General features: G+C 46.1%; 2 protein-coding genes across 2 annotated transcripts; both read left to right on the top strand.

Moving 5' to 3' along the window:
- Positions 1-19,361: 19,361 nt before the first annotated feature.
- Positions 19,362-63,186, top strand: LOC144179355 (luciferin 4-monooxygenase-like). The gene is made up of 11 exons (XM_077707676.1): positions 19,362-19,516; positions 22,147-22,299; positions 31,984-32,191; positions 35,387-35,493; positions 36,980-37,179; positions 41,302-41,470; positions 45,728-45,899; positions 50,097-50,197; positions 54,393-54,537; positions 59,433-59,705; positions 63,017-63,186. Exons 1-11 carry the CDS (start codon positions 19,508-19,510, stop codon positions 63,157-63,159), a joined length of 1,680 nt encoding a protein of 559 aa, XP_077563802.1. The 5' UTR covers positions 19,362-19,507; the 3' UTR covers positions 63,160-63,186.
- On the top strand, positions 56,718-58,397 carry LOC144180546 (uncharacterized). The gene has a single exon (XM_077708873.1). It carries the CDS (start codon positions 56,718-56,720, stop codon positions 58,347-58,349), a length of 1,632 nt encoding a protein of 543 aa, XP_077564999.1. The 3' UTR covers positions 58,350-58,397.
- Positions 63,187-72,089: the final 8,903 nt, after the last annotated feature.

Below are 72,089 nucleotides of genomic sequence, written 5' to 3'. Positions count from 1 at the left end.
GAAAGGGATCGCCTCTTTCGCTTTAATGCTCTGGCGGTTCAGAACCCTACCACCATTGCGGATGTACGCACGATCTGTCAACGTTTGGACCACCTACAGTCCATTCGCCTCGAAGATGTTTGTTCCGACTGCCACCTGCTCGTGGTCCCCCCGGCCAGCTGGCTGGGCAAAGGCGGTTTCGGCTGCCTAGCTTTGGTCGGTTGCTAACGGCAGCGGTGGGTGAAAGCCAGGACTCACCCGCGGATGCAAAACCCCAAGGGAGTGGCAGCGACTCCCTGGAACTGTATGGGCCAGTTCCTCGCACCAGAGAGCCGATGCTGGACGCGGAGGCAGGCTCGGACAGCCTGGGTGGCTACCGAGGTTGGCTCTGTGATTCTGGCATAAAAGCGGTGAAAAAGGATCCCTTATTAAGGGTCCGCCTAGTCACCCCACGCGGGCACGACTGCTCGCTGCCGACACGAAGGTTCCTGGACAACAGGATCCAGGGCCTTCGATAGGTGCTCATGATGGGCAATGTCTCTGGCCTTTAGTAGCGACCAGTCTAGGAGGCGCGCACTTGCTAGGACCGAGGAAAGAGGGATTGGCTCACTTCTTAGGGAAGCTTCTCGTCCTCAGTATCGGGAGTAGGGCTGGTCGTACTCTATAAGGATTACTCCTTCCACCTGATGACTGCTGCCCGTATGGGGAGGGTTGCCTGGTGGGTGAGTGGTTGGCATAGGAGCACATTAGAGGTCCACCGAAACCCTATAAGTCACATAGGCTTTCCTATGGAGATAGGTGATTCAGGTGCACATAGGGATCGACGGATGCATACAGGGTACAGTTACCCCGTCTGTCGGACAGTTAGCTTTACCAGTATCCGAAACCGTCGAGACGAGGGGGATTAGTACCTATGTAGGCTGGGCAGGTGTCTCTTGAGTACTCGGGGGACCTGGTGGGTGTTAGCCGGGGGCTGGCTGTGAAAGGGGTCCAGAGATTAGGTGTCGTCACTCCGTCGCAGGTTCTCCCTGTTCTTCGATGTCGGGGCTCAGATGGTTGGAGCCTATAGTGGGGTCCGCTGAATTCCAATTGGAACCGTCTGACGCCCATCCTGAGTTTTCAGGCCTATTTTAGGAGTCAGACATCTAAGGATTAGAACAAAAACCTCGCTGTCCCCATTCCCACCCACTTTCCCATAACCCATTCCTTATTACCACCATCCGCATCCCTCATCCCAACCTTTCCTGCTACCGTACCAGGGGAGATCAGGGGAGTCTCCCCGGGCCCGCTCTCCTGGCTGTGGTGTCGCTGTGTAGCATTTTTCCTTTTTATTTTCCACTTCGGTGGATATTTCCTTCTCTTCAAAACTCTAGTTGACCTCGGTCCAGTTTGTTTATTTTTAATTGGCGTCACCCGTGATACGTATGTGGTACGGGTTGGGCTTTTATTTTATATTATAGCCCTTTAGCTTTATGTTCGTGTTCTTGCTCCCTTAAGGATTGAGAGCTCCGTACTCTGGTCCGAACAGTCATACGAGAGGGACTACAGCCGCGTGACACTACCTGCTCCCAGAACAACCATGTACACGGCCATGGGCTGCGTCTCTTAATCAAAGAAAACTAGCGTGCATGACTGACGTTCCACAGCCTTGTGGGCCTGCTCCTACGCACGTCCAATCGTACTCAGAAGCTGTTACGAGACCATCTCTGCCCATGGAGCTAATTGCTCCTCCGACTATTCATGGCCACTTGACGGCTATTTCTGCGCCTTCACCTTCACCGGCTCCATTCCCAGCGTGGCGACCACGGCGTCCAGCAAGCGACCGGCCAGTGTGTTATTACTGTGGCATCAGACGGCTCATTTCGTAGTTTTGTCGGCAACGCCAGCTGGACGAACGCTGAGGCTACGCACCGTAAGAGCGCGACGCCTACTTTGGATACCACCCTCGTAAGCGCCTCTACTCACCATCTCCGCGCCGATCTTCACCTGTTCATAACGCCAGAAACTTCCCTAGCGATTCCCGCCCGACACGACGTCGTTCCCCTTCACCCTTCCGCCGTGCTTTGTCGCCTCTCCGTCCTGTCGCCAGCTCCAATGCCCCACCAGCATCATGGAAACTAGACGATGCAGTTTTTGGAGAGAAAAACTGCATTTTGCGGACCGATTACAACTCCTCCCAAACTTCCGTGTAACTGGTTATCCGTTCTCGTCGAAGGTAATGAAGTGGAAGCGTTATGAGCAATCGAGCTAGTATTTCTGTGATTCATGCTGATCTGTGTTCCCGTCTGCCAAAGGTCAAGAACCCGTATGGCGATCCCTATTTACATGGCGCAAATAATAAAGATATCAGGCCCTCCGCTTATTGTACCGTGCGCGTAATAATTGGGGAACTACGACATTCTATTCAATGTGCTCTTCCTTCACCCTGTGTTCACCAGCTTATTCTTCGATGGAACTTTCCTCTGCCCCTGCCGTTATTTCCTGCCGTGAACCCGCCATCCCTATTGACTATACTGAAAATTCCAGATTTCTAGGTTGGCCACAGCACACACTCAAGCTGAAATCTGATCGTGTTTTGGAAGCAAGTTGTGAGGAAATTCTGTCTGTCTCCTGGGACGAAATTAACGCTGGCGATGTTGTGGTGGTGCCCTCTAAGCGGTTCATACATCCCAACCTTCCTTTTTCGGGTTGTGCGCGGGTGTGCGGTGCTTGCTGCGCTGAACAATACGAATGAGGCGATCTTACTGGCCGAACGAACCACCATAGCTTCCGTTGCCGACCCTGCCCCTGCGTCCATAGTTTACGGTGACGTGGCCCCTTCCAACCAGAACTTATTCGGATCGCTTGATGATATGTCAGCTCTTGCGTCCACTATCAGTCATGACCTGACGCCTAATCAGAGAAAGTTATTATTGGACGCCCTAACAAAGCATCAAGCGTCTTTCGAAGCACACTCCTGTAGTCTCCCACGAACATCTGCAGCGGAGAACAGAAATAAAACGGATGGGTCAGCCGTGATCCGCCGCAGGCCATATCGCGTCTCGTCGTCTGAACGAAAAATCATTGAAGACAACGTGGCTGACATGCTCAAGCGCAATATTATTCGGCCGTCGATTGTCAGCAAGAGAATAAAGTGCTCGGACACGTCGTCTCCAAAGATGGAATACGCCCGGATCCTGACAAAACAGCTTGCGTTATTAATTTTCCTCGACCCCTTCACCAAAAAGACCTGCGAAGCTTGCTTGGCCTGGCATCATATTTTCGGCGTTTTATACGCAACTTCTTCACCCTTGCGTCTCCCCTGCATCAGCTCTTGCGTGCCAATGTGCCTTTTAAATGGAAGGGCGATTGCCAAGCCGCATTTCAAGCTCTCAAAGATGCACTTACCTCTCACCCTGTCCTGTGTCATTTTGACGACTCCGCACCTAATATATTGCACACTGATTCCAGTGGGTGTGGCATTCGTTCCGTTCTTCTCCAGCGTGATGCTCAGCTTCGGGAAAGAGTCATAGCGTGTGCTAGTCGCTCACTGACGCCCGCGGAGACGAACTACACCATCACAAAACAGGAACGCCTAGCTGTCGTCTGGTCTATACGAAAGATTCGCCCATACCTCTACGGTCGTCATTTTATCATCGTTACGGATCCCCACGCCCTCTATTGGCTATCCACGATGAAAAACTTACCTGGGCGCCTTGGCCGATGGATACTGCGTTTGCAGCAGTTTGACTTCACCGTCACGTTCAAGTCCCGGAAAAAACATTCGGACTCGGACGCCCTTTCGCGATGCCAGTTAACCTCCCGGTCACAAGCTGCGTCCTCCGAGCCACGGCCGCCACATTTCCCCATGGCACCCCTCAAACATGCTCCATAGAGACGGCCACAGAGCTGCCTGCGCTTCAGCGGGCCGATACATATTGCCGAACTTTTATTCCCCGCCTGAGTGGATCGGCGCGACCACCCAATAGCCGGTTGCGACGCCAACTGAACAACTTTCGGATTATGGATGGCGTGCTCTACTATGGCAGTCATCATCCTTCGGGCAATAAATGGATGCCTGTCGTTCCTCGTCAGCTCCGCCTTCGCATAGTAGAAGCTTTTCACAATGACGCTACAGCTGGGCACCTTGGCTTGCAGAAGACTTATGACCGTCTTCGGAATCGATTTTTCTGGCCCGGCCTCTCACAAGCGTCGCCGAGTACGTCGCCTCTTGCGCTTTGTGTCAACACCGCAAGTGACGAACGTCACCACCTGCCGGTTTGCTGCAGCCGGTCATTGCCCTTCCGTCCCATTTGACACAGTAGGCATTGACCTGTACGGGCCGTTACCTTTAACATCGACTGGATACCGCTGGATAGTGACTGCTGTCGATCACTTGACCAGGTACGCATGGACAGCTCCTCTGCAGTCTGGGTGTGCTCACGATGTTGCCAACTTCTGCATGCGCAACATTATCCTGTGGCATGGAGCCCCCGGAGTTCTGCTCAGTGACTGCGGCAAGGCGTTTCTATCACAAATAGTTGCAGAAGTTCTTCGCGCTGCAAACGCCATCCACAAAACTTGTTCTAGCTACCATCCGCAGACGAATAGACTTAATTAATGGTTCCACCGCACGCTCACTGATATTTTCGCCATGTACGTCAGCCTCGACCACCAAAATTGGGACGCAATTCTGCCCTTCGTTACATTTGCTTATATTACCGCTGTCCAGCGCACAAGCGGTTATTCGCCCTTCTTTCTCGTTTTCGGCCGCCTACCGTGTTTTGCCCTTGACACCGTTCTTTCTTACCCCAGTGTCCGCTACTTCAGAGAGAGAGAGAAAGAAAGAGAGATAGAGAGAGACACAAGTACGGAATGAGGGATTCCGGAAGGATGTATGTCAAGGTTTCAGTTCCTCTTGCCAGTGCTATTTGGCTCTTCGACAGTGTTTTTATAGGGCCGAATTCGATATGATTGCCTTTTTTGACAAAGGTATAAATAATTGAAACTTCAAGGCTAGAAAAACTTCGCCAGTTTAACGGAAGCGGTAATCGAAACCACAACCTCCGCATAACTCCTGTGCTGGACTACCAAATGTGCTATTCCGTGACGGCTTCCCTCGCGACTTTAGAGCGGTGGTTTATATTTAGGACAGCTCACAGGCCGGTCAACTAGCGCCGCCGCTCGACCACCGCCGGAGGCGTAGGATGTACTTTTCCCAGCGGCCGCCACGAAGGCGTTGTCGAAAGTCGGGGATAGTCAATGGCATTTTAGACTGCTGCAGCCAGAACCCTCGTAATGCATTTTGCAGAACAGAGACGTACGCGACGAGCGATTCCGTAAGGGCATATATCAAGGTTGCAGTCCTTCTTTCCAGCGCTATTGGGTGCTTCGACAGTGTTTTTAAAGTTCCGAATCGGGTAGGTTGGCCCTTTTTTGACACAGGTAAAATAATTGAAAATGAAGTCGAGACAAAATCCGCCAGTTTTCCGGAAGCGGGAATCAATATGCGGAGGTGCTGGGTTCAATTCCCGCTCCCGGAAAACTGGCAAATTTGTTCCCGACTTGTATTTTCAATTATTTATACCTGTGTTCAAAAGGGCAATCATACCCAATTCGCCACTATAAAAACACTGTCGAAGCGCCAAAACCCACTGGCAAGGACTGCAACCTTGATATATATATATATATATATATATATATATATATATATATATATATATATTGTGATCAGTTAGTCGTGCGCCAGCCCTTTGGGACATTGACCGCTACCCCAGTCCCAGTTACATATTGGCCACTATCCCATACCTCATCTTCCTCTGATAGTCATCCTCATCATCATCTTCCATCTCGGAGCTAGTGTCCGTCTCTTCGCCGCCAGCTGAGTGTGTGTTCCGCGAGTGCTGCTACGCCTAATAAACGTCCTGTACCGGCTGTCCTTCAAGGCCCTTACAAGTGGTGGAGGTCTACCTCGATCCCAGTACCTCTACGTCTGCCCACTGCACCCCTGGAGCTCCATTCCGGACTCCGTTTACCACCAAAGGCTATGCAGCGTGAAGCCACGAGCCAAACCGCTGGCGCCGCCGCTGCTGCGGCTCCGATATTTACGATCACCAGTCACCAGCGCGACCAACCGTTTTTCGCCGGGCTCCGCGGTGAGGACGTGGATGACTGGTTGGAGCAGTTCACGAGGGTGAGTGCATTTAACCGATGGGACGACTCCTTCAAGCTTTGGAGGGTATCCTTCGTGCCACGCCGCCACCGCATATACTCACTGGTGATTTTAATGCGCATCACCCGTCATGGGGCAGCCGTAAAACAACAATCAAAGCACAGCGCTTATTAGATGTTGCTTACCAGCACGGTATGGCTGTACTTAATACCGGGGAACCAACTTTTTTCCGCAAAGGAGTTTCAAGTGCTCTCGACATCACTGTAGTTTCCTCTGCACTGCTTTCTAGAACAAGCTGGTCTGTGGACATTGAATCCCATGGCAGCGACCACCTGCCTACTTACATAACACTCCATGGTGTTACAGGAGGTCATCCAAAACATCAGGTCCGATTCTCCAACTGGGATGTTTTCGTCGCAGCAATCCAAGATGGCCTTGGTTCAGTGTTGTGCTACGATGACTTCGTAAGGACGATGGCTAGGGCGCGCAAAACGAGCACGAAGACTTTCATATTACCCAAGTCATACAATGTCGCCGACGCAGAGTTTGAGAGGCTTCGTGCCATACGCCGGCGAGCAGAAAGAAGAGCGCGCAAAACTTTGGCACCTGAGGACATTCGAGCATCCAGACGCCTGCAGAAGCGCATTCAGCGCCACATGTGCAAATTAGCTAAGCGTGAGTGGACATCCTTCTGCTCAACGTTGGACCCCAGGAAGCCGCTTACCAGAACATGGAGTCTGGTCAAAAGTCTTCGCTTACCACCGACGTGTCTCCACCCATTTAATTCGATTTCACTGCGCAATAACCTCACAATCTTAGACGTGGCAGAGATGTTCTGTAGAAAAGTTGCGGCTGCATCAACGTCACCTACGATACTTACGCTCCCTGATATTGGACGCCCATCCGATAAAAAGCCTCTTATTGATGACCCATTCACCCTGTCGGAACTCGTCATGGCTTTATCATCGGTTAACAAGTCTTCTTCCCCTGGCTCAGATGGCATAACCTACACTGCACTCGCTCATCTAGGGGATGCCGGGAAGAGATTTCTCCTGGACATTTTCAACCAATCCTGGATGACTGGTCGCCTTCAGCCCACCTGGAAGACTGCTCGCATTGTGCCAATATTAAAACCAGGCAAAGATCCAACAGACCTTCAGTCGTACCGACCTATTGCACTTTTGAGCTGTGTAGGCAAGCTCATGGAAAAAATGGTGCTGCTTCGATTGGATTGGGACCTCACCAACAGAAATGTTTACCCGCCACAGATGTCTGGCTTCCGAAAGGGCAGGAGCAGTATTGATAATGTTATCGCCCTTGCAAATTGTGTCAAGCGGGAAAAAGCACAGCGTAACACTGTGATAGCGGTGTTTTTGGACGTCAAGGCTGCGTATGACTCGGTCACGCATGACGCTATCCGCTTTCAAATGAATTTGTTAGGTATTGGAGGCCGTATGTATGACTGGCTGTCGAATTATCTCAGCGACAGAACCCTCTTTATGACCACCCCTGACGGCGACACACAGAAGCACAGCGTAACTCGTGGCGTTCCGCAAGGTGGAGTATTGAGTCCAGCACTTTTTAATATCTCCCTCATCGGAATCGAAAAGTGTTTGCCACGACCTGTCGCGATTTCCCTATACGCAGATGACATTTGCATATGGTGCTCCGGGCGCAATCGGCGTGTGCTCCGTGCGAGGCTTCAGCGGGGAATAGATTCCATCTCAGCGTTCCTTGCGGCGCGAGGTCTCGAAATCTCCGCTACAAAATCAGCGGCAATCGCTTTCACGAAGCGAGACGTTACTCGGTATCAGCTCACTGTAACAGGAATCCCAATACCGTACGTCGCAAATCACAAATTTCTGGGCGTTACATTTGACAGATTATTGACATGGACACCACACATTCGAAGTTTGAAGGAAAAGTTCACATCATTTTTCAACATATTCCGAATGCTTTCTAGCAACTCTGGCGGCTGCACAGTACACTCGCTTCTTCGTCTATACGACGCACTCTGCGAAGGTCTACTACGCTACAGCCTGCCTGCCTTGTTTCCCCTTTCAGCAGGAAATCTAAAGGCTTTAGAAAGCATGCAGGCGCGCATACTGCGTGTGTGTATTGGCGTCCCAAAAACGACATCCACTGTGGGGACTATCATTGAATGTCGACGTTTGATGCCGATGGCACTGCGTAAACAGGAACTCCTTCGTGCGGGTTTACGGTTTGTGACAAGACAACCAAACCACCCACTGGCTGAGACCTATGCTCCAGATCTGGAAGACCTCTTGCCGCAACAATACCAGGCCCCATCTCTGCCTTCCTACCCACTATGGTTACTCCCACCCATGAGTATTCACACAACCGTGCCAGGAATCAGGCGAAGAGCAGATTTTCCCGCTCCAGCTCTTAAGTTTTTTACTCTGCAACTGCTACACAGCAAATACTCCTGCCATACCCACATATATACTGATGGCTCAGTCTCCGAAGGCTCCTCAACAATTGCTGTTTATATTCCGGCGTCGCAAACCACGATCTCCAAAAAACTCAGCCACAGGACATCATCTACAGCGACTGAGCTCGCCGCGATACGTGCGGCTCTTCAATACATCACCACCCAGCCAGCCCATCAATGGGCAATTTTTACAGATTCCCGCGCGGCCCTTCAATGCCTTCAGTCGTTTCCTAATCAACAGCTACACTGGGACATTCGCGTTTTACACTACCAAGCCGTCAGTGCTCACCACCTCATGGAACTCCAGTGGATTCCGGCTCATTGCGGTGTATCAGGCAACTCAACAGCAGACGCTACAGCTTCCCAGGCTCACAATCACGAGGTTCCTATTGCGGCCGTACCGTTCTCCAGGAAAGATGCGGCCGCACTGGCGTCTTATGTTGGGCGGCAGGTACAGCTTTCCATATGGGCTGCTCCATTACGCCGCTACGCACCACTCTACTCCCTTGACCCAGAATGTACTTTCCAGTTACCGCCTGGTCTCAACAAGCACGACGCAGCTGTAATACACCGCATACGTTTGAATGTCGCCTACACACGCCTTTTCCGTTTTAAGCTTCAGCAGACCAGCTCACCCTTGTGCGAAGACTGCCACTGCCCAGAAGACGTCCACCATGTCATCTGTGTGTGTAGACGATACGATACACCCAGACTCTCCTTGACAGTGACTCTGGGCAAACTACCCACATCACGTCTTACGTTGCATGATGTGCTTGGCCCCTGGTCATCTGCTAAAGTGGCCACACGTGTGACGAAAGCCTTTCTCAGCTTCCTCCGTAGTTCAGGTCTCGTCAACACTCTTTAACAGTAGTGAACATCGGCGATACGTGTGATATAGAACCACGTTCCTCATCTTAAAACTCTTAACCTCTGTGGTATGTCAAAGTGAACACTTCGCGTGTGTATCTCTTCATCATGGCTGCGATGGTAACGCTGAATGTGCCGCGTTCCCGTGAGACCACTCCGTGAACTCAGAACTCTGTCATCTTGAAGCGAACATTTCCTCGAGTATACTTCAACATTTTTCTTTTATTACCAAACTCCTGAACTTGCTTGCGACTCCAATTGTCACCATACTTTTTCTTTATCTGATTTTTCCTTCTTTTTTTTATTTTATTTTTTTTTTTCTCAATCGTTTCATTTTTCACCTGACGTAGCATGTCAGGCCCTTTGCTGGACAAACCTCGTCAGTATCATTAAACCATTCTCTCTCTCTCTCCTTCAAGCTCTACATCGTTGGTTTCTACCTGACAAAGGTGGCCAAAACGTGGTTCCTAAACGAGGGCAGCCGTATCACTGATTGGACCTACTTTAAGGAAGAGATTCGGAAGATTTTCGGGACTATAAGCACCCGTTCATCATCATCATCATGAGCCTATCTACGCCCACTGCAGGGCAAAGGCCACTCCCATTATTCTCCAATTACCTCGGTCCTGTGCCAACTGTGGCCAATTTATCCCCGCAAACTTCTTGATCTCATCTGCCCATCTAACTTTCTGCCGCCCCGTGCAACGCTTGCCTTCTCTAGGGATCCACTCTGTTACCCTTAATGACCAGCGGTTATCTTGCCTTCGCATTACATGCCCTGCCCACGTCCATTTCTTCTTCTTAATTTCTACTAATATGTCTTTAACACCATTTTGCTCCCTGACCCACTCCGCTCTCTTCTTGTCCCTTAATGTTACACCTATCATTTTCCACTCCATTGCCCGCTGAGTCGTTCTCAATTTAAGTGGAACCCTCTTAGTGAGCCTCCAAGTTTCTGCTCCGTAGGTGAGTACCGGTAAGATGCAGCTGTCATACACTTTCTTCTTCAGCGACAATGGTAGGCTGCAATTCATTATCTGAGAATGTCTGCCATATGCACCCCACCCCATTCTGATCCTTCTAATTATCTCTGCCTCATGGTTCGAATCTGGGGTCACAACTTGGCCTAAGTAGATATATTCGCTTACCACTTCTACTGCCTCACCACCTATCTCAAACTGCTGTGCTGTCCCGAGGTTATTGATCATTACTTTAGTTTTCTGCATATTATTTTCAGGCCCACGGTTCTACTCTGTTCGCCCAGTGCGGAGAGCATGCTTTGCAATTCGTCCCCCGAGTTACTTAGCAAGGCAACGTCATCAGCAAATCTGAGGTTACTGAGGCATTCTCTATTAACCCTTACTCCCACCTGTTCCCAATCCAACGTTCTGAATGCTTCTTGTAAGCATGCTGTGAATAACATTGGAGAGATTGTGTCTCCTTGTCTGACATCCTTCCTTATAGGTATTTTACTGCTCTCCCTATGGAGGATGATGGTAGCTGTAGATCCATTGTAGATATCCTCTAGTATTCTTACATAATGCTCATCTACCCCCTGGTTCCGTAATGCCTGAATGACTGCTAGGGATTCGACTGAGTCAAATGCTTTCTCATAATCTATGAAGGCTATATATAGGGGTTCAGTATACTCAGCGCACTTCTCTATCACCTCATTGATCGTGTGAATATGGTCCATTGTTGAATAACCTTTACGGAACCCTGCTTGTTCTTTAGGTTGACTGAAATCTAAGGTTGCAGAGATTCGGTTAGCGATTACCTTGGTAAATACCTTGTAGACGACTGACAGTAAGCTGATCGGCCTGTAATTTTTCAAGTCCTTCATGTCGCCTTTCTTATGGATTAGGATGATGTTCGCGTTCTTCCAAGATTCCGGTACCATTGCGGTCATTAGGCATTGCGTATACAGGTTTGCCAGTTTTTCAAGTACAATTTCGCCGCCATCCTTCAAGAGGTCTGCTGTTATCTGATCCTCACCAGGTGCTTTGCCCCCTTTCATTTCTTTCAAAGCCTTCCTTACTTCTTCGGTCGTTACTGGTGGGATGTCTATCTCCTCTGAACTACTGTCTCGTTCGCCATTATCCTGTATGTTCCGGCTACTGTACAGATCCCTATAGAACTCCTCGGCCACTGTGACTACTTTATCCCTATTTGTGATGACATTGCCTTGCTTATCCTTAAGTGCATACATCTGATTTTTCCCCACGCCAAGACGTCTCTTCACTGCTTTCAGGCTACCTCCGTTCTTTACAGCGTATTCGATCCTCTCCATATTATACTTCCGTATGTCAGCTGTCTTACGCTTATTGATTAACTTGGAGAGCTCGGCTAGTTCTATTCTCTCAGCTGCGGTACAGATTCTCATGGATTGCCATTTCCTGATTAGATCTTTCGTCTCCTGTGAAAGTTTACCAGTATCCTGTCTAGCCATAGTGCCCCCGACTTCTACTGCACACTCCGTGATAATGCCTGTAAGGTTGTCGCTGGCTTCCTGTGTCGTAAGCTCGGCTTCCTCGTTAAGGGCGGAATATCGGTTCTGCAGCGCGATCCTGAATTCTTCTACTTTACGTCTTACTGCTAGCTCATTTAACGGCTTCTGTCGTACTAGCTTGTTGCGGTCCCTCCTCAAATCTAGCCTAATTCGAGATCTTACCATACGGTGGTCACTACACCTTACCCTTCCGAGCACTTCCACATCCTGCACGACGCCAGGGTTATCGCATAATATGAAGTCTATTTCATTTTTGTGCTCCCCATTCGGGCTCCTCCAGGTCCACTTCCTACTCTGCCGTTTACAGAAGAAGGTATTCATTATGCGTAGGCTATTCCGTTCGTCAAACTCAACTAGTATGTCCCCCCTGATATTTCTACAGCCCAGACCATAGTTCCCAACTCCCTTGTCTCCAGCCTGATTCTTGCCTACTTTAGCATTGAAGTCCCTCATAACTACGGTATACTGTGTTTTTACTTTAGTCATTGCCGATTCCACATCTTCATAAAAGCGTTCCACTACTTGGTCGTCGTGGCTGGATGTGGGCGCGTAGCCCTGCACCACCTTGAGCTTGTACCTCTTATTGAGCCTAATTACAAGACCTGTTGCCCTTTCGTTAATGCTATAGTATTCGTCTATGTTGCCAGCTATGTTTTTATTGACTAGAAATCCCACTCCCAGTTCTCTTCTATCCTCTAGACCACGGTAACATAGGACGTGTCCATTTTTCAGCACCGTAAAGGCTTCGCCTGCCCTCCTAACCTCGCTAAGCCCTATTAAATCCCATTTAATGCCCTCTAATTCCTCGAACAACACCTCGAGACTTGCTTCGCTAAATAAGGTTCGCGCGTTAAACGTTGCCAGGTTCAGATTCCATTGGCGGCCTGTCCGGATCCAGTGATTCTTAGCACCCTCTGCTGCGTCACAGGTCTGACCGCCGCCGTGGTCAGTTGCTTCTTAGCCGCTGGGGACTGAGGGCCGAGGGTTAATTGGCGTATTCATGGGAGGTTGTGGCCGTTACTACACCAGGGTGGCCTATCCTGCTCTGGTGAGGGAGTGCATTACCGGCAATGGTCACCGGGGTCAGGCCGCACCCCAAGCCCCTTTGTGCAATTCCATCAATACGCGGATTTTTTTTTAAATCCGTTCGGACATTGCCACCCGTTCGGACATTGCCAAAAGGAAGCTAGCTTCCCGTGTCCAGCACCCTGAAGAGACGTACGCCTCATACATTGAGGATGTCCTTGCTCTCTGTTGCCGAGTGGATGCTGCGATGCCAGAAGCCGACAAAGTTCGCCACCTCCTGAAGGGCATCGCTCCTTTCGCATTCAACGCTCTTGCAGCCCAAAATCCTGCGAGCGTCAGCGATGTGCGAACAACGTGCCAACGCTTGGATGAGCTACACTCTATTCGTCTGCACCAGAACTCTGGCGCCAATGAGCTGCCGGGAGACGTGGATTTGCGCGCCCTCATACGCAGTATCATCCGTGAAGAGCTGCAGCTGCGTGACCCACCTGCTTCCTCACGGGATAGCATTCGCTCGGACGCCCCTCATTTGCGCGACCTTGTAAAACAGGAGGTGGCCTCCATGGCGGGTATCGTCCCAACGATGCCTCCGGTTCCAGCCCCAACCATGCCGTCATATTCGGCGATCGCGGCGAAACCACCCTTACCAATGGAAGTGCCGCCGGCTCATGGACACTTGAGTGCCATCTCATCGGCAGCCCCCTTCCAGACTTACTACAACGGCGTCCGACCTGTCTGCCGGGCTTTTTCGAATGATTGACCTGTCTGCTATTATTGTGGAATCCGCGGACACATCTCCCGTTTCTGTCGACGACGTCAGCAGGATGAGAGGCGAGGATATGCACCTTTTGAACGTGATATCCGCTTTGCCTGCGGCGCTCCGCGAAACCAGTACGTCTCTCCAACACGACGGTACTCGCCGCCTCCGGCCCCTGTTGATACGCCTTACAACGAGCGTTCGTCACGCCGCCGCCGATCACCCTCGCCATATCGTCGCTCTGTCTCGCCCCTACGACCCGCGTCCGACCCCACGAACTACCAATCGGAAAACTAGCGCCTGCAGTTTTTGGAGGGGAAACTGCGTTAGTCGAAAAGCCAAGAACTCCTCCAACAAACCATCGAATACATTACATGTGAACGTTGAAGGTTGTGATGTTGATGCCCTCGTTGACACCGGAGCCAGCATATCCGTCATTAGCGAAAATTTGTGTTCACGGCTCCGAAAAGTACGAACCCCGTACACTGGCCCCTCATTGTGTGGTGCCAATCAAGTTGTGCTCGAGCCGTCTGGATTCTGTACAGTGCGCGTTTTCATTGAGGGAATTCGACACCACATCCAGTGCGCGGTCTTGTCTTGCTGCTCCCACGAATTCATTCTAGGGCGGGATTTCCTCTCGTCGGCGTCTGCTGTCATCTCCTGCCGAAACCCGGACATTGCGATCACACCTACCGGGCATACGGACAGCAACCCCGATGTTCCGCAGTGTCACGTGGTCGCGAGTGCAAATTTTGTTCTTAGGCCTGGCTGTGAGTCAAGAATTTCTATTTGTGGTTGCCATTTCCGCGAGGGAGACGTGCTCCTAATTCCCAGCGCTCGTTTTCTACCAAGGGGAATCGTTGTCGCAACTTGTCTTGTACGTTTCTCGCATGGGTCTGCGTTTCTAGTCGCCACGAACACTACACCGGAAACGATCCTCCTACGTCAAGGCACCACGATCGCTACCGCTGCGGACCCCGAAGCCGTCTCTGTTCTTCCGCTTTGTTCTGTTTCCTCTACTTCCCAATCTCGCCCTATGCCTCCCAACCCTGACCTTGCCGCGAGAATCAGCTCTGACCTCTCCCCACCACAAACCGACTGCTTGCTGACTCTCCTGCACCGGCACAAAGCTTTATTTGACACTCAATGCCCTACACTTGGTCAGACATCCGTGGCAACGCATCGCATTGAAACAGACGGATCCCGTATTATTCGCCGCCGCCCATACCGGGTATCCTCATCTGAGCGAAAAATCATCAGCGACAATGTTGCCGACATGCTGCAGCGCAAAATTATACGTCCATCTAAGAGTCCTTGGTCATCCCCTGTGGTATTGGTACGAAAAATAACGGGTCTGTTCGATTTTGCATCGATTACCGCGCACTGAATAAAATCACGCGGAAGGATGTATACCCAATGCCTCGCATTGATGATGCCTTGGACTGTCTGCAAGGAGCGGAATATTTCTCCAGCCTCGATCTCCGCTCTGGTTATTGGGAGATTCCAATGCACGAGGCCGATAAAGAAAAGACAGCCTTCGCCACCCCTGATGGACTCTACGGGTTCAATGTGATGCCTTTTGGACTTTGTAACGCTCCTGCAACGTTTGAGCGTATGATAGACACTGTACTCAGGGGCCTTAAATGGAAGACTTGTCTCTGTTACCTGGACGATATTGTTATTTTTTTCTTGAAGCTTTGCTGAGCACTTGAGACGGCTGGATGAGGTCCTCTCGTGCCTCGCCAGTGCGGGCCTTCAGCTAAATACTAAGAAATGCCATTTCGCCACCCGCAGCATCCAAGTCTTAGGCCACGTCGTGAGCAAGGAGGGTATCCGACCTGACCCAGAGAAGGTGGCTGCTGTCGTCGAGTTCCCGCGTCCTCAGCAACAAAAGGCGCTGCGTAGCTTTCTTGGCCTGGCGTCTTACTTCCGCCGTTTTGTACGCAACTTCGCAACAGTTGCTTCACCGCTCAACAAGCTCCTCCACTCCGGAACTTCGTTTCAGTGGTCGGACGACTGCGAAGAGGCTTTTCAGCAGCTGAAGGCCGCGCTCACTTCAGAGCCTATACTGTGCCATTTTGATGAATCGAAGCCTGTCATCCTTCCTACTGACGCTAGTGGCCATGGGATCGGTGCAGTTCTCTTGCAGTCGGATCAGCAGCGTCGGGAGCAGGTTATTTCGTACGCCAGTCGCTCCCTCAGTTCCGCGGAGAAGAACTATACTATCACCGAGCAGGAGTGTCTTGCCGTGGTTTCGGCAGTTCAGAAGTTTCGACCCTACCTCTACGGCAGGCACTTCACGGTCGTTACGGACCACCATGCGCTATGCTGGCTGCAGACGCTCAAGAATTTATCAGGACGCCTCGGACGCTGGATACTTCGACTTCAGGAATATGACTTCACTGTCACATACCGATCCGGGAAGAAGCACCTCGATGCCGATGCTCTTTCGCGTTACCCACTGCAGCCGCCTGACACCATTTCAACAACGGCGCCACCAGACAAGGTGCTCCCTGTCGCACCTATCAACTGCACATCGGTTGACCTGTCACGCCTCCCAGAACTTCAAAAACAAGACCTCTACTGCCGTACTATAATCGACCATCTTATCGGCTCAACGCAGCCTCCCAACAGTCGGTCCCGTCGTCAACTTCAGAGCTTCCGACTTTTCAATGGTGTGCTGCATCGTATCAACCATCACGTATCTGGCCACGAATGGGTTCCCGTTGCACCGCGCGCCATCCAGCCGCAGATTTTGGAAGCCCTTCACGACGATGCCACAGCGGGTCACCTAGGCTTTGACAAAACATATGATCGCGTCCGCAGTCGCTTCTTTTGGCCTGGACTTTCTGACTACGTAGCCCGCTACGTCGCTTCGTGCATTTCGTGTCAGCAGCGCAAACGATCCACATCACCACCTGCCGGACTGTTTCAGCCACTTCCTTGCCCTTCTACGCCATTCGAAACCATTGGCATAGACCTTTACGGACCGTTGCCCTGCACAGATTCTGGCTACCGCGGGATTGTAACCACCGTGGACCATTTAACACGTTATGCGGAGACAGCACCCATTCGCTCTGGATGTGCTTCAGAGGTCGCAGATTTCTTCTTGCGTTCCATCCTAATGCGTCATGGTCCCCCTCGCGTCCTTTTAGGCGATCGGTGCAGGACGTTTTTATCGACTATTGTTGAAGAAGTTCTGCGTACGTCGAACACTGTTCATAAGACTACATCCGCCTATCATCCACAGACCAATGGGTTGACTGAACGATTTCATCGGACTCTCTCTGATATGATTTCAATGTATATACAGCCTAACCATACCAACTGGGACGTGATTCTCCCGTTCGTTACGTTCGCCTATAACACTGCAGTTCAAAAAACGACCGGCTATTCTCCATTTTTTCTCGTCTACGGCCGCGACCCACCATTCATGCTCGACGCTTCATTTTTATCGGCTCCTGTATCCGCATCAAGCCCTCTCTCTGAGCAGTTCGTCTCCCGCCTTAACCACTGCCGCCGAGCTGCCCGTCTGGATACAGAAACCCGCCAACAGGATCGAAAGAATCGCTACGACGCCTTTCACCGTGCTGTTCGGTTCCGGCCGGGCGACGAGGTTCTACTTTGGACTCCCACGCGCAGGCCAGGATTATGTGAGAAATTTTTGCGCCGCTTCACGGGTCCCTACACAGTGCTTGAAGAAACCTCCCCAGTAAACTATCGTGTCGCCCCTAATTCCGCCCCACTGGACCGCCGCTACCGTGGCACGGAGGTCGTGCACGTCTCACGCCTCAAGCCGTTCGTGCGCCGCCCTTCCCCAACCCTTGCGGCCGGGCGGCCGCCTCGTCCACAGGGGGAATTGATGTGAGCAGTTAGTCGTGCGCCAGCCCTTTGGGACATTGACCGCTACCACAGTTACCTAGTGGCCCCTATCCCATACCTCATTTTCCTCTGATAGTCATCCTCATCATCATCTTCCATCTCGGGGCTCGTGTCCGCCTCTTCGCCGCCAGCTGAGTGTGTGTTCCGCGAGCGCTGCTACGCCTAATAAACGTCCTGTACCGGCTGTCCTTCAAGGCCCTTACAATATATATATATATATATATATATATAACACAGAAATAAGGGTTGGCAGTCAAGAAACCCTCGGAAAGCAAAGGGGAGGTTGTGGTAGGTCATTGAAACCGATAAAGAATTTGCGAAGAAAGAAAGAAAGCGGAGAAAACATGCTCGCCAGGTGGGATCCGAACCCACGACCTCCAGAATACCGGTCTGGTGCGATAACCACTACGCTACCGGCGGGGCGATTCCCCCCCCCCCCCCCCCCCCGCTTTCTGGTGTATTTATGTCAATGTAATTTTTTTCCTCTGCTTGGGGGTGGTAGCCAGCGCCACTCTGACTTCTCGGGGTGAAGGGTACCTTCTTTTTTAAAACCCCCGGGCGGTGACTCGAGTGTCTACGACATGTTGAGAGTGGTAGACCAGCGTTGAACCCTCTTATGCTACCTTTGGCATCAAGACTGCCAGAACAGAGGCCCTCGCTAAGCATGTAGCGAATCAGAATAGGAAATGAGGGGCTCGTAGAAAATTACACAGAAATAAGGGTTGGCAGTCAAGAAAACCCCGGAAAACAAAGGGGAGGTTGTGGTAGGTCATTGAAACAGATAAAGAATTTGCGAAGAAAGAAAAAAAGCGGAGAAAAAATGCCCGCCAGGTGGGATCGGAACCCACGACCTCCAGAATACCGGTCTGGTGCGATAACCACTACGCTACCGGTGGGGCGATTCCCCCCCCCCCCCGCTTTATGGTGTGTTTATGTCAATGTAATTTTTTCCTGTGCTTGGGGGTGGTAGCCAGCGCCACTCTGACTTCTCGGAGTGAAGGGGATCTGCTTTTTATTCCCCGCGCCGTGACTCGAGTGTCTACGACATGGCGAGAGTGGTCAACCAGCGTTGAACCCTCTTAAGCTCCCTATGGCACCAAGACTGCCAGAACAGACGCCCTCGCTATGCATGTAGCGAATCAGAATAGGAAATGAGGGGCTCGTAGAAAATAACGCAGAAATAATGGTTGGCAGTCAAGAAAACCTCGGAAAGCAAAGGGGAGGTTGTGGTAGGTCATTGAAACAGATAAAGAATTTGCGAAGAAAGAAAGAAAGCGGAGAAAAAATGCCCACCAGGTGGGATCCGAACCCACGACCTCCAGAATACCGGAATAGGAAATGACGGGAAATGAGGGGCTCGTTGAAAATAATATATATATATATATATATATATATATATATATATATATATATATATATATATATATATACATATATATTTGAGAGAATATTTCTGTTGTATAAGTATATTGAAGATACCCCTTCATATAGCAAATTAGTATCTACTGACATAGCGTACCAAACAGTATATCTAAGTTTCAGGGACTCCGCGAACAGTGAACCTAGAACGCAATATCATCCTTTACAGCCAATTTGTGGAAGCGAGCACATGAGAACCGAGCGAGAGGGGGAGGTTCCCGGCTCGTAAATCTCGCCAGGGTACGGGTAAATATGAAATGCCAGCTGTCACGGGTCATGGCTCTTACGTTAGGCGTAATGAAAGCGGACAAAAAGCCAGCTTCAGCATTACAAAAATCCAGATAAGCGAGGCACTTGCCCGTGATCCTCTTGTGAGCCTTGATTAGCTTTTGAAACAGTAACTTCGGTGAACCTAAGCTTTTTGAGGTGCATTTCGGTTTACAGAGAGTGAGATCGTCACGCACAATGGTGCAGGTAAAGTGCAGGTTTTTTTCTCTTTCTTGTGTGCGAACATTTGTGTGCATGTTTCTGAGAGTTTCCCTCCCAGCAATAACATTTATAGCAGTGGTAGATTTAATCCCCTCGGGAAAACATTCCGCCAGATAATAAAATAAGAAACAAAAAATATTACGGCCCATTTCGTGCATCCTGCCATTCAGAATGGCCAATTCTTTGTATTCGACGCATCCTAGTGATTCCTAAGGAACTAATTCCTGTGTCACTTGCCACGACCCCTTTCTAGAGCCCGGAACATGAATAATATCTGGTCATGTACCACCGACGAATGTGTAATTCAAGATTTGAGCGAATATTAGGTGGTGCACATGCAAAGGCAGAACCCTTGTAAGGAAGCGAAGGGCCTTGTGCCTGGGAAAGACTCTACCATAAATCGAGGACAGCATACGCTGGGTTGCTGTAGCGGCATTGCTGCTGTTCTTTGAGAAATTCAGCCGACGGCAAACGTAACTTACAGAAGTAAGAAATACCCTAGAACTCACAAACGAAACGAATTGTGGCGAGTGTGAAGTTTTGACCACGCAATGCAACAGCAAGAATCTTCTTGGCATGCGGAATTTGAAATCTCGTGTTGAAAGCTGTATTGTGCCGGCCACATAAAGCGCCAGACCATTATAGGGCTACCGCCCAACGAACAGCCTCATACTTGCGAAAATGTTACTGTTGAGTATTGAATTTTTAATTTCATGGTGTAGTGCAGGGACGGCGCTCTACGCAGCATCTGAAAAACGTGTAATGGGATGGTCGTTAGGAACGCTCTTGAATGAACAGGATGATTTGCGAAATAACAAGAAGTTTTAACGCCATTAGAGGAATTACTCTTTTAAGTCCGCCCGGCGGACAGCTCGTTCGCTCTACAGTCAACGACGACCCTACTACAACACTAAACCTCCTCTAAGGGGTCCCAGCTTGGATTCAGTATTGATGCGTCCAGCTGAATAATCTGCAATTCTCATTTCATGATTGGCGAAGCAAAGGCTTCGCACAAGGGAAAGAAAAAAAACGCGTACAACTAAGCTTTGATTGTGATAGAGTGAATGCGAACGCATTACTGTTTACTTGTAGAACATGACATCTGAGTATAAACATCGCATATTCAGCTTGTGTATGCTCACATCGGCTGTGCCGTCACGTATCTAGTGGCGAGATTGTTCCTTGACCCTATTATCCTCAGTGTTTTCGCTCTTACTTCGTGATTATACAGTCTGTTAGAATGACTGCAAAGCCTTGGTCACAGGTTTGTGGTACTGTATAAACGCTATTAACGCAAACGCACCTGATTACTCGCCTAATTGCCGCTATTAGCACCACCAAGCTCAAAATACGCCAGTAGTGTTGAGTATGTGTGCCGAAGACGCGTTTGAAGTCTAAAGCACCAACGCCTCAATTAGGGCCACCTTAGGGGCCATGCAGACAAAATAGAAGTTTGTTTCATTCCAAAAATTAGGTAAGCTATTTTACGCACAGTGCTTTTGGCAGCAAGCGATGCAATTTTCAGTGACATCTTAAACAACTTAAGCCAAAATTTCAATTTTCTCGATAATTCGTGTGTTTCTTGACATCTACGATGACGTATTTAGGGCAGGTATTTCAAACCAATTTTATTATGGTGACTGAGAACGGTGAAACATCTTGTGCTTGCTTTGTTTACTGTCCATGATGGCTGGATGGCGCCACGATACCGTCCATCACCGCTATCCGCACTCGCTTTGTTTTTAACTGGAATTTGTACGCTACTAATTTTTTAACGGTTTGTCCAATCATGTTGAGAAACATTGGGCTTCCTCTAAAAACATGGTCACGTAATGCAATGGCCCACATCTCAATTGGTCAGTGCCTTGTGAGAAAACCCCTAACGCGCCAGACTGTTTCGCAGCTAGGAACAGCATACTGCGCGCAGTACACAATTATGGCCCTATATTGCCGTGTTCATTTGTAACTTTCGTTGTTTTTAGCGGACCGTTCTTACTGATAAAAAGAGATTACGCATTCAATGTAAGCGCATATAGCTCGTTGGGAAAGCCTATCAGCCCTGCCTAAATAGCACTTGCTTTCGCCGGACACAGACAATCGCTGTACTGCCCATAATACCTCACAGGTTCTACTGTGGCAAATGACCTAGTGCGTCGCATGGCCATTCCTTTCTTTCCTATTATACAGTCTATTTCAGTAAATGTTGCGCTTATATTGGTGGCACCGGTATTTTAACGACGTAATAATTCGAAGGAACAAAACTTGCATTTGGTGTTCATTTCATAAAACGCCATGCATCAACTCTGGTTATCGGATATCTGTTCGCCTGGCATTCCTGAAGTTGCAGAATAAATTACCGCCCAAACTATTTTTACCCAATTATTCTATCAAAATAAATTACTTTTGTTTGTTTACAAGAACTGCCTCACAAATTGGGGGCTATTTTGCAAAATTTGTAACATTTTTCTTTATTTATCAGCCAACTCTCATTTTGTGTTCCACGCATTGGCCATTTTGTGCGTCATCATCGCGCCTTCTTTGGGCTACCTCTTAGCCACGACGACGGGAAATTGTTAACAACCGGTTTATCTGATGCTTTCCCGGAAAATATGTAGGGTAAAGACACAGTCGTTGCTGGCCGTCCGGAGGGTGTTACTATTGAAGATCGAGTAGTCCAGTCTACGGAACAAGAGCTAGTGCTTCCTGATATCGACTTCGGTACTTTCATCAGGAAGGTGTGCAGAGAAGCCCCTGAGGATACCGCTCTGGTAAGTCCAGTACACTTCCCTCCGTGACGCTTTTCTTCAGGACCTTAGGGCCCTGCTACTAATAGTAGGTCATTATTCTAAAACCATTTTGAAGAATAACGGAATTTATTCATTTTATTTATGTATTTAATGATACTGCAGGCGAGTATTTTGGCCCTGGCAGGCGAGGCTACACAGTATACATAAAATATAATGAAGATTAGTAGCTACAATCAAGACAACACGAAGACCATAGCAACGTTCAACCATCAAAATTTACAATGTTGGACTCAAGCTCTTTCATAAAATCAGCAGATTCAAAAACCTCTTGTGGCAAAGAATTCCCTTCAGACACAGTTCGGGGGAAAATGTGTACTTGTGAGCGTCAGTTCTGGCGAAAATTGGCGATAATGAGTATTCATGGCTATGTCTAGTTGTCCGTAAAGTTAAAGGTTTTATACAATTAGGAAGTAATAATTTAGTTTTCCCTACAAGACAGTTGTGAAGAAACCCAAGGCGACTAACTTTCCGGCGAGCCTTGAGAGTCAGTATATTGTACTTCTGCATAAATAAGAATGGCGAATCATGCCTTGTATATTTACTAAAAATAAATGCCATTGCTTTTCGTTGAACTCTTTCAAGCTGCATAACATCCTTCTTAAAATGGGGGTCCCAAACGTCAGCAGCTTAATCCAGTTTTGACCGAAGGCATGTATTGTAGGCAAACATCTTAATACTAACTGGAGCATTTTTAAGTTTTCTTTTAAGGAACCATAGCTTGCGCAGGGCTGATGAAGAAATATCCAATATATGCTCTGACCAAGTAAGCTTCCTCGTAGGAGTAACACCTAGGTACTTATATTGGGAAACTTCTAATAGAGGCTTTTGATGTAGCATATAACAAAAAGAACTAGGACATTTGTTCCTTGTGACACGTAAAAGTAAAGTTTTCTCTGAATTCAGCGCCATACCCCGACGCAAACACCAATCATCAATTGCCAAGAGAGTTTTTTGCAACAAGAAATGATCATTTGTTTATGATATTTCTTTAAAAACAGAACAATCATCCGCAAACATACTTATGGATACATCATGAGGCACTACATCCACAAAATAATTTACATAAAGCAGAAACAGCAGCGGACCTAAAACACTCCCCTGTGCAACGCCCGACGTAACAGAAAGTGCACTAGAGGAACAATGATCAATTTCTACAAACTGTTTTCCATCGGCTAAATACGAGGCAATCCACCGAATTATGTACAAAGCTAACCCTATACACTCAATGTTTGACAATGGTTTTTCATGAGCCACTCTATCGAAGGCTTTCGATAAGTCTAAAAACAGAGCGTCAATTTGACCGGACTAATCAAGTACACTCGATATCTCGTGTACCGTCGAAATAAGCTGCGTGGTTCTAGATAGGCCCCTTCGAAAGCCGTGCTGATGGGGGGACAAAATATTGTTTTTAGTAACGAAATCCTGAATAAAATACACGACTCCGTGTTCCAAAAGCCTGCAACAGGAACTAGTTACAGAGACAGGACGGTAATTTTTAGGAAATAGCCGGTCACCAAATTTATAGACGGGCGCCACGCGGGCTATTCGTCAGTCAGCTGGAACGTCACCAGAAGTTATTGAGAAGTTAAACAATGTGGTCAAAAAATTTGAGATTTGTTGTGCGTAACGTCTTAAAAAGGAATTTTACAGTCCGTCAGGGCCTGTGGACTTCTTATTATCTAGCTTCAACAACATGGCCAGAACCCCCTCACTAGAAGAAGCACTGAATCAGGCTACCTCGGAGCAGTAGCTCTACAGAATACCCCTTCGTTTGGAGTTCGTGAACCATGGAGCATGACCCTATTTGCACCTTTCGCTCTTAGCAGGGATTGCTTCTCGACTGAGAATTCAGTTTTGGAAGTGAAAAATTACACACGCTGACCAGTGTTTCACTGAAAACAAAACCCCTTTCTAAAAGCAAAAGCAGCCTACTTTGTGTATATATGTAGAAAAAAAATGTTCTTACACTGCAATACGCAAAATACCGAATAAAAAATTTATATGATAACCTTTAAATAAAACAAAAATTTCAAATGTCTTATTCTGCAACGCATTTTTTAACTATTCGAAGTATCCACAAACCGGTGTGCTGTCTCATATAGAAGGCTTGTGTCGGCGACTATAACACATCGAGGAGCCATTATGTATAACAGTGACTAATTTTTCGTTTCGGATTAGTACTCCCGCCCGGGTTCATGTTATGTTATTTGGACAGGTATGAAACTCCAGATATGACAACGTTAGATTTCTTGAGCGTTAAGGTTTTGTGCAAGATTTCCGTTTCATTTTTCTAATAATGGCATCGCCAACTACATCCTTGGCGCACGCTATGTTCTGCAATCTCTGTTACCGTCACTTGCCGAACGTAATTAGGCATTAACACTTCAATCTAGTCCCAATGCCAAAACACACAATGTATCATATTTCTATCGCCTCTACACGCTAGTAAATTGCGGTGGTGCTTTCAGGAGAGACACAGGAGACCATCGCTTTTCTAAAGTTGGGGCGCCTAAATTAATATGTTCCTTACAACACTCGAATCCTTCTATCCACAGCTCGCTCTAATTTTTTGTTCCATGTGCTACAGTTGACTTTCCATTAAGGAGGAAACGTTTATAGTAAGCTTTGCAGGTTGAAACATGCTTCAAGGTGCGTAGAACGGGTGTTTTCGTTTTTGTAAATGCGTGACTGAATGATTTCAGATCATGATAGAAACGTTTTATTTTTTTATAAGATTACTTCTTCAGTAGCAATAATTAGGCATTTAAGTTCTATAATTATAGTACGGTTACACGAATAGTCTTCATTACGACCGCTCTGTTAGCATAAATGTTGGTGAGCCAGAAACAAAGGTATATTAGGGATGCCTACATGGTACTCTGAGACAGAATCTGCCCCATTGTGACTGGGAGAGCGTCAATACTCCTTTTTCAAGCTAGAATACTGGTTGCATTCAGCCAACAAAAAAATGTATGAGAGATATGCACTCGAAACCCTCATTAGGGCGCACTGAAGGCGTTTCACAGTAGCGGAAATATCACAGCTGTAATCAGGACACACTTTCGGGTTTCGTATCTGTATACAATAGAAGGAAATTTCGCGCAAGCAAGAATTCCGCAAGCCACGCTATAAAGGCCATGCCATCACGTGCTGCGGCGACGCGCTCACTTTTTCCTTGACATGGTTTGTGAGCCAGCTAGGATATCGCCTGTGGCTGCAAAAAACACAACATTGGGGTTAAAAAAACACGCTTCATTTCGCATGCCAAAAATCAAACTGCGCACAAATTAACGGGGACAGGAAAACATGAAAAAAGCACACGCGCAGACTCGCAACTGGTTTATTACTACACACATCCAACCCTTAAATGCTCAAGCGCCCACTCGACACGCCCTACATGCGTCACAGTTCTCGGTGCCCTCGGCAGCACGTACAGAAAACAGTAACAAAAAAAACCCAAAACAAACAAATTCATGTGCGATGCGGTTGTGTGATGCCTAAAAGTTTGTTTCGTAGTTTTTGTTATTATGGTTTTGTGTATGTGCCGTTGAGTGCGCCGAGAACCGTGACGAATGTAGGGCTTGTCGATTGGGCGCTTGGCAATATAAGGTTTTGATGTGTGTAATAATAATCCAGTTGCGAATCTGCTCTTGCGCTGTCTTCATATGTTCCTGTTCTTGTTATTTGCGCGCAGTTTGTTTTTTGAGATGCATCATTACCAACTCGCCCAACTTTCAACCCTTTTACAGTTGCTTCATTTTAGTTTGTCAATCGAAAAGCGCTCTCCTAGACCATTTTTTGTTAGGAATTGGAAACAGTTTTGTGCAAAATGCACACAATAAAAAGTTCTTGTGGATGCTCGGTTTGCAGCACGAACAAAATAAACTCCTGTTGCAAAACAAGCCTACTTATAATCGTACGTATGGCGACCGTCAAGGCGTACTGCACTTGAGTGGCACCTTTTTTTTATAGTGTATAGTAGCATGTTAACTCGAGGACACAGGACACGAAAAGTAATCCTAAACAAAATACACTCGTCTTGGACGTATCCAGGGGCGAGGGGAAGGGGGGTGGTAAAACGTGTTTCGGTGTCAGAACACACCCCAAAATTGTCTGAGCGCCGCATCTCTCTCGCGCTCTTCCTTTCGCCTTTGTTTCGCCTGTGCTTTCTGTACACCGCATCAATATTTATGAAGTAAAAACAAAACTTAGGAGGAGTTTGGTGTATAAATATGAGATATGGCACAATTTTGTCGAAGCGTAGGATTCGTATTTTTTTACCAGTATAACACCCGCAGAAAAATATTTCTGGTTGCGCCCCTCCCACTCGTTATGCGTGTGTTACTATTGGACTGGATATACTTGTTAATAACAGGCTTTTCTTTTCAAAAGGAGGCTGGGCAACGGCGGGCGTCTTTATAAAAGATGCACTTTTTCAAAGCAAGCAATGGTCCTCTGGTGCACTTCTTGTAGGGGTGTATCGTAAAAATATCTTCTAACTAATTAAGAATGAATGTCTAATGAGCGCGGAAAAATCTGCAGCGAAGGAGCGCCACAAGGTTGTGAACTTAGATTTAACGGGCCTATATTTCTCAATCACGCAATCGTTTTTTTCGTAATTAGCTTGTCTGCGTATCAGCTAGGTATTATTTAACATGTAGAGAGCGGAATCGTCGTTCCTTCCTACGTACTGCTGGCGCTCTTAACCATTGTGTCGCATGCACGCACTACCACTTTCTTCACAACCCAGTCTCACGCCTTCATCATAATCGCTTTTGGCAACAGTCTGTCGACGAGGTTGCGGTCTCATGAAACGCGTCCTCCATGTCTCCCTTGTGCGAGTCTCGCAACATAGACACCTTATCTAATAAGGGCACTAACACAAAACTGTCCTCTCTTTTACCTTGTCGGTGTAACGTGCTCTCATCCCTGTTGCTAGGATTGTATGGGCACCAGCTCATAGCGGAATCCCCGGCAACGAGATCGCCGACCTCGTGGCTCGAGATTTGACCAGCGGAGCCAGCGCTGGTGAATCCGACCCGAGCCCGAGCGCATGCAACCTCTTGTCACCTACCAAAAAATCACGCAACACTATAGGCTGTCCCGTAAAACCTACTCTTCGCCACACAAATTTCTAGCGAGAGATAAGGAAAGATTATTGCGTGCCCTGCAGGTCAACACCTTCCCGCATCCCACCAGACTACACCACTTTGACCGGACACACGGTTCTCCCCTTTGCCGCTTCTGTGGGACTCTCAGACACATAGAGGGCGGCTGCGACAAGTCCACCCTAGAACCCCTAACATCCACCTTTCCATAGAGCTTGGGGAAAGAGCCTTGGCCAGCTCCGGCCTCAAAGATCAGCTCCGCCTGATCGAAAGGGCTGTCGACGCGGCCCGAGCTCAAGGCATCCTGGAATGAGGACGCCTCTCTCAAGCATTTTCCGGATTAATTAAAGTTTATTTCCCCTCTCTCTCTCTCTCTCTCTCTCTCTCTCTCTCTCTCTCTCTCTCTCTCTCTCTCTCTCTCTCTCTCTCTCTCTCTCTCTCTCTCTCTCTCTCTCTCTCTCTCTCTCTCTCTCTCTCTCTCTCTCTCTCTCTCTCTCTCTCTCTTCTCTATCTCTCTCTCTCGGTGTAAGCATACAACATTGGCGACCTTCGGTCTACTTTCCTTTTTAGGACACAGTATATACGCTGAATGACCAAGCTGGAGGTTTCTATCCCGTCATACGAGGCGGCTTGTAATCCGGCCTGCGTCTCTTACACACCCCTGTCGTGTTACGTTCGTCCGTACTTTGTGCTAAGGCCGCATAGTCAGAAATTTAGGTGCATTCACGTTTATGATTTTGAAGGTGGTAGCGTGGCTTGACCTTCTGTTTAATGGAAGACTCCGCACCTACTACTCATTTTAACCACTCTAAATAGCATTCTGTGTACTACATCAAAACGTTATATATTAGTTTATAGCATACACTAATACAATTACAAGAACGATGAAAAAAATGGCGTAGTGGGGAAGCCATTAATGAAGACACCTTGGAGCTCTGCACCTATGTCTAGCTACACGTTTGTTTTACATGTCGCACCCATTGAAATGCGGCTGTCGTGGCCGGGAATCGTACTCGCGTTCTAGAGAAGCAGCATCGCTGAACAACTACTGCATTGAAAACATTTATTGTGTACATGTTTCTGAATTGAAACGTGACACCAAACATTTCAGCGTACCAACTTGTGGCTGAGCCATTCACGTAAAGTTGCCAAGACTCTGGTCAGGAAATGTGAGGGTGTCTCTGATGTAAGGGTACGAGCTCTTATTACGCCGATGTGACGTAAACCTAAGGCACTGGAAGCTAAAGTTAATACACTACTTAAGTGTTAACTTCTGCATTTCAATCCATAACGTGCTGTACAGACTAGATGCTACGTCTGAGTTCCCGCTATGAAGACACTCAACAAAATATAATAAACAACTTTCTGTCCGCGTATAAGCCCGGGCTTGATCACACACACGCGAGCCCTCCTTAAGCTTAAAAATGAATGACCGGGTGGGCCCTGCCACGCACGGGCTAGGCTTACTAATAGACGCCCTGGATTGGGTCGGCCTCCGGTTAGGTGTTACGGGCCCGTATAGGGCTCGTGCTTTATAAAGCGCCCTCGTGTCAAGCCCGGGAATACAAATTAGGCCCGTGCCGTGCTCTACTGTACGGGTCATCATACGAAAATTCTTTCAGAAAAGTGATATCATTTTACTGGCCGTTTGCTGGCCGTGGTGTACGCTCGCATTTCCCCCACTCAGAAGGTTCTAAAGCTAGTGAGCAAACAACGGTGCGTTGTGGCTCAGCTTCCGAGAATATGTTTGTACGAATAAAACGGAGCACCCGTACATTTGCGATGAAATAACGAAGGTCCCCGGCTATAGAGCAGTGTACAATTTCGAAGGGAGGGAGTGGGTGGTGGCGGTGTAAAAACAATTTAATTGGAGCCGGCAAAAGTAAAGAGAACAAAGTTAGTCGCCTCTTCTCAGTTCAGAAAAACGCGAACAACCGCTGCTGCTCTAGCCCAGAAGATCAGGTGTTCCTGAGTCTCGTGCTGAGAGCGGGTCAGCCCTAACTCCCACTGCTATAAGGTGGGGGAAGGGAAAGGGTTTGTGTAGTCGGCGCATGCCCATACGAGATGCCATACTCCTAATACGACTTCCCATCTCGTATGGGAGGGAGAGCGAAGCCCCAATTATCCGAATTTTCTAATTAATGGCGGCCAAATTAGCGATATTCCCGCACTAATAGGTAACGGCTGTTTGGAAAGTACTAATGCAATCATGACTAAAATATACGAAATAAATCACAAGGCAAATGTACATTTTTCACTTGACAGGTTGACCTGAAGATAATGAAACACGTGTGCATCAAAGCTGGGTGACACCGCCGCCCTTTTAACGATGGACATGAGCCCCTCTAGGAATTTGGGTCGAGATACCTTCATTGCATGTCACAGAGACTAACCTACACCTGTCACCAAAGCAGGCCCCCTTATCTTGCCTGCGCGCTGGAAGCCCTGCTGGGTCGAGTGGGATAACGAAAGCACGTACCCTGGTTGACAAAAATCGCGTATTGGGCAACAAAAATTGCAAAGCAGGGTTAAATATTGCTGCAGGAAAACAATAACTTTCACAATACTTCTTGAAGGCTAGCCAGTTTATTACACGAGAACCTATGCTCACATTTTTGTTTGTAGCCTTCTTGCCTTTTTTCTCCACCCACGAACGCTACCCTGGTTTGTGTGCTGAGGGTAAAATACCTATTGAAAATGTATAACGTTAAGGGACCTTTGTGTAAGCGACTGTGATGCTGCCAATGCGGTGAGAAACCAGGCTTTAGACATTTTATTAGCAATGGAAAGCACACAGAAATTTACGCAAGTTTTACTCACGCAGCGTCTCTACTACACGAAATTCGTGCCGAAGAATTCTGCAGGGCATTGTGTATAACCGTCCTTTAAAATAAGGATCAAAAAGAGATACTTTACATTTTTGTTAACTTCTATGATCTCCTTCCGCCAAGCGCTCATTATCACTTTGTAGCAAGTAAAGGTAGTTATCTTTGCATCCACCTCCCCTGTTGATAGGAAATTAACTTAACAAATAGGTTCACTGCAAAAGCTTCATTATGTAATTATGTAATCATCTGTAAAGAATTAAAAATTGGGATGTTTGTATTGCTGCCGCAGGTATGAAATATTTATGAATATTTCAACAGTAGTATAGCTTCAGCTAGTTCGTGACTACTACTTGCTGGAGATGTGCACTAAACCTGAATGGAGTAGCAACACAGACACAAACGAATTGGCCAATTTGGGGAGCAGTAACTTCAACCAGTGGAACTGTACGTGTAGTCAGTGGGAAGATGGACGGCCAGACGTCAAACATAATTGCGAATAATCCAACAACGTATAAAAAACACAGGCTGACACTACGTATACTTTTGTTTTTGCAGTGTTGATAAAACGTTAGGTGTAGGCAACTACTTGAGGATACAAGCACCCTTTTGGCATTAGTAATTACCTACTGGTAATATCGTAGTATAATGAGAACAGAAGAATAAAGTTGTGTCTATGGCATACCATGCAGGATACTGCAGCTCTCAGCACTTACTAGGTTGTTTCTATGTATATCAAACAATACCATGTAATATTCTGAAAACGTGGGCATGACCTAAGCATGAGTAATGACATTTTCATTAGGAGAAATCCTGTTCGAGATGGCCACAAGCCCGTTACTTCTGGTCGGATGCAAAACGTGAATTCACCATGTTGATGTGCCGCGCCCCTCCCCTAAATCTACCTTAAAGACCTTAAAACTCCCTTATTTACGAAGAGAACGTTCGGAATTACGATAGGAGAGCCGTTTACAGCAAAACACCACACGTGTTTGCAATAAATTTGCTGTGGTACGGCTTGAACACCGACCTTTTATTCTAAAACTCACAGTACTACCCGCACGCTAGTGAGGTTAAACAGCCTGGATTTTGTGGCCATTGCTTAAAAGAACGGAAAAAATGTTTCAAAGAACTACAAGTTAACGCTGGGTGCGTAGAAGTGCTCAGCTTTTACATTCCTAGAAACGGAATGTCGCTTTTATTACAAAAAATTTATTGTAAATCCCGATGCATTTCTTGCGCTTAAAGGCTGATTTTGACATTGCGATTTTCTCGGATCAGCTGTGGCCTTTAGCGACTTCTCCAAAGCATTCGTATAATAGCTTCTCTTATTTTGCAAGACAAAACAGTGTACGTGAATCGGCAAAAGCTAGTTATTTTTATTGTTCAGTGAAACTGTTGCTGTAATAACCTAACCTCCTTGTTACGATTACAAATAACCGCTGGCGTTACATGCATCGAGGTATTCAACAAAACGTGGAAAGTAGCCCCCCTCAGTGCGTGGTGCAAAAAGGCAGTAACTATGAAGAACACGCCCCATTTGAACCAACTGACTTCATTTTATTGACGATTTGGTTGCTGCTATTAGGTTTTGTATACTAATCAGGCACGGTACAACGACAGGTCGACGCAGCAGCACAACTTTTTATGAACATCCGTGAAATAGTCAGAGTAGGTTAACAATGCTTCTCGGCACGCCTTGTTGATTACAGACAGATGCGGCCACAGGAACGTCCTACACATATGCGGACCTAGAAGAAATGAGCGAGCGCATCGCAGCGGGTTTTCAAAGTCTGGGGCTTCAACCGGGAGACATGGTGGCGTTTCTATCTGCCAACAGCGTCGACACCGTGATGGCGTTCGTGGCGACCGCGTTCGCTGGTGCCCGGATTGTCTGCGTGAAGACGAATTTCAATGAGCGTGAGCATCAGTTCTGTATTGTTTAAATCAGGGTAAATTAGGGCGAGAACACAATAAGTCTGTGTTCATTGCAGTAGGTAAGTAAAGTGCCTATATATATTCCACTCCTTAATATATTCGCAAATAGCATTGGGTAGCATTTTTTGTACATAAATACTATTTTGAATCTCCTACTTCATGCGCTGGGCCTTGTTTGAACCCCATTACTCCCACATACCTTGCCATACGAACAGGTCTAGAATTTGCGTCGACCGCACATATGGTTTCGCACCCTGATAGTTATTGTAGTTATTAATTTCTTGATACATACCATGGTATAGGTGAGTAAAAAGGATAAAATCTGCAATAATGGCTACCAATGTGACCAGTAGAATGTAATTGCGTTTTGCCAGCCCGAAACAAGTCTTACAGGTAATCACCTCGCATCTAAATCGGTACGGGAATGATTATCGGTACACTTAACCGCTCGTGAATCCCGTCGAGCCTGTATGAGAACGCGCTGTACTGTACAGAAAAGTACGAACTACAAAGATTTCCTTGCAAGCATGCATTCCGTGAATAGCGAAGTCGGCCCCGGATGATATCTCTACACTTGTCTAATTTCTCAAAACAGCGTCCAGCATCATTGTCACGGCAACATCGCAGCTTAATAGACGCATTCAAACGAATATTCGGCGAGTCGTCTCAAACGGGGTGCCTTTTAATTCATGGCCGATACAAAAATGTTAAAATGAGTAGCACAGGTGTCGTGATTGTAATATCAATTAAGCGCTTTTAAAGCCAGTATTCACGAAATTTTTAATAATCAGCTTTAATTCCACGAATGATAATATTTTAAACAAGCACCGGTGGAAAATCCACCAGCAATATTGCGAGCAGGAATCATTAGAGTCAGAAGTTGCAGACGGCACAGCGTGTTGTGTGATTCGTAGGACTGCTATTCCAAGGCTGTCCTGTCGCAACTGATGCTGTCAGGATGCTCCTGTCACGCATTTGTCCTCATCTCTGACGCATGCGAAAAAGCAATTAACTTTTAACTACAATGTCACCTTGGCCTCTCTACTTTCCTCGTGTCCTGTGATGTGGTTTGAGAGACAGAGAGAGAGAGAGAGAGGGAGAGAGATAGAGAGAGAGAGAGAAAGATAGAGAAGCACTTTAATAAAGAAGACCTCTAAGCGAGAGAGGTGGCCTGCAGCCGGAGCTGTGCGGCGACCTTCATAGCACGGGCTACGATGATCTTCTGTCTATCCGGGTCAGAGCAGCTCAGCGCTGCCTCCCGGAGCTCCGAGGAATTTATTTTAGGGAGCGGATGAAGAATTGGGACTTTCAGACTGCATAGAGTGCAGACTACAAAGGACATCCGGAGATGCGCACACACCTGCTGACGCGACAAAAGGGCAACAGTGACTGGAGGTCGGTTTATTTGCATAGTACTAATAAAAAGTACGTAAAATCGGTCCAGCAACCGCGGAACATTAGTTTGGAGTGAGAGCTTTGTGCTTCCGGTACGTTCAAAATTTCTAAGGTATATGCGGTGCTATCAACTCTAAAATAAAACGTAGGGATGAACTAAGCATGGTGTGCGCTGTTAACAATGCCAAGAAAATACCGAGTAATCGTGCACGCGTGCCTCGAACGCACGTTCGTCAAGCTAAGCATACCCGCTTAAGGAGATTGGCCAATACTGGCAAAAAAACTCCAGCGTTCGACGTGTGCCCCCAGCGCAGCGTTCGACGTGTGCCCCCCGGCCCCTAAAAACCTGCAGCATTCGCCATTTCGGAGCGATACGTGCTCGTCAAGCGCTACCGCACGTGTAAAAAAACTGCAGCGCTAATGCTAATTATCAAAAGACACCTTTGCTTGGGAAAGGCCAACGTGGAAATTTGTGCGGCGAATAGAATCCGCACATGCAGACACTCCTGTTGTCGTGCTGCTCTTCGCACGTTTCTTCTATGAGCACTCTGCGCTTACGCTGATTTTTGTTGCAGCCCACAACGGCATAATGACGCCCGAACGAGTAGATTCTTTACATCTTCAAGTAAAGGCAATGACGGCAATCTGCCTAGAATTAACAATAAATACCAATTGGTGATACAAAGTCGGGCGTCCTGCTGGCACGGCAAAACTTAGCCTCACAGGCAAGCCCCGTCACGACAAAGCGTGCATAGGGTGTCACGGCACATTAGTGGGTTGAGAATAGAATTAATGGGCCTACTTGACCGCTATCAGACACTTTGAACGTTCCTCTTAAAGCACTGCTAAACTTCGCGCTGCTGACAAACCGAATAAAGGACACTTACCGATTTTATATTAAGCTGGGTCGTCTCATATCTCCGCACGGCACAGAAGAACAGCGTGTGACTGCCGTGTAGTCTGCTCGCCCCGTATTTCCTAAGAAATGCCCGCCAGGTGGCGTACCGGTCACCGGAAAATGGCCGACACGGCAAAACTCTGGTCTATAGAGTCACAAGTCGTGCGTGCTTCTGCGACCGCGAAGGGCTGGCAAGGAGCTCACGCCACAATGGTGTACAGATTATTGGTGGTACAAGGAAATCATACTGGGAGGCAAGGAACGCGTACCCGGAAAGGGAAACAGCAGGGCCAGAACAGCGCCGTCAGCAAAAAAAACACAATGAGCCGTTGTACGTTCTGGGCCGCCACGTTGCTTTAGGGGTTCGTTTTACGTCGCTACAGAATTCAGCGCAACAGGCTGCAGAAAGACGAAAAAATAGGAAGAAGCTAGTGAAGCACAAACTGCTTCTTGTCACAAGCACTTTGAGTGGAAGAAGCTACGCATAAAGCTGTGGCTGTGGGCAGACGACTGAAACATGAGCGTTCAATAGAAAGTTCAACCGCAGATCCACAGATCGCTGATACAGGCTTTCGAAATCACCATTTTTAAGGAGTGGTGATCATCCTCTATAATTTTGGGGCCAGCGGGTCCTCGAAATGCCGGGTATTTCGCCTGATGGGGCGGATTTCACCTTACCAATTCTCCTCATTCCCGAGCCCGAACCTTTATTTTGGTGTTACTATATATTTTCGTCCTTTATTATTAATGGTGTAATCTCTATTATATATACAGTGTATTGCGGCGTGGGGTCGTGTTCTACCAGAAACGATTTCCACACATACGTAGTTGATTTTACATCAAAGTTGCCAAATAATTGCCTGTTCTGTTTTCTCTTTTTCTAGGGGAAATGGAAAGGGTTCTTAAAGGGGCCAAGCCAACGCTGATTGTGTTGGACAAGGCCAGCACAGAAAAGGCGCGAACTCTTCGGAAAACTGTGCCCTCGCTTAAGGTTGGTGTATAATGGCCGCATTGTAAAATACAGTGACAGTGCTATGCGCCCGTCACAACTCTGCAATCGCAGCTGGCATGTCTCTTTATATATTGTTAAAACTTCTGTCGAGGCTCGTGGAGGGATACTGAAGACGTGTGAACACAAACGACAAATTAAAACGAATTAAAAGCTCACTGACAAGGATACTGCTTAACCAGAAAACAGTTAATGATGATCAATGAATGTTATTGTTATGTTGATTTTTGTAATAATGATGATGATGATCATGACGATCATCAACGTAATATCGGTTGGCAAATTCTACACCCAAAGCGCCGAAAACAGAATGACAATTGGTGCATCTTGGTCCCACCGACCTGAAGCCGCGCATTTGAAGTGCGATCTTTTCTAGGGGAGTCCTATGAGGCTGGGTGGATGTACGTAAAGTATATAAGAGATGCATCATTGACAAAATTAAAAATATAAAAGTAGCCCGCCGCAATACCCGTCGTAGCCCGGGTGGGTCGAATACGCAAGAGTAAATACGTAGGTACGCATTACATATATTGCGTAGGTGGTTCCGCAATAACACACACCATTTGTTATCGGCTAGTTCCACTTAGTTTCTTCCTCATGGGGTCGCGCAAGAGAAGAAATTTCCCACTCGCGGCGATGCGAGGGTTTATACCGGAAACGCGCGGTTGTAGAAAACGGACTGAGTTCGCGTTTTGTGATTGCCAACCGTAAAGAAATCGTTCGATGTTAGGGTACTCAAACGATTACATACACGTGAAAAGTTATTTCTCAGGGCGTGCCACGAAAAAAAAATGTTTTAGTTTTATAACGAATAGCACGGTCTCCTGCTGGAGCATTCCGTTAAGCACCCTAAAGGATATTGCGTAAGCTACTCGAATGCCGGAAAATATAGTTGAATTGGGCAAATTATCCACTGCATTTATTATGGGACTTGCTAACGTGGAATGGAAGTGCCTGAGAGGTGTGAGGGGTTGAAAAGAGTGCTAAGAATTCGGAATATATTTTATACCTGTGGTTCTATAAAGTTATTTACCCGGGGTATTGTAGTTTAGAGAGGCGCCAGCTGCAAAGTTTTAGAATAAATTTTAATGAGCTGCTTCCTTGTCAGGCAATGCGTTAAAGGTGCGTAGACGGTCAGGAACCAATAAAATATTATCGCATAATCGTTTTATGTATTTCATTACCAAAATAATTATTGCTTGGAAGATATGCGCTCATCAAAGCGCATACAATGTTGGTGTGTTTATGCGCGTTTGTTGTTTTTGAGTGAATTTGTGTCTTTGTTTATTAAAAATAGAAAAGTATGCGCCACTAAACAATCTATTTTAGCTCTTCATTTTCAACAAACACATAAAACTGGCACAAAAACTGGTGTATATGCGAATGCAAAAAAAAAATTATAAGAGTATGCGGTAATTTTCTCACCGCTCTTCCTTCCAATATCTTACCGCACCTTCGCACTGGTCAGAAATTTGTAGTCATCGGGGAATGCGATGACATGGTGAACTTTCAAGAGCTCAAGGAGACACCTCAAAAAATGTTCGTCAAACCGCCTAATCCAAGCCCAGACGATCTTCTCACGATCTTCCAGTCAAGCGGCTCCACCGGGCTGCCGAAGCAAGGTCTTATAACCCACCACAACTTTGTATCTGAGCTTGTGTGCTTTGGGTAAGTACAAATTTGAAATTGCCGAGGCTAAAAAGCTACCGTCTTTCTGAGAAGACTACCAATACTTTTTATGGAAGCTAGAATTTCAAGGGATGATTTGGGCATAGAATGACGCCGACGAGAAATGCTATGCAAAAACAACTCCACTAAAGGGAACAAAAACATAACAGAAACATAACAAAAACGTAAATTCTTCGAGGAACTTAAGATTCTTCCACTGCAGCATCTAGTGCGGCAAGGTTCAACCGCAGTAACTGATTATTTCATTAGAAGCTCTAGTCATCTTTTTCATAAACGAGGAGACTCAGAGCGAACAGAAGAGAGCGAAGAGAGAAGGCTGTTGCAACATTATTCCATTCTTTAGTTTTTAGTTCCTCCGGTAAAAACTTAAACAAATTACCACACATATTCAAGTAACCGGTACTAATAGCTAAAGCCAAGATTAAATTTATGCTTGTTTTTTTTTAACTGTAATGATGGAGGTTGTCTCTTCAGTCTTTAAGGAGGCTTGGAAAGCTAGAGAGGAACGGAGTTCGTCCCCTATCATTTTAAGAAACCTACGGCTGACTTAAATTTAGCATCTTCAATGGCTCAAAATTATTATGATAATCAATAATGCATGCTGCGCAAAGGCGAATCGCCGTTAGCATTCCCCGGAGGAGCGAAGGATCGGGAAGAAAACATGCGGCAAGCACGTTGTATTGAAATAAAAAGGTGAACATTAAAAAAACCCGCCTTTATCATGAGACGTTCGATAGAACGTCCCTTCCCAAACGTTTAGTACTGCCTTTTAGAGCAAAACTGAAACGTTATCCACAGTGGTACAGAGGAAAAGATTGTTTTGACGGCCAAGACCGCTTTGTAGATATATCTTAACACTTGCTGTATGGGCTAGAACGGGATAGATAGTTTGACATTTACTAGGATATTCTTTATGAGAAAGGAGCGAAAATTGGGCGCTACAGCTTAAAGTTTGCTAAAAAACTAACACCAGTATTACAATTGTGAAATCTACTGGAACATCGGAGCTGACTTCAGCCTGCCGGCGGCCGCCTCCCGCACAGGTGGGGGTTGCTCACTACACCAGTCGCCGCGCTATGTACGTACTCTAAGCTGACCGACAGAGGTCTGTTAGTTGGTAAGTGCATAATAATGAGTGACGGACGTGCGCCGGTTTCCTAAATGTTGCACTTAACGGCCATGGAGGCGGTGGCGCCATCTTTAAGCCCAGCGGGGAACCTTCGCCTAGACAGCCGTAGAAGCGGCGGCGCCATGTGTCAAACCACTGGGGTATCTTCGTTTGCGGTGACGGGCATCATTGTTAGATTTCGGGTCCTCTAAACAGCTCCGTTGTTAAAATGACTCAGGTGTAACAACCGCGCGCGTAGCTATCACAAGAAAAAGCTCAAAGCCCGCACAGACGTCGCGGCCGGAAGAAGTTTTATGGTCAGATTGAGCCACCAAACGCAGGTGGAGCTTAGTGACGTGAAGCTACAGCGGCAATGCTCCGAGCGAGCGCAATGGCCACGCCTCTCCGAAGCGTATCACTTAGCGTGACGTCGCACTTCCCGCACTTGCGCTCTGGCGGCTCGACGTCATTGTGATGGGATGAATGACCTCCGCAAACACGACATAGCAGAGCTGCCTATCTGAAAACTAATACCCCAGTGCAACAGCCAAAGGACCACCTAAATGTAACAATGACATCAACGGAAAACAATACACGAAAGCCGAACCGAAACATTAACGCGGCTGGGGTTTATAAGGCCAACTGCGCCCGTTGAAACTGCGCTTCATCCGACCTGAGGTACGTAATAGTAGGCTTCACAATAAAAATAAACAAACTGTATCGAATGTTGACATGGACACTTGCCGCGGTAATGGCCCAACTTCGCGGGAATGCGTAATATGGCATTGAGAGGGTGCAAGCATGTGCGCTGTTCTGGCTGGAGCATTGACACGTCTCTGTGGTTTCGCTGGGGTCTCCCAATAACGAGTCTGCATTTCAGGCGTGGGGCTACTAAAGCATAACAAATGGCAGTGGTTCGGCGCTATGGTTCAATTTCTGTTTATTTCCCATGCGGTGAAATACTTCCTCACAATATTGCAGGCTAAACCCGTGAACCTAAAATTTTACTAGATATTTTGATGAATAAAATAAAATTGAAAGCACTCTTCAGGATGCAGTGATTGTGGAAGCATGACTGTTCAACTGAAAAGCGTCCACGTGAAAAATGTTGATCGTCATCGTTTGCATTTGGGGTAATATTCTTTTTTCCCGGTTAGTCAGCACACACACGCATTCGCCACGCTGGCGTTACGGCGGAACATAGTTTGCTCCTGGCGTAATTCTATTGCGGGCAATTGCTACGACTTCTCCACGTGTGCGTTTCATCTAGCAGCTGTGCGCAAGCACTTGATTGCCGTTGAGCCCGCCAAGCCTGCCCTCGAGTGCACACAAACACACCCTGTTCACGCACGAACGGGCGACCGCCCGTTATGTGCGCGTCTGGATGGGAAAAGCAGTCATCAAAACGTCGCCGCTCTAGGATCAACACCTATCATTTTGATCAGGCGGCCATTTTTTTGTGCCGTCCTTCTGCCATAATTCTGTAACATCCCCTGGCCATAACTTCTGGGCCAAAGGAGCCGGACTGTCCACCAACAATATTAACTGGTACTTTTGCACTACAAGAACATCTGTCTTGTTTTGCGTTTCCTTTCTTTTGGTGTTGTCTTAATGCAATATCGCTGGTTCACACTGAAGGTGGAATGTGAATGTTGTATATGTAGCGACCAAGAACGAGCGCAGAAGATTCTGATTTTGTTCTGAAATCACACTGAGTTTTTTATAATTTATTGGTAAGTAGTATTAAAGCAATATGTTGGTACAAATTTATTCATTTATAAGGCAAATATATCGCCCCCGCATGTTACAAAAGGTATTGCCGGCGGCACACAAAGGATGGCCACCTGGTCAGAGGCTGTGTCTTGCCATCTTTATGAAGGGCTCATGGAGCGACGTTTAGGCGGTGTCTTTTTCAGATACGAGAACAACCTTTGTGGTCACAGCTTTATCCGTGCACGCGCAACGAGTCTTCGCGCGCTCAGCGACGTTCAAGAACCCGTGCACGGCTCCTGGATAAAACACAGAGCGTGCGGCCTGGCACGTGGTCCAATATCCCACTAGCGTGCTAATTACATAGTTAGCATTAGGCGAGTACCCATGTTTGGCCCCGCTGAGGGATGTCTTTGCTTGGAGGTGCGAATGTAGCGTATGATCAGTCATAGGAACCGAAATAAAAAAAACATACATAAAACTTAAAATACCAGAATAAAAATAAGAAATTTACGCGCTGTGAAATAAGCCACTAATGCTTCCGCAATCACACGATAATTGGGGGTGCTTAGTCATCCTCGTCATTTTTCACCATGATTTAAGGCGCTTCGCATGGTGACGAAAACTAAACAAGCCTGTCTAACCCAGAGCACCCAAGGTAACTGAACAAGGTATTTTAAACTATTACCAACGTCTCGATTCTTCAGATGAACCAAGTGCAAGTGCCTGTATGGTTGCAAGTCCAGTTCCAAAATTATTTCCGCCTTCTTTTTGTGGAAAACAGGTTTTTATTACAATTGGACAAACTACAAAGCTGTACTATAAGGCACGCTTGAACACTAATAAAATACAGTGTTGCAACAAAGATATCTAATTTATTTAGGAACATATATAAGGGGAATAGGCGGTGCGACTCAGACCTTTTAAGAATAATCATGGGTTATTTTAGAGAACTTCACTTAGCTGCCCCCCCAATGTTACGATATTCTCCTTCAGAAAGGCCTTTAAAGAATTAAGAACGCAATGCCACGTTTAAATATAAATAGCTTTTTATACGGCTCCATGCGGTATCTCCTATTAAAAGGAGTAGCAAATTACGTGGAATGCACAATTGAAAAAGCATTTTAAAAACGAGAGCTTAAGCATTTCTTGCCTAGCCCTAAAGGTTCAGTTGCCATTCGTAGTGTTCACATATTTATCAGCACACCTCTCGCTCGAGACTACGAGGTGCTGATCTCATAATGCTTGAACGTTACCCACATGTAATGTCGTCTTCTCTGCAGTTACAAGAACGAAAACATCATGAGAGGCGACGTTTTTCTTCACTACTTGCCACTGATGCATGCTGGCCCATTTTGGGTGCTATTTTTGATGCTTTCCCGACACGTCCACACCGTCGTGCTTGCAGCTACAGATTTAGCCTCGTTGCTACTTCCAATTGCCAAATACAAGGTGAGACTATGTCCCTATATAAATTGTGGGTGATCTCGAGTTTATGCTAGTACTGAGGAAAAATAGATAAAAGTGTTTTTGTAAATTTTATTTTGTTCAGTTAAAACGGGAAGGCTCGAGAAGGTAATAAGATACAACCAAAAAATTTAGTTGATTCCTCTGTCATATGAATCAGTAAAACACGAAAGTGAAACGTGCAGCGAAATCTGCAGCTGAGCGTGATTTGCGTGTCGGCGGCTGTCTTGTGGGTGTGCTCGGCGAGTGACGTCCTGTTGGCGGGTCGCTTCGGCAAAGGTGTACTGGCATCATTTCCGTGACGGATATGATGTCAGTGAAATATTGGGGTATCACGGCATAAAACAGTTTCGTGTTAAAATATAAAATCCAAAAATTAACAACCCCAAGTATAGCATTGTCTTTTGTACTAAAGGTTGCTACCCCGCAAGATGACCCTGCGTACAGGGGTGCACCCTTTAAAGGCCGCTTGCTTCGTTGCACTGGCATCACTTCCATGACGGATATGACGTCAGCGAAATCTTTCGTGTTAAAGAGAAAAAAATAATCGCGACTTCCATGTATTCTTATGCTTGGCCTATATAGAGCTTGATATATAAAGGAAGTGCTTCCTGTGGAGCACATAGCTCCACTAGAATGTGCGCGGTCGGTATAGGAACTGATAAGTCATGCATTCGTGCCCTGTCAACACACGCGTGTCATAGTGGGCATATTTCCAGTTCGTCTCATTACGATATACTATTCACTGTAGATTAAACAGTCCATTAGAGGTAGATCTTTCGGGAGGGCTTCCTTAAGGCAATAGTTACGTTCTGTATCGGCCCCTCCGCCCTTTCTGCGTCGGGTTAGACTCTCGTTGTTGTTTTTATGTAACGCGTCGGAGTAAAAGCGTGTTTGAAGCTAGAACTGATAGCCGGTAGCACTGGTGTCAGCTTCGTTTTGTGTCTGTGACTTTTGGGCATCTCCTTTGCCGGTGTCATTGTGTTAGGAGATATTTTTGAATTCTTTGTCCTTGAATGTGCACTTTTCGTGGCAAGCAGAACATTCGGCATTGCTGCATGAAAATGCACGCGGAAGGAAATGTTTGGTTTTGAGAAACATTCTCTACGTGTGCCTCCGTGCCTGCGTAACTTCTTAGTGGGAAAATAAAGCATTCGTACTTTTCCGCCCTACTAAATGAGCGGCGCAAACACCTGACTCTGTCGAGAAAACAAATAACAACGATGTTCTTTTTATCTCCATTATTCCCAAGATGCTGGATGAGGTCATTTTTTGTATCCGGGCGGAATCTCCTGTGCACAAAAAATTGAAAAAATGGAATTATAATACCGTTTCGTAATAATCCTAGAAGTTCCCTTGTTAATGGTATGAAAAAAGGAAAACATTGGCGCAGGGTGCACTAGTAGTGCAAGGCTGGATAAACAGCAGAGCTGGCAGCCGCTATAGCTTCGTCGGAGACGCGGCTGTTGCCCACACATGGATTTCAGAACTTCCCAATGAAAGTTCTCCTTGACTGGCAGGCCCGGATATTTTAAAGGCGATAGTCTTTCTTGGGCTACTTAAACCCAGAAATTTTGGTCTGTCTGTCTGTCTGTCTGTGACTCGATTCAGCCAACCTTTTTTTTTCTTTATTGCCTTCTTTGACAGGATGACAAAACAAAGACACACGTAACTGATAATCTGTACACTCAATACTCAATACAAATACTAGAACTGCAGCCCTTCTTGGGCAAGCGGGGTGATTTCAATATTCTTTCATTACCAGCAATGCTTCAATTGTGGGTAGCCACTCGAGTTTAGAGGGCTGAAGTTTCAGTATCTGCACGAAAGAACCTATTGAATCTTTGAAGTAGTGTCTGATGAGCCTGGCATCTGGGTCGGAGTAGCGTACCGCCATCCTGTTTCTCCAGATGCTATGTAGTCCATACAGCATAATTGTGTCAAGCGGCACACCGTCCTCATTTTCAACGTTCAAAAACCTAATACCGTAAGCATCAACAGGCAAATCTTCGCAATAGTCTTATATACTCAGAGCCAAATGTAAACGTCTAAGCCCGGTTTATATGTTCACACTTGTCAAATTTGTTGAACAAGAACAAGATATTACACAAATATAAGTCAGGAAATCAGTACACGACATATATTTACAGTGCTCCTTTATTACAAAATTCATGGATGCTTGGTATTTCGATAGCAAACGATATTCTACATCTCCTGCAGAAAACCACAGCCTGCTGTTGCCCGCGCCACCTCATGGCGTCATATGAGAAATCACGCAACAACAGCAACGAAAGGTTCCACTAGCTAGTTTCCACGTTCTCAGTGAAACGCACATCGAGCACGGCAACGCGGTTCTATAAACCTTGAAGTCAGCCGCCTCGATTCACGCGCGTCTCCGCCGTACTGCAGCGCTGGCATCGAGGAATCCAGCCTGTAGCAGTGTAACGCGGTAAATTCAAATCGCCTTGAGCAAATCTTTAGTGTGTTTACCTTGGGATGAGCGTGACAAAACAGGAACAGCATGAAAGGTGATCGGGAGAGCAAAGGGGGGCATTTCCTTGGCAAATGTATACGAAAACTATCGTCCTTTGACGAAATTTGCAACCAAAGGAGCAGATACGCCACCAATTTTTATATGCGGGCTTTCACATCTCTCCGAAAGTTAACCGCGTTAGCCCGCACTATAACCAGCAGCAAGCGGCTTCGCGAACTCGCCGTCTGTAGCCCAAACGCGGCGTTTGCGCTTCTTACTTCAGGCGGGAACGTACGTCAACTGGCGAGAACAGCACACGAGAGAACGGGCGAGGAACGGTGGGAATAATGTCCTCGGTGGTCTAGCACACTGATTCCGGGAGCTCCTCCCGAGGCCCACACAAACGTGCGCTCGGCATTTTTTCATATTTTTTGTCAGCTCCGCACCTGACCCAAGCCCACGCGCAAGCCTGGACGACGCTGGGCGCTCCTCATGAGGAGCACGCTCCTCCTGAGCCGCACGCACGTTCCGGCTCAGTTTTCTGGTAATGCTCGACGGCGGAACTAAACTCTAAAAGCTCTACTGTTAAAATTAGAAGCAGTGACCGTTTTTGCCCCCAGCTCAGGTACTCCAGCGCATGCACCCCTTTCGCAAAAAAATTGGAGAAATACTCTAGTAGGTAATTTTGGCTTCGATTACGCGAAAATGTATTTCAATTTTAAGCGTCGGTACTCCCTCGACTAAGAAACTGCAACTTTGTAATTGTAATTGTAAATTACGGTAAAATGTAGCTTACTTCAAGAAAATCCTTACTTGTAACGCGTTACGTACAAGTATTCGGGGACCATCAGTTTAGTTTTTAGCGCACCAAATGGCGACTTAGCGAATGAGTACATAGGGAGGCTTTTGGCTCTTTTTACTGGGCTTATGTAAGTACACGGTTATTGTGTTCTGGGTGGATGTACAATAACGATATGCGTGCCAACACTTCTTAAGGGACAAACTTCGACCGTTATTTGCAGTTACTGCTGCAGCACGTGGCCATTATTAAGTTCATTTGGGGGAAGAAAAGAAAAATGATTTGTTAGGATCATAATAAGATATGACCACGAGGTTAACAGGACCGGGACAAACCCAAGCTCATCCCCTAATGCCCAGGAACCATTTGTACGTCGCATACTATGTATCGGCCCTTAACAACTCAATGCAAGGAATTGCATATTCAAACTAAATTAAGGTTTTTGCGTGCACAACACTTCAAGGGCAGGGCTTGTCGCCGTATCTTGTCCGCGGTCACGGTATCTAGCCACCGTAGTAACGCGGCGTTACACACCCAAACCTGATTTTCGATAAGATCACCGCTTGCCCTGACCGAGATCCAACCTGCGTCCATCGCGTTACGAAGGCGATGTCAATCCAATTGAGCCACGCAGGCACACGTCAGTGATATGCTAAATGTTGGGGGTGCTTTTTTCTCTGCGCCGTTGCCAAGCATGCCACACTTGCTAGGCCGTAAATAAAAAAAAGTATGTAATTGAAGCTACAAACTATGTATGAACGTAGTAATTGCCCTAAATTAATGAAAATAATTACGGTGTCTATTTATGCGCCTTTTAAGGGGCTTTGGCGCTCTCTCTTAAGTACTTTCGGTATCAACGCGAGGCTGGTACCGAAAGTGGTCCAGAGAGGGCGCCACATTCCCTTCGGTGAATCACTGCACCGCACTTGACAACTTTCACGTTGAGTGGAGCGGCTTTAATTTTTCCAAGGTGACGAATCTGGTGCTGTACCCAACGCACGGTCAACACATTGCCGAAAAGGGCCTGCCACCCTCTCTCGACATGAGCAGCATGCGGAAGATATTCATCGCTGGCAGTTCCATTCCTCCACTTGTGATGAGGAAGCTGACGCAAGTGTTCCGAGGCACCAAAGTCATTCACGGTGAGTGAAAGGCGCCATGACACCCTCGCTCCGGCCCCGAACAATGCTTTCTGGGCGACCTGACAGGTTGAAATTTGTCGAGGCTTATGCAAGTCTTTCTGGATATAAGAATCCTCTTTATACACTTCTCAACTGTAATAAACAAAACATTGAATTTCCGCATCGCCAAAGCGAAATGTCTCGATTTAACTTTTTGTGATAGCTTTAACACGCTGGGCATGGCTTTAAGATTTAAGGCAAACGAAATACACGTTTGCTTGTGCAAAACACTTCGGTGTGTAAAGAAATTATCCAAATTTCAAATAATGATTTAAAATTTCTTTCTTCGTTATAAGAAAAGCAGATCAAATTTTGCTGATTTTACGAGCTTTTTTGCCCATGCCTTATTACGTCACAAGGAGAGGTTGGCGGGATTGAGACCGGACGACAAAGGCACCCACCGAAAAACATCTTTTTATTTTAGTTTGGACCTCTAGTTCTACTCCATCGTACTACGTCTCTGCTAAGTTTTAAATAGCAGAGAAACAACTCACTTTGCGTTACCTTTTCTAATACGTCACTGTTAACCTTGGGTAAGGCAAAGTTGGAAAGTTTTCAAACTCTGTCAATTTCTTAATATTGTAACTTCGCTGGTGTCTACAAAAAGGGGAGGTACACAAGAACTGAACTTTTAAAGGAACAAGGCCGTAGTTTGTGTTCATCTTCCGTTTAACTTGATAGCAAAAGCATTGACTGGGAGCTGAAGACATCACGCAAACTTCAAACTATATTCCAGGGGAAGCATACATGGAAAGTCAAATTACGATAGGGGGTGCTCAACAGGTCGGTATTTGAAAGCCATTTCATCTGTCATTCGGTTCCTACTTGCTGAAGTCCAGTTTTTGTGGTTTTTTTTTATCTTTGCCGCATATACCGGCAATTCTTTGCAGACTCAGTATTAACAAAACATTCTATTCAAGTACTCATATTTAGGTTGAAGCATCTATGTCTTTGTTGATTGTAAATGGCTCATGAGAAATTTTAATATTAGGCTTTGAAACTTATGCGATGCCTTGAGTTCAGCAAAACGCGCTGAAGTTAACGCAAATGTATCCGTTGGAATCCTGAGCGCTTACACTGCTAACCGGAACCATTTATTCAATATATAACACCAGTTATTTAACACCTTTATTATGAACGCAGGCGTACCGCAATCATTGGGACTGCAATCTGTAAACACAACGAATAATAAAAGGTACATTGGGTTCAAACAATTACTAACCAAGGTCACGCGCAGACCAACCGAGAAACCAACTAGTTTTAACCTTGTTAAAGTGGAATGAAGTGTCGGACATAAATTGGTGAATACAAATATGCCGTTCCCTGGTTTCCCGCATGCTGGGCTCTTCTGCAACGCCAAAGCAACCAGGTACAAGCTGCGCGTCCTGTTTTCTGCTTGGTCGTCACTCTTTCTCCAGCGTTGAAGAAAATAAACAAAAGAATAAAAAATTACGTATCCTAGGCTCTTTTAAAGAAACCGCTGTGGTATTTGAATTGCAGAATCAAGCCTTAATTAATCGAGTTCGCGTATTCAAAATTTCATTTAAAGGACAGATGATATGCTCCTCTTGGAAGCACTATAAGAGGTGAGTGCGCGTTCTAAAACGCGAGAATTATTACAGTGATACAACGCTCTGGTAGCATTTGTAGGACTTCAGGCCAACTGAGCTAAAAATTGACAAAACACGTAAATAACTTGGAAAGCGGCACACTATGCTGAATGTTACGGAGTTGTTTTAAGTGCGAATGCACTTCTTAAGCGAGCCTGAAGCGTCCGCTGCCGTCTGCATAGCAACAGCTGCGGGTGCGCGCGCTCCTCGTCTTCCTTGGCAACGGGGGGAGATGGGCGCGCGCTGCCTGGCCGCTGACATGGCACATACCCACGTGGGGGATTGGCCAAGAATCGGGCGTGAGAAGGGCTAATGCACCCGCTTAAAGGAGTACTGACACGAAATTTCAAAGCTGAGATCCGCTCTAGCAATCAAGTACAACGACAACACAAATAGGTGTCTGTGAATAAATGCATCTTTCTTTCTTTGTAGTTGTGTGTGTGTGTGTGTGTGTGATCTCTCTTTCGCTAACATTACCGAACCGCGCAAATTCAACTCGGGCATTCGCACTTTCACATTCTTCCCCTCGGGGAAATGCGGGGAATTTTTTGGTCCAGCTACAGGGCATATGAAGTTTATTGCGGGACGTTTTGAAAAGCGCTAGCGCATGCAACCCTGGATTGTTTCGTTTTTCAGATGTTGAAGCAATTTCTTTGGTTTCAGGCAAATGTACTTATAAAGCCGGCTTCTGTATGTATCTTTGGCTAAAAAGGAAGTGATGCCGCTACGCAGCCTCAAGGGGCAAGGGGATATACTCTGGCAAAGAAGAGAAGAATACAATTACGATGTGCGCCGAGCGTTCATGCCATCGTCCTGGTTGTTATGGCTTTGAACGCTTCCTCAAAGGTCTTTATTCCAGAAGAAAAGGCGACACAGTAAATAGGCACAGGTTAAACATTAGTGCGTCCCTAGGCTTGAACGAGAAGGCTCCTAGATGTTTTCCCAGCATACTGTGGTGCTCGCCTCGTTTTTTCACAAGCGCAGTCTTTCCTGACCGCCATAAAAAATAATCGTTTTTTTAATGTCTAAATTCCGGCGTTGGTTGTTTTAGGTTGAATTCAGCTGCCAGAACCTCTGAGGGCAAGAACACCTCAGCCACACAGTTGGTGTATCCTCCAACGCGCAGTAAATGACATCCTGTCACTAAGTCCCACCACTACATCGATGAAAAAGTTAATGCATGTCAACACTGCTAAATGCAATCCAAAACTTGGCAAGAATTTATGAGCGCATGATCGCGTAATGGTCGTGCCGCCAGGTGTAGCGTTTGCAAAAATACGTGCAAATGCCCTCAGTGGAATTACCAAGGCTCCCAAAAAAGAATTTGGAAAATGATGCACCCCTACGTCTAACGACGGAGATGGTTGAATGAGAAGCTTTTTCGTTAGAGATTGCCACTTTGTCGTCTAAGTATAAACTTTACCTTGCAGACTGTATGGACTTTTACGACATGTTGAGAATTTACTTTGACTCGCACGCAGATTCCACTTTTTATCGCAGCGGCTTTGTCTCTGACCCTTCGCCAGTTGATTTCGCACCAAGAAAGCTTCGTGTTCAACTGTTGTCTGGCCTAAAGCGAAGGGCTCCAACATTCTCTGTCAAATTTCGTACGTCCATGCACACCTCTCTAAATCCGAAGTGCCTAGACCGTGTGGGAATGGCGCAATAGGATAGACGCCTGCTTTGTAATGCGAAGAACATAGGTTCGGTCCCGACCAGGGAAAGCATTGTTTTCTTTCACTTCATTCATTATCATCATCATAGTCAGATAAAGTTGGCTTTCCTTCAGTGCGTTTTACACGCGAGATACGCCACTAGTTAGACGTATCAAGTTTATGCAGCTAAAAATGCCCCAACCCACCATATCCCAGTCCAGAAAGGCGTGTGGCTCATTGGTGCTGTCATCTTCCGCACCTTGCAAGTGTAAAATGAGTGCTGCGAGCACGCATTGACTAAAATGGCGTTAGGGTCAATTAAACCAACAAGCAGTATTAATAAATATCCTCTACCAGATGTATAACTGTGAGTGATAGGCTTAATATCATCTCTGAAATATAGACAAATGTCATACACGCCCTGCCGGTAATTTGGGAAAGATTCGTAAACGCTAATAAACTTAGTTACGACCAATCAGTTGCAATTTTTCAATGGGTTCTTTAAGCTATGGATCCATATAATAGTTTCGAAGCCCTAGTCTTTCAACTGAATGAGAGCTTTGGCTGAAACTGAAGTTCGTTTTATAGCTAAGTGCACGTCTTTCGTTGCTATTTCCAGCACAATATACCAAAACTCCGTCGCAAAACAAGTTGTTGGGCTGAAAACCTGTATAGAATATTGTGAGTTTTTTTTTTTTTGAAGAGGCCACCTCTAAACATTAACGCTCTATGCGCTTACATTTCTGTGTCTTCAACGCCGCCTAAACACCTTACACGAGTGATCCTTGCCGCTTCAGCTCGCTGTCAATATAGTGGGAATATTATATGTTTCATTTAATTTCCTCCAGAGACTGCTTACCTAAAATATGCTGTCTTTTCGCTTCCTTCTTCAGGTTACGGGTTAACCGAAGTCTGCTGTGCCATCTCGTACACACGAGAGCAGTGCCATGACTTTAAGTCATCTGGTACTCCTATTCCTTACGTGCAAGTGAAGGTAGGTACTGATGAGAACGGGACACAGCTAACGGCTGGTAAGAATTAGCAAGATTTGTTGACGGGAAAGTTGGTCTGACACTTGAAAAGCTATGGGGATTGCTCAGGAGGACGACACACATAGGGAAGACAACAGGACAAGCGCAAATAACAACTGATTTACTCAAGGGCTTACTACACCAAATGTCAGGTCAGACAAAATTACCGCATGCGCCGAACATACATATGCACGACGCCTAGAAAGAAACATGCTCCATCATCACACCCTACAAGCAAGACTTTAACGAATCAGACTCTCTTGTATATATAAAGCCAAAGAAGTGTCACGCACGCAATTCTGCGCAATCTTTATCAAGAAGGCTTCCATAATCTCACGCGGGGCATCGCTGCTGCCCCGACCAAGAAACTTAATCTCATTCAGTTCCGGCTTGCACCCACTTTTTTCGGAAATTCTGCAATGCTCCGTCAGTTAGTTCTACTATCTATATCTCCAAATATGCGCTCATGCTGCCCTGCACGATCATTCACGCCGCCCCCAGTTTGACCAGGTTTGGCTCCTTTGCATTGAGTCTCACTGTAAAGGAGGAAACCAGGAGGAGCGGTTGTGCCAAGAAGCATTACCAGACCTTTGAAAAATGTGCGAAAGGCATAATGTACAAAATTACACTGACATGCGGAAAGGCCTGTATTGGCCAAACTGGGCGCTGCGTGAATGATCATGCAGGGCAGCATGAGCGCACTTTTGGAGATACAGTACAGATAGTAGAACTAAGCGGAGGAGCATTGCAGAAATTGCGAAAACCGTGGGTGCAGGCCGCGAATGAATGAGATTAACGTTCTTGGCTGAGGTAGCAGCGATGTCGTGCGTGAGATTATGAAATCCTTCTTGATAATGAGTGCGAAAAATTGCGTGAGTGACACATCCTTGGCTTTATATAGACGAGAGTCTGATTTGTTATAGTCATACTTGTAGGGTGTGACGATGGTACATGTATCTTTCTAGGCTTCTTGCATATGTATTTTCGACGAATGCGCCAGTTTTGTCTTATATTTTGGGTCGTAAGCCCTTCAATAAATCAGTCGTTTGTTGGGCTCGTCCTGTTGTCTCCCCTATGTGTGCCCTCCGTCCGCGCAATCCTCATGGCTTTCAGGTAAGAATCAACACAATGTTCTCTGTCTGTATCTAATCTACCCTATAGTAAGCGCAGAACAACACTATACTTCTCATTATTTGTTACCTGAATGATTCTTGACGTTGCGAATTTCTGGTATGCGTTTTTTGCCGAGGTCTGGCTTTCCTTATTATTTTTCTGCTGTCCGCGGAAGCCATTATCGGAAGCCACAAGACCTTCCCCGTCCCATTTCCACGCCACTGCACTTTTCTGCTTATGACTTGAAGTAGGGTGTGCCCGGTCATGCTTCATCGTGCCACTTGTAATCCTTAATTGTTCGAAGTATTTGCTTTGTGCACTTTTGAGACTCATCGAAAAGTTATTTCTTTTGCCACCCAAACGTCATAATCGTGTCCCTTAATTTATCACTGAATGTTTTGTCGGCCATACCATACTTATAATATCGGTCACTTTGCCTGTTGGTTTATGCTACATAAATATACGCTGGACATTTTTTTTACCTGAGTGCCTTATTTTCTCTTCTATTTCTATCGGTACAGATAACTTAATAAACATTATTGCACGAATGCATTTTCTGATGTTCATGCACGAAAGCTTGAGTGCTTCTCTACTACCTAAATGTACATTAAGTGGAAGCTCGATGCGTTTATCCTTAAAGGGACTCTGCAACAGTTCCGATGAACGCTTTCACTCTTTCCTTCGCGTATGGAAGCACTTCGAAAGCTATAGTTATCACCAGCACGGAGTGGCACTGCGTGATTTGCTCGTCACAGTGGATACGCCTTCCTGTTCTGCTTCACTTATGTGATTTTTTTAAAGTGGCTATCACATTCGTTCATTGCTGTAACTTAGGGAAAGCCGGCCAATAGCTGCTGCAGCGGTGTAAGGACGTGCTTACAGTGATCGAAAAATGGCAAGAGCGGGAAAGAGAATAAAATCTTCTGAGCAAGTTCATAGGTTATCTGTAGGACATAGAACAGTAATTTCTCGCTTTTGTACACTCTGGCCTCTTATTCTGAGTATTGGGTGGGTTGGGTGACTACGGGATGCAAGAATTTATAATTACAAAAAAAAGTTGAAAAAAGTGTTGCAGCATCCCTTTAACGTGAGAATCCCGAAGCAGCTCCTGAATCAGTCTTGGCAATTTATAATAGGCGTCTCTGAACCCTACGACGTCAGCGATGAGGGCAAATAAAAATGAAAAGGTACTAAAATATTTTGTCTGTAGGTATAAATTTTTCCAAACTGACCTTCCTAAATGAATACCGTTTTTGAGGCGCTGTTATTACGTTCAGTTATCTAATGTGTACAACTGCGACGTCGTTTATGACAAACTTGTCTCGGTAAAATTATGAAAGTTTGTTCTGGAACCACGTATTGTGCAAATGTGCTCCATGGATTGATCCTACAAGCGTATGAATGCATTATACCCTCAAACAAGATTTCATTTGCTTGAATAGTTTCTTTGATTTTCCCTCTCTTTTATACCTAAGAAATGCCATGCCCGCAGAGGGAAGCGGCAATTTTTGCAAATCACTAGCTAACTCTGTGAAACCCATCAGTGAACATTTATTCGCAGGAAACATTTCGTATATTTTATTATAGAGGTTGATGGCAACACACAATGTCCTTTATGGTTCTACATCTATGGATTGAAAGCCGTAGTGTAGGCCGTGGCTCACATATTGGAGGCTTTAAATCCGACATACTTTTCTCGTCCAAGATTTGTAAATAATTGCTGAGTGATAACTAGGCGAATACAAAAAACTGAATGCAATTATGAGAACGGACAAAGAAGGAGAAAAATGACGATACCAGCTGCCCAATATACAGTGCGGCAGCCTTCATCTGGTCGTGTACATAGTGCAATAAGATTTTGGAGCGATCGTACAAGCGTTTAAATAGAAAATGGCGCCCAAGCAGTACAAAGAGCTCTGAGCCACCACATAGCCTGACTGTTCGATTTCATCTTTAACGTCATGCCTGACTGGCCAGGGTGAATATTGTGGGCCTCACCTCTGTAATGCAGTGCAGCCTGCCAAGGTGCCCACCATGGGTTCGAGCGAGCCAAGCCGTAGACGGCCGCGGCGGCCCTCGCCACGCGTGCGCAGTCACTCCGCGGAGACGAAGTAGCTCCTCAGAACGTGGTTTTATTCCGGGTAATCCACGGTACAGCAACCAGCCCTGGTATTACACTCCTAGCCCTGGGGCAGAGAGGGGGGGTACCCGCCGACCGTACGCTTCAAGCCACAGAGCCCGACGCGCAGGGGGGGTAATCGGCAGCTGTTGTTCCAGCGGCGTAAGCCACCGAAACGCTGCGGGTGATGGGCCCGGCTATGACCGGAACCGACCACCAGACTGACTGAGAAATCCAACTCCCGGTACGTTCGCCGACCTCACGGAAGTGAGAAAACGGCGGTCGCTCAGGCCGAAGCGAGCGAGGAGCGTGCAAGCACGAAGTACCTGTCGGAGTCGGCACCCAGCCCCTCTCTCCTGGGTCCGACCGAAACGCGCGCCCGCCACCGCGAGCCCTTCGGCGGGGCCACTACGTCACGCCCCACGTGGCCCACGGACCGGCGCGCATTGGTCAGCCCGTACCCCCTTGCAGGGAGAGGGCGCGAGGGGCTATCCTCGCCCTTCTGGGAGAAGGGATCGCGGGCTAGCGTGCTCGCGTAATTGGGAGTAGCCCCAATTAAGATCCCCACAATATTTAACCGCGCAGTGTCCCTTTTTAACCTACAAAATCATAAAAGGTGGCCTTTGAAGTCCATAGAAGGCCTCGCTATAATGACTATTGCATTTCGATAAAATTACAACGAAGCTTTTATGACATAACTGCAGCTGTGCATGCAGAACGAATGCCCCGCTTAACGAGATAGGTTGCGATGTAAAGAACCAGACATTTAGAACTACAGGATTAAAAAGGACATTCTTCCAAAATACTGCAACGGTGTTCTCGACGGCTTTGTTGAACGTACAAAACTATTCCTCCAAAGAGAATTTCATTCTGTAGTGACAATATAGCTAGCTGTAGTGACAATATTCATAGTACTTCTTGTACAGGTTGTTGACCTAGAAACGGGTGAGAAACTTGGACCTGGTGAATGCGGTGAAATATGCTGCAAGGGACCTGTCGTCTTCAAAGGATACCTTGATATGCCTGAGGCCACCGCAGCGGTCTTTGATGAAGAAGGCTTCCTCAAAACAGGCAAGCATAAGTTCTTGGCTTCAGAGCTGCTTCTAGGTAAAATAGTGCCTTTGGTTTCTCATTGCCACGCTCTAAGAAGTTCTGACAAAAGGTGAACGGCCACTTAGTACAATGAAGCGTAAAATGCATGCGACGTTTGACCTGCATGAGCATAGGAAACTGAAATCCTTATTTCATAAACGCACTCATCAAGCTGTTTGTTACAAGTTTTAAAAAATGGACTGTTCCCACTAGCACGAGGCAATTGACGCAGAGCGAAGCTTTACATTTGTGCTCGTGCAGTGACATCGCCACTCGTATGATTCAACGGCGGACATATACTTTCTCATCGTCGGAAACGTCACGCCGAAGGACAGTAACCGTCTGGGTCGATCTCGGCCGTGACGTTGACGAATTGCCCTACGAGACCGAGCTCACTCCAGTTCCATTAGACGCCTGATGTTTATAAGGTGTTCTGCTGCGTAGTTCTAGCCATGGTGTTCACCAAGCTCGCATTTTTTCAAGTCCCCAATGCATTGTTGCTTGCCTCCCGTCTTCGAGAAAGCGTACATTTGTAATTTGGTCGGCAGAGATCCTTCGGCTGGTGATCACGCCCTTTGGACAGTGCGCTCAGCACAGAGAACGTCCTACACTTATGAACTTCGGCTTCATGGCTCGCCCCACCACAATTCTTTTTCCGGGTCCGCAGACCTGGTACCTGGAGTCCAGTGTTATCTGGTGTAAGATAAAACATAGCGGCACTCCAAGCCAGGTATGGTTGCATAATCAGCATTGTAGGCCGCGTAATTGTATCGTGCACCCAACAAAGCTAGCCTTCGCCTATCGCGCCCGCGGGATCCAGTGCCCAAGTTCGTAGAAGGATGGTGGGGGCAGTCTGGCGAATATAAGGAAGGTAACGCTCACATCTTCCTACCACGCACAGAATAACAGCTGGGGCAGTGACTAGAGGAGATTGGGGGGCGCAAGGGGACTGGATACACCAAACATTCGGCGCATTCACGTTCCCTGCGCTTGGAGGGGGTTATATGTCCCCAAGAGAGATTGCAGACTTGAACGTCCCTCCTCGCTTCGCGGATTTTCGAGCGCACCCGCCATGGCTTACCGTTCTGAAAAATCTGCCAATACGGAAAGCAAAATAAAACTATAAAATACGACACGCTGGTTCTTTTCAACCGAGGCATGCCAAGACGAAAACTGCTTTACGTTGATTCCCACTTATGCATGGTTTCTGCCATTTATTTGCCACCCTAATGGTTCGAAAAAAGCGATGATTCCTAAACACACAATTTTTTTTAATATTACAGTACAAAGATGTAATACTATAAAGTTGTGAATTATAACTCCCTGGCAGACTTTAGCATTTTTTTATTTTCCCTGCCATTCATGGCTTCCAAAAGAAATAACATATATGCTGCAATCAAACGGGTCTAAGCACAGCTATGTCGTGCCTCCATGGGGAGAATTGTTGTTGTATTGTGAATTGCGAATATTTGCTGGGACGCAGTATATCACCGCGCATGCTCAGACCATGTTCTGGGTTAGCTCTGAAGATATGGCGCCGAAGCGTCGTTTAGGACGAACACCTAGGCCTCCGGGTAAGCGAAAAGCAAAATCTGATGCTTTGCTATACTCACACCTTCATGGTACGGAAGTTCTGAGACTGGAAGAACTGATGCAATAGCCTCTGTGAAAGGTGTATCACCCATATTCAGCCCGCATACGCCGCTACAAGTAGCTTCACGCTGACAGTTTGCTGGTAATTCGAAAAAGGCCGCAAGGACCTATTGCCTCGGAAGTACGACCCCGGGAGCATAAATAGTTCTGGAAATGAACAATCGGGTTGGAAGAATGAAAACAACCCTGGTATGTATTGTTAATTGACCTACCTTTCTTTCGTTTTCGCTCGTAATGCACAGGTATGGTCATGTTGTCTGCCGCTGTGTGCGCGTGTCGCTGGTCAAGGGGTTACATATCAACCAAAGCCTGCTTCAAAATAAGTAATGAAAAGGAAAGGCAATGCTAAGGATTTACTGTCGGAAGCTATTCTTTGACCCACACTTGGCTCACGAGTACTTTACCCCCGTATTTGCATCCGGATAGGAGGTTGGCACAGCCTCCCTCTGGGTACTCGAGGAACACCACAGGGAGCGGTCCTCTCTCCTCTTTTGTTCAATCTCGCCATGGCTCATCTCCCCCCACTGCTGAATGATATCCCCGGCGTACGGCACGCTCTGTACGCCGACGATATCACGCTGTGGGCAACCCAGGGTTCCCTTGGCAGCATTGAGGCCAGCCTGCAGCATGCAGCATCGGTCGTAGATGAATACGCGCGCCGCTGCGGCCTCGAATGTTCCCCTGAAAAATCGGAGTACGTGCATCTTCGCCCCAAACCAAAAGATACGACTCAAATCGCACTTTCCTTGCGAACCGGGCCAATCCCGGAACGCGAAGAAATCCGTGTCTTGGGACTCTTCATACACAAGAGCAGGAAAGTCGACACAACCCTGCGCAAGTTACGTATGGTCGGGGATCAAGTGGGCCGCATGGTCCGTCGGGTCTCAAACAAGCGGGGGGGTCTCAGAAGCCGCGATGCTTTGCGCCTCGCCAACGCTTTCGTGACCAGTCGGATCCTATATTCGACACCCTACCTACGTTTGCGCAAATGTGATGTGCACACGCTCGAAGGCATTCTCCGCAAGATATACAAGCGCGCCCTCGACCTCCCGATCTCGACGTCTAACCAGCGTCTTGCAGATTTGGGCATGACCAACACGTACGGTGAACTCAAAGAGGCCCATCTCCATAACCAGTACCTGCGGCTTACCAAGTCGCACGCTGGGAGATGCCTCTTACAACGCCTCCACATTTCCTACACTTATCAGGCAGAAGAGCGAACCCCGATCCCAGAGGACTGGCGTGGTGCGCTGGATATCCAGCCTCTACCCCAAAATATGGCTAGGGGTACTCACGAAGGCAGGCGAACTGCGCGGGTTACAGCCTTGCAAGGACGCTATGGGTCCCGGCCTGGAGTATTCTACACGGACGCGTCTGGCCCTCACCACGGGGGGTGGTACACGGCAGCCGTAATCCATCAAAACGTGCCTGTTCAAGGACTCACTTTTCGAGCACCGGACATTTCTCATGCGGAGGAAGTCGCCATAGCTCTCGCCGCAGCAGACCCCGCATCTCGGATCATTATTACCGATTCGCGGAGTGCGTGCCAAAATCTTACCAAAGGTCGCATCACCATTCGCGCTGCTCGAATCCTCAAGGGCTGTTATTATATGGACCGCCCAAATACACGTTCCGTCATCTGGACTCCAGCTCACGCAGGACTAGGTGGTAACGAGGCTGCCGATGCCTCAGCCCGCGCGCTTGATTCCCGGGACCCTCCTCGCCCTCCATCTCTTGACGATCCAGAACCTAACCCGGTCAGCTCATTTCGCGACATCACAGCGATGTACAAATTGAACAGGCTCCGATTTCCGCCTCCGGCGCCGGGCCTGACTAAGGCTGACGAGCGCTGGCTCTTACGGCTATACACTAACACGGTATTGTGCCCGGCGATACTCAAGCACTTCAATCCGGCCTTCTCCGGGGAATGCCCACACTGTGACCATCCGTTTGCGGATACTTTTCACATGGTGTGGGCATGTCCATCCAACCCGGCGGTCCCCCCAATCACGTCCCCTTCCCCCCCTACCCGTGAGAGCTGGGAGGCTGCCCTGCTCGGCTGCTCGACCTTGGAGGGCCAACGAGCCCTCGTGGCCAGGGCGCGCGCCGCCGCGGAAGCCACAGGGGTCCCGGACTAGGGACTCCTCCTAGAGTTTGTACAGGGTCGGCCCTTAAGGCTGCCCCTATCTCTCACTTGTATATAGACTTAATAAATGTTTTTCACCACCACCACATCCCGCTCCACCCCTCCACGAATCGAGCGGAAGTCAAGGTAGCATTGTGGTGGTCGCTGTGCGCATGCACTTCCCTCTGGTTACAAGGAAGCGACGCGGACGCACGAAATCGCGACAAAGAAGAGCGTCCACGAGAAATTTCAGTATAAAATGGTTGAAAGAACAGCCGTAGACACACGACGCAGCTCCCAAGACTAGCCCGGAGGCGTTGTGCTCTTAGTACGACGACTGAATGGCCGCTCACTTGGGAATTGTACTCGTTGAATTAAACTCTTCATTTTTATAACACAAAAAAAGCAAGAAAACACGTCGGCCCATGCGGCAGGCTACGGAGGCGGCTCTGCCTTGTAAATGCACTCCTGGCTTAGCTTTCGCTTACCTGTGAGGGTTCTCTAAAACAGCTTCAGAGCAGTTATACAAACCACTTCCGCCACCATCACTGGCATTAGGTAACTAAAATATTCAGGCTCTGAGGTATTAACGCGGCTTCAAAAATGCATCCACCCCTATTGTAGTAACGAATGGAGAGACCAAACTCCCTTCGGTAGCCTCTACGCTTACCACTTAGTTAGTACTGGTAAGTAAGAAAGTATGAGGTTTAGGATATACCTGGAGCGCACCCACTTCGCAATGTTGAAAACTGGAATTTTTTGTCCCAGTTACTAAAAGACCATTTCCAGATAAACACGCGTTCATCAGCTGTTCCTATATCTTCTTTATTGAAAAGCATTTTTTACGTAAAACAACGAGCTGCATGCACAAACGCAACCAACAGTGTTTTTCCAAACGAGTTTCTTTCTATGATAATTTCCTCCTTTCTAATGCATCGAACGAAACTTATAAAAGAAAGCCAAGGATGTTTTATATACTTTAGCGGTTTTAGATCCATTTTTTTGGCAGCGTTGCGTTTCTTTGTTGCGAATGTTTCTAGTTATCCAGCAACACCTCAGTCGCTTCCCATTTTTCTTTATCACTTCTCCTATACAGGCGACACGGGCTACTACACCGAGCGTGGTGAGCTCTATGTGCTCGACCGCATCAAAGACCTCGTAAAGTGCATGGACCTTCAGGTGGCACCGGCAGAGCTAGAGGATCTGTTGCAGGAGCACCCGGATGTGGTGCAGGCGGCCGTGGCTGGCGTTCCGCACGACGAGTATGGCGAGGCTCCCAGGGCTTTTGTTGTACTCAAGGAAGCAGTACGACCGGCTACGAAAGAGGACGAAGAGTCAAAGAAAGAACAGCTGGCTTGCTACGTCAAAGGTAATTCCGGGAGTGCTAATTTAGCCTCGACGTTGAAGAGATATCCAGCACAAATGCGGTTAATGCTCATTCCCCACCAACCTTTTTAAACTACTTTCCTTATTCGTAGTGTCAAAGCCTAACATAGATGATTTTAACAACACAATTTAATGTGATATCTGGCAAGACATGTCCTGAGATATTCTCTATCGCGCGGAGACGTCCAGGTTGCTCCGTCTTTGGGGAAGAATGCAGGTCTGTGGGGGCGTACTAAACGACTAACTCGAGAGCCTGTTGACGCGAACTATTCCACCCTAACTTGCCCGCACGAACGGGAATGCAGGCACGCATACACATCCTGCGTCGTTCTGATTTTTATTCTGCGTAATTTCAAGGGTCAAATCTCCGATAACGTGTTCGAGACTTTGGTCAAAGCAACGCAAATAATTGACGTTTGTTATCATTATATTTATAGTAGCACACGCGGCAGACCTTTTTTCAGTTTGTAATTACTTGCTGCAGAATGCGTTTAAATATTTATGTTAGTATTTCAATGATGTCGGTAATAAACATAGCACGTACACAACAAAATTGCCGAAATAATACCAGCAGTTCGTAAGCGTTGCGTATAAACCTTTTTTTAGTAGATACCGTTGTCGTTTTGAAAGCGGATTGCGGGTTCAAGTTTATATCTATTTGAACATGGTTGGGAAGAGAAAACATGGAAGATCGAGTATGTTTTTGCGGATTTACTTTAATACTTCCAATTTTATTACTAATATCCGTGTCATTGTAAAGCACACGTAGATGAAGTTTTCGGGAAACGCGCTTACTATTCAAAAGATGTAATTTTAAGGTTCAGAAGGGCTGCACAAGGGCTGGAGTGTCGAAAGTTTTGAATTTGTGGTTGGCATATTTGAGAATTTCTGCCCCATTTTTTTTTAAATCAGGGCAGCCCCGCATCTTAATACAGCTGCATTTCTGACCATCTCATATACCATTTCAGCCTCTACGGCAATCAAAACCTCCACAAAAAAGTTCAACTTGTAGCGGCCTTCCGAAAGAGACATTTATACCTGGTCGTCTTTATTGGGCGCTGTATACTGATTAAAGTGCTTATTTACATACTTGTGGAGGAATTGCTCTCTTCATGTATTCGTTACCTTGTGAGAACACGTTATATTTCTTAAGTAGACGAGCACCGACTGTTATCTTGAAATTAAATTAAAAGAGTACCTTTGATTGATTGAATTTATTTCACAAGGCAAAAGTCGGCTTGAAAAACGCGCTATCACGGGGCATCATGAAATTGCCACTTATTGCCAAAGGGGTGCGTAATTAGAAAATTTCAGCGCCCCGTGACTGCGCATTCAGCTACAGCAACTGCCCTAGAGAGTTCTGTTCGAAAAGCTTTATATGCAGTGATTTTGTACGATATTCTTCACGCACAACGCAGTGCTCGGGTCGCGGCAACGTTTAGCGAGTGCGGTATTTAAAAAAGAATCTTGTCTAAAACGTCATCATTGCAACCTAACTCAAAATGAAACGATTAGGAGAAAGAGGTTCCACGGGTTATTACCCAGGTCTGCTGACCCAAGCTAACCACTGTGGACATCCCAACACTTGAAAAGCGCACTTGGCTTCTGAGAACGGGCGCAAGCGCCTGTTAGAGTATATTATAGGGGGGCAAGCAGCGTCATACGCTTAACTCCCCTGCGTCTTTTAAGGGAAAACCCATGGCATTACTACATGTACCAAACAAATGGGGAATTGGATTTCCTCAGCCTAGGACAAAATATATACAGCAAACCCTCGGTAACTCGAACTCGCATATCTCAAAATCTCGGTTAAGTCGAAACTTTTTTTCGCCGTGCATTAACATCCCATAGGTGCTATGTATTTGCCCCCTCTTATCTGGAAACGTTTTTCAGAGGGGACCGCGGATATCTCAAAATCTTGGCCGGGAGGGCAGAAGGCAAAGTCCACTCCCAACAGGAAACAAGGGCTCCATGCGAAAGCTTAGCTCTTACTATAATGCCGAACGCGGTCGTGAAGGGCGAATTTGAAATTCCCGCGGACGCAGCCGTTTCCTACCCGCTTTTTAAGCAACTGTGGGAGTGATCACGTGTTGCACCTGCGCGCGACTTATGCGTGGTGGGGCGGCGTGTGCAGCGCGCGCCCGTCAGTACACAACCTAGCCCTTGCATGTTCGAGCTGGTTCCTTCTTTCATGGAGCTGGTATTCTTTATTTTCCCCGCGATCTGCGTGCGACGCATGTTGAGTTCAGTTTTTCTGAGTAGTGACTGGTCTGTGCAAAGGACGCTACCAAATATCGACCAAGATGTCTTGCCCAAAGCAGTGCAAATCTCTGACGTTGGAGGGAAATGTCGCGTTAATCAAGGAGTTTTTCTTCCCTGCGAATTCTCGTGCCTTTACTACGGTAGCTCTCTCGTGCAGTGGAGCTTTTCTTGGCAGCACTGGCTTTTCTTTTACAGTGGCCTCGGCGAAAATATTCGGCGTTTTGATTAACTCGAACTACCGCTTATCTCGAAATTTTTCCCGGTTTTTACTACTTCGAGTTAACGAGGAATTATTGTGTATACTTTCGTGCATAAGTAATTTAAGTGGCTTTCGTCTACGATGGGATCGAACAGGCCACACAGGCTACATGTTGCGCAATATTGCAGCCGCATACCGTCACATCGTTCGCTAAACACGCTATTTAAATTGATAATAAAGTTCACATGAATCCAAATTATACAAAGAAAAAAATGACTGGACAGGTTTGCTTTACCAGTAAGTGGGACTCCAGGTTTTTCCTTTCGTGCAGTATCTCAAGGACCACCGCACTCCAGGGAAAAAGCTGGGACTGAACTAGACTTTCTTCCTGACCTTTTGTGTTGGCGATTTTCTGAGTGTATCATGCCATTCTTGTCTTCATTCTCGTATCTAACATGCAAAGAAAACACGTTTTGGGTGCAGCGTCATGTGTGGTTAGTGTTTTTTTTTTTGCGGCTGCTTGCAAGATAATGCTCTTTTTCGAATTGAGGCTTACTATAAATTGCTAGCATGCCCATTGGTTAGGTGTATGGCAAACATTCCTGGGCAATAACGTCCACTTTAGACAAGTCTATCATGCGTAAGACGGGCGCCTGGTGTATCTTTATGGCTTGAATGTACAAATATTATTTCACTTGGAAGCAGAGCCACGGCCTTCATCAGGAAGCTGTTTTGCCTCTCTGTCCTGTTTCTGCCCGTACTTGTTCCCTACACATTGGTGGATATGTGGCTAAAAAATGGGCAGTGCTTCATTCTCCTTATTTATTTTCCAGAGCGGGTAGCGGTCCACAAGCAACTGCACGGTGGCATAGAATTTCTTGACATTATCCCGCAAACAGAGACTGGAAAGCCCCATCGCCGTCAACTCAGGGAGGCTTACCTGAAGAAGGCCTCTTCACCACTGAAACCTCAATAAATGTCTCGTTTGCATATGGTGCATGCCCCATAAAAAACGCGTGAGGTTGTGACATTCACTCTTTATAGAGATCTACGTGTAACACTAACAGAAAAAAGGCTGAGAAACTCCTCACAAGTGCAAGAGAAACGATGCCTGAAAATGGCGATATCCTACGAAACGAAATATACCGTTGCAAAGTTTCGGGGAATACAGTATATAATGTGTTCTCCTTATACAAAGTAGGTGCTTCCAATACACCTGGAATAATTGCAGTTCAGCTCTTTCGCTACGCCTAATATTACCTACTACCGAATACTCCATCCCGAAGTGAAGCTACCCTTATTTTTTCGAGGTAAGAAGAATAAATGGCAAATTAAATTAATATTACTGAACGCCCACAGCCCACGCACTTGGAGTCTCTGGCGTTGTGAAGGTAACAACGAACGCTGCAAGAAAAGTTGCCTCTGTTTAACCTCAGCATTTCTGTGTCCGCTTCCCGGCACACTACGCTGTTGTAGCCGCGCGTGGCACAGCGCCGATCCTCATTAGTACGAGTAGGTGCCGATGGTTTGAGGAAAGTAACGCTTCGGCTGTTAGCTTAGCAACCTGACGCCAACTCCACTTCAAAAGACTAGCTCCTGGTGCCGAAATGCTGTTCTACGTTGGGTATATATGTGCAAACCGAGCTTATGCAAGTTCGCTTATGCAGATTCGCAGATATGATACAATTTTTAATGCGTCGGTATTTGCAGCAGCGTATCCCGATGCCCTGAAAACGGCTAGAGTTGTCCCTATTTACAAAGGAGGACATGTAAACGATTACCATAATTACAGACCAATCTCCACCTTAAACGCTATTAATGAAATTTTTGAAAAATTGCTAGCGAAGCGTATCACTCGATTTTTAGATAAACACCAAATACTACTTGAAAGTCAACATGGCTTCCCCGCAAACAAATCGACAGCCACTGCAGTTAAAACTTTGAGTGAGACAGTAAACAAAGCTTTAAATGCTAAATGTTGGCGCAATCGGCATTTTCATTGATATCACGAAATCATTTGATACGATCTACCATGAAATTTTGTAAATGAAGATGGAGCGGTATGGTTTTCGGGGATTATTTAAGAATTTCTTCAAAGCTATTTAAATGGTAGAACACAGCTTGTCAAAATTTGGTCAACTGCCTCTAGTGCTGAATGCACTACTTGTGGAGTCCCTCAGGGCTAGGTGCTGGGTCCAATATTATTTCCTTTGTGAATAAATGATCTACCGCTGGTACTAGAGCATGAAAACGCACTAATGTATGCAGATGATACTGCTTTTTTGTTTTCTGGTGAGGAACTGAAGTATCTTGAAAGGCAGGCCAATGCCGATCTCACGAAGGTATCACATTTGTTCAGAAACAATAAATTAACCTTGAACGTATCCAAAACAAATTACTTGGTATTCTCTAGCCCCACTAAAACTCAATCCTACTAAGTGAACGCAAAGATGGATGACATTTTGATAAAAAAATTGATGAGTACAAATATTTAGGCGTGACTCTAGATTCTGCCCTTAGTTTTAAGCAGCATATGACATGAATGTGTAACAAGTTAACCCCATCTTGTTTCGTTCTAGTTAGAGTTAGGCGTTACTTTCTATTACACATTCTCAAAATATTATACTACTCTATATTTCATTGTCATATCACTTACTGTGTTGAGACATGGGGGGTCACATACTTCTCCTACATAAACCGAGCTATCTTTTTACAAAAGACGGCGCTCCGCATTATAACGTTTAGTAGGGTAAACGACAATTCCGCTACACATTTTTCTGGCTTAAACATTATGCCACTTACAAATGCTAGAGACCACAACTTATCTCGTATGATTAAGAATATATTAGAAAACAATATTCCGTTCTCTCATTCTATTTTTCAATGGCCACATCGAGAAACACGCACTCAAACCAACCTTCGTTTCAACCTTCCTTTTATCCAGAATAATTATGGTAAACGTAGTATAGCGTTTTCCGGAGCTGTAATCTAGAATCTTCTGCATTTAGATATTAAAACTAACGCGAATTTACGAGATGTGTAAAAGAGTTCTTTCGTGATGTAAATTATGTATCACCATTGTAGGCAAGCGGCCTTTCTTTACAGTGTATCACCATTGTAGGCAAGCGGCCTTTCTTTACAGTGTTGTCTTCTCTTGATGTATGTAATGTGATTTCCCACTGAAATGTTTGACCCGCGTACAATTTCATGAAGCCTTTAGTGCATGGGCCCGGGTACTAGCCAGATTGGCTAAGGACCCAGATGGTAAAATTGTATGCAAAGAATGAAATAAACTTCCTTCTTCTTCTTCTTCTTCTTCTTCTTCTTCTCTACAGGTTTTGTCTTGCCGTTCACACAGAACAGATACGACATGGTTGTTGAGTTTTATCCACTGCTTAGAGAGGTCGTGCATAACTATTGGAGCGTCGTATAAAAACATCCGTGTTCTTGTACTCTACAAAGAAGGATGACCAGAAAAGCCGGGGCCGTAGTTTTAGTAATCTTGGCAACTAATTGTAATATAATTTGTTTTAGGAACGATCCGGCGAAGCAACAGCTGGAGCTGTTTTCTATAACCATATTGTCTGTGTAGGTGGACGTGGTTACAAGAGACAGTAATTCTGTAACGTTTACAACTTCACTGTGAAGTAATTATAACAAGTAAATGTAAATGGATGTTACGGTTTGAGCGGTCTTATCGGCTAATTGTCATATAACTTATTTCAGAATATTTCACAGAACACAAGAGTTAAAGCCATTTTTTTTTCTAATCATCGTATATCCACATGTGGCCATGCTTTACTGTGCAACACACAATGTGAACAAGAGAGCTTACAAGGGCCAAGCTTACACTTGTCCTCTTAAAGCCAGCTTCACATCTCAACACGAATGCATAACTGGGAAGACGTCCTTCAGGGGAAATACGATCCTTGGTGAATGTAATTATTTTCTTGTGACGTGATGGACCCTCGCCACAGACAGCTTCGCTATAAAACCCTTCGACTGAAATGGCGTTAAATATATTAGGCCGAGTCCACAATGTAGAGCAGGTCTCGCCTATAGAGATTGCCTGACTTTAAATTTGAGAATTATTGCCTGACTTTAAATTTGAGAATTACCGGTTCTGCTTACAGATGCAGTGCACTTATAATGTGCTGATGCCTGCTCATGGGGAGAGGTCGCTGAGGTATCAATTATGTTCTCCAATCATCACCGAAGCTTTGTGCATGAATTTTTTTATACCTTCAGTCCGTCCCCATGCCCTTCTCGTTTCAAGATGAATTTGATGCCTCACTCAATGAAATGTATATATAACTACATCTACCAGCCTCCATTCTCCACATATGACTCCAGCGTCTGTTGTGTGCACTATAAAATGACCAAATCCCAGCAAATAAATCATGCTTTACAGCATTTTATACGCTTACAATGTACGTACCCATTCGGCAGTTTTAATACAGATGCCCCGGTTTGCTTCCGCTACCTCAAGGGCTCCACGAAGTTGCACGTTTAGCAGCAAAAGAACATATTAAAAGCGAATACTGGTTTGTTTACAGCACAAGCGCCCAGCATTTTTGTGTATTCGCACACGTAATACTAACGGCAGTGTATTGTTACACCTAATTGCGTGGCATGACAAACATAAGTTTGGCACCACCAAGTAAGAACTTCGTCATCAATTTCCTTAGATAAAGTCAGCATATGCTTTCAATTTGACGAGAATAATATGCTGGCACCGGGGAACAGCAGAAATCCGGGTAACAATAGCTTTGGCAGAAAAGCTGATGTGGCCCTTCTTCCCAGTGCTGTAGACGACCCTGTGGAGCCGTATGTCACCATAAAATTTATAACGGCATAGATCTCGCAACTATGGTAGCCGTAATAGGGAACCAAACTCACTAAAATATGCGTAATAAAGACACATACGAAAATACCTCACAGACAACCAAAATAGTTTAATTTAACATTCTCCGTGCGAACTGTGAGGACCCCCACTTGCGTAACACACGCACACTTTCTATATCCGTACCATAGCCTTACCACCCAAACAATGTTACGATTCCTTGTTCAAATGCAGTACTCCCACGTCTATGGTTACTAACGCAAACTTACTTGCGGACGCCGTCGACATCTCTGATTCCTGAAATGATAGAGCGATTTATTGCAGTGTCCCTTTAGGAATAATTTGGCACCTTGAGCCAATGTGAACACCTTTTTAAACACGTAGCGAATATCTTGCGTGGTCACTACCCCACGACTTAACTAAGCCTTGGCCGATAACGGCAAGAACCTCCCCAAGCCAGTAATGCATGGTACTGCAGACGGAAGTCTACTCAATTGTACGTATATATATATATATATATATATATATATATATATATATATATATATATATATATACTATAAGTAAAGAGTCGGATACACAGCAAGAGCAATAACAAAGAACGTTTACTTACGTAGCCTACGTAGAGTACAGTTACATGATTTTGCTGCCGCAAACATTTGGAACACATTTCTTATATAGCTTTGCATAAAACTGTGAGAAGGATCGGGATATGTTTCGATAACGGAGAGTATGCATGCAGTCGGGCTAAACCTATGTTACAACAACAACAAAAAAAAAAGAGATAAAGGAGAGAGAGAGAGAGAGAGAGAGAGAGAGAGAGAGAGAGAGAGAGAGAGAGAGAGAGAGAGAGAGAGAGAGGAAGGGGTCGTATTTACAAGGCAGCGGTCACGGTTGCTCCACGACGGGGCAGCGTATCTGGCATGGGCTGCAAGTGCGGAAGACTAGACAATCGCGGTTTCAAAAGGAAGGGAAAAGTATACAATAAGGTATGCAGTGGGTGGGGAGACTGGTTCGGAGGGATCCATACAGGCATGAACGAAGAATGTGTTTTGGGTATGCCCCCCGCGGATGGACAGAATAGACACAGTACACAAAAGAGCCTTGCACAAGAGCCAGCAACTGAACAGGAAATAGGTAGGGCCCATAGATAGCAAAGGGTTAAACGTTTCTAAGTGGTTGGGGGAACGCGGCCTCCTTCCCAAGGACAAATCGCATTGTTGAGTCGCATTAAGCTAATAAAGCTGCTGTATTTGGGGAGTTTCTGCGAATTCTGATGGGAAACTCAAGGGTAGGGTGAATGAAGAATATGATAAAGAATATGAAGTCGCCAATTTTAATCGAGGTATATGCATGTTAGTTTTCCGTAACTTTCATTAATACCAAGCGTCGCCGACCCAAACTTATAAATGAGATAAGATTCCCGAACCTCGCGTCGTGGTGGGTTTTGAAAGCGGATTGTAATATTGTTGCTTTAAGATGTTCAAATGCATGACCGGGACGGTTCACATGCCTTGACATGGGCAAATAAGGGCAGCTTTTGCATGAAAGCGGTGATTATTGAATAGTATTCGGAAGGGCGTTTCAGTTTGGCCGATAAGTGCAAATACTGCCGCGTGTCTGTCGGTTTTCTACACAGTTTAGCTTGAAGCCGACCTTGGGAAGTAGTAACGGTGACATCCAGAAAGGTGACATCCGGTGACATCCACTGTGTTCCGAATAAGAATGAGCAAGCGAAATAGTAGGATGGGCTAAGTTAAATGCCTCAATGAAGGTGAGGAGCTCCGCGTCACCGTGCTGCCAGATCATGAATATGTCGCCAATATACCTTTTATAGTACAGTGGATTTAAGTTACGAGTGCCAAGAAAGTTTGATTCCAGGTGAGCTATAAAGATAATGGCGTAGTTGGGTCCGATTCGAGTTCCCATTGACGTTCCGCTGACTTGCACGTAATAAACACCGTAAAACTCAAAATTGTTAAGTTCAAGAATGAGCCTAAGGAAAGTTTGGGGAGTAGAAGAATCGATAGGTTTGTCGCAGGATGACGCCTCATACGCAAGAGATACAGCGGTGATGCCATCTTCATGGGGGATGCTACTATACAGGGACGCAACATCGAGGGTGACTAGGAGGCAGTTATCAGGAATTTCAATTTTTGAAATGTTTGAGAGAAAATCATTGGTATCGTTAATGAAGGAAGGAAAGCTTGGCGGAATGTCGAAAATGAGATTATCGACGCAAATGAGGACTTTCTCGGCCGTCGTGAACCAAAACCGAAAGAACTGACTAGAATCAGGTGACTCTTGTGGTCAGAACAGACCAACCGCGTCAAAAATTTTTTTGAAGGAAAATTGTTGAAAAGCGAGTGCGATATCAGTGCCATGTTAGTACCCTCATTTTGTATCGCAGATGTGAGGTAGTTCCGAAATGGCTGCGCATTTACCTTAAAGCAGCCACCTCCGACATGTCCGCAGAGCTTAATGCTAGTTGGGCGTTATGCCTTCATGGAGCATCCAAACAATTTTTGAATATTGTTATTGACCACGACAACTCCCAACTAGACCACATTTTCAGTGAGGAACGAAAACTCACTGCCCAGGTAGACTTGACGCCCAATGAAATGAATCTTTTAAAAGTGTTTGCAGCAAACAAAGAGCGCCAAGTAATGCTAACAAACAGAAAAAGCTGCGTCGTGACAGCATAACTTCCCCTGTTGAAAAACTAGACACGTCTTTTTTTTGTTCCCATGTAAGCCCCGAAAATGTTCCTGACCTGAACACCTCACAGCTCAAAGAGGTACACATAGTAAACCTTACCGACACCCCCCTCACTGATGAAGAAGAACGCGTGCTATGGAGAGGTTTGAGTTTTTGCCCTGCAACCGGCAGACTAGACGAATTCCAACTCTATAAGGATCTACAAAACTTCTCCCGAACGCGTCGGCTCAGTGAATATTACTAGTACCCATAACCCCCAGAAACAATGGGAACTAATCGGTGAATTTTTAAATACAGTGTCTTCGCGTAATCATTTTCAGAAAATTAACTTTAACGTGACAATCTTTCTTCAGCCATCCGACGTTGCTAATGCTTTCAGCAACTTTTTCTCGTTGTCAACCCCAAGCATTAACACTGCTGATCAGCAATTCCTTCCACGTTACCCACACTAGTTTTATCTGTACCCCGTTACTGTCAATGAAGTGTACTTAACGATTTGTAGCCTTAAAAATACCAGTTCCGGTTTGGATACCATTTCGATGCGCCATTTGAAATTTGTTGCTCATATCGTTTCGGAAACAATAAGTATCATAACTAATACTATTTTAGGGTCTGGCATTTTTGCTAAACACTTAAAGAGGGCCAAGGTTGTTGCAGTATTTAAGAAAGGTAACAAGGAGTAATTAACAACTATAGACCAATTTCAATCCTTTCCAGTTTGAGCAATCATCGAACAGTTACTTGCTAAACGCTTAACTAACTATCTAAGAAATTTTAATGTAATAGATAATTCACAGTTCAGTTTTCGTGCGGGATGTTCCACTAGCTTGGCTGTACTAACCTTAACCGATTTTATTAAAAATCTGTTGACTGTGTTAAATATGTTGTCTTAGTATTCTTGGACTTCACAAAAGCTTCCGATACCATCAATCACCAAATTTTATTCATGAAACTCGAAGCATACAGTATAACCGGTACAGCACTTTATTAAACAATTACTTGATTGATAGGCAATATGTGGTAGATGCAGCTGGCTCGTTCTCCAACCGTAAAATATTAACCAAGGTGTCCCGTAGGGTTCCATTCTTGGTCCGGTATTGTTTAATATGTATATCAATGACTTACCCAACCTTTTACGCCGCTTAAACTGCCTTTTGTATGCTGACGATACCACAATAACATTATCAGTCACTTCTATAGTATCCCTAACTGATAAATTGAACGCTGCTTTAACGGATGTGAATGAGTGGTGCTGCAGAAATAATTGAATTATTAATCCTACTAAGACTAAGTTTATGATCTTTAGAAGCATCCAGAAAGTGTTGGCTATGTTGCCAGAATTAAAACTTGACTGTAATCGTATCGTATCATGCGACTGCGTCCAATTTCTTGGTATAATTCTTGACACTAACCCGCCGCGGTGGCTCAGTGGCTAAGGCGTTGCGCTGCTGAGCACGAGGTCGCGGGTTCGATTACCGGCTGCGGCGGCCGCTTTTCTGATGGAGGCGAAAAGCAAAAACGCCCGTGTTTACGAGATTTCGGCGCACGATAAAGATCCCCAGGTGGTCAAAATTAATCCGGAGCCCTCCACTACGGCGCGCCTCATCGCCTGCGTTGCGTCGGCGCGTTAAACCCCACAATCAATCAATCAATTCTTGACACTAACCTTAAGCTCACTTCTCACGTCGATCATATCAGAAAAAAATGGCACTTGGCCTCCGGGCATTGCTGAAGGCACGACCGTTCTTTCCAACCACGGCTTTGCTATCACTTTACTTCGCTTTTATGGACAGTCATGTCAACTATGGAATCACTGCTTGGGGCAACACATGTGGTAACACCTATCATCCATTCAGCACATTCAAAATCAAGCCATCTGTATCATCACTAGCAGCCCTCGCCACTCACGTGCATCACCTCTACTTCGCGATAATTCAGTTTTATCTGTCACAGCATTGTTCGTTTATAACTTGGGTATTTTTTTTCAAACTACTCAACAACCAATTATGTTTTTAATTTCTTGACGTGGGTACTTTAGTGAATTATAACAATACTAGATTTCCCTTGAATAACGACTTGTTGTTACCTAAGGTAAAAACTAATCAAGGCCAGCAATCAATTCATTTTGCTGCCATTAATCTGTGGAACCGCCTACTACTTAACATTAAGTCTTCACATTCTATCACAGCTTTTAAAAAATCTCTAGAAAATCTTCTTCTAACCTGATATGTTTCCTAATTTTCTGTTTTTGCTGGTTTGACTTTCGTCATTTGTTTGGCAGTAGTTTTTTGTGTGCTTTTGTAAACCGTTAGTGTTTAATTCTGTATAATGACAATTTGCTTTTT

Source organism: Haemaphysalis longicornis, unplaced genomic scaffold (assembly GCF_048455015.1).
Source record: "Haemaphysalis longicornis isolate Haplotype H1 unplaced genomic scaffold, Haemaphysalis longicornis Haplotype H1 scaffold_4, whole genome shotgun sequence".
Taxonomy (NCBI): Eukaryota; Metazoa; Arthropoda; class Arachnida; order Ixodida; family Ixodidae; genus Haemaphysalis; species Haemaphysalis longicornis.
This window is presented reverse-complemented; position numbering and strand designations above follow the sequence as displayed.

Coding starts and splice junctions, on each gene's coding strand:
- LOC144179355 (XM_077707676.1), top strand. Junction 35,494..36,979: donor AAACTGTGCCCTCGCTTAAG/GTTGGTGTATAA, acceptor CGCACTGGTCAG/AAATTTGTAGTCATCGGGGA. Junction 50,198..54,392: donor TTCCTTACGTGCAAGTGAAG/GTAGGTACTGAT, acceptor CTTCTTGTACAG/GTTGTTGACCTAGAAACGGG.
- LOC144180546 (XM_077708873.1), top strand. CDS start 56,718: ATGGCTCATCTCCCCCCACTGCTGAATGATATCCCCGGCGTACGGCAC.